General features: G+C 46.4%; 2 protein-coding genes across 2 annotated transcripts in view; one reads left to right on the forward strand and one right to left on the reverse strand.

Moving 5' to 3' along the window:
* Positions 1 to 15,487: 15,487 nt before the first annotated feature.
* On the forward strand, positions 15,488 to 38,347 carry TRIM26 (tripartite motif containing 26). The gene is made up of 8 exons (XM_019742108.3): positions 15,488 to 15,646; positions 27,251 to 27,745; positions 27,930 to 28,025; positions 29,219 to 29,449; positions 33,993 to 34,015; positions 34,445 to 34,560; positions 34,810 to 34,842; positions 35,308 to 38,347. Exons 2-8 carry the CDS (start codon positions 27,308 to 27,310, stop codon positions 36,009 to 36,011), a joined length of 1,641 nt encoding a protein of 546 aa, XP_019597667.3. The 5' UTR covers positions 15,488 to 15,646; positions 27,251 to 27,307; the 3' UTR covers positions 36,012 to 38,347.
* A 27,191-nt stretch (positions 38,348 to 65,538) lies between these two features.
* The window catches only part of TRIM15 (tripartite motif containing 15), a 9,158-nt gene continuing 3,633 nt past the window's right edge, over positions 65,539 to 71,063 (reverse strand). Inside the window, exons 3-7 of the mRNA XM_019742139.3 lie at positions 70,825 to 71,055; positions 69,843 to 69,865; positions 68,467 to 68,582; positions 68,093 to 68,125; positions 65,539 to 67,081 (exon numbers count right to left, since the gene is read on the reverse strand). Coding sequence (XP_019597698.3) covers positions 66,567 to 67,081; positions 68,093 to 68,125; positions 68,467 to 68,582; positions 69,843 to 69,865; positions 70,825 to 71,055 — 918 coding nt within the window. The 3' untranslated portion in view covers positions 65,539 to 66,566. The remainder of the gene's footprint in view (positions 67,082 to 68,092; positions 68,126 to 68,466; positions 68,583 to 69,842; positions 69,866 to 70,824; positions 71,056 to 71,063) is intronic.

Here is a 71,063-nt window from a genome sequence, read left to right on the forward strand (position 1 = left end):
TAGTGTATTCTTCAGTCCTTGGAGGTGGAAGCAGCAGAGAAGAGAGGAAAGGGGCAGGGGAGAGGAAAAGAAAGTAAGTCAGAGATGCAAGGGAAGTAGGTTGTTGGCAGTGAGTTTCTTGGAAGCCCTTTGTAATTCAGACAGTCTCCAAATTTTTTTTAACTTCTTGAGGGAAGAGATTTTATCTGTGCCCTGTCTTGAGGCTTCTAGTTTCCCATCAAAGTAAGCTTCCCATTGATTTTGTTTAATTTTAGAGTTGGCTTTTTCCAATTATGCACAGAAATATTAATTTGGATGTATAAAAAGTTCCCCATTTCAGCCACCTTAAGCTAAAATAATTTTCAGATAAATCTTCCCATTTCTGTAAATGCTTGTAAGTGAAAACCTCATATGAACATTCATGAATTCTGCAGGAGTACTACTAGTAGGTGGCTGTTTATGTTGGGGCTTGTCTGCTTTGGAGGAACAATTTTTCATTTTGTATTTAGTTTCCTTTTGAAATTTGTAGAGTCTGAACAAACTTCTAGGGAAACTTGTTGTGGGTTGACTGCCTTGGGCTTTTACCTCCTGAGTCTCTCAAACCTGCTTACATGCCTCGGTTTCTCTTTCTGACTGTCTAAAACAAATATGAGAACTTGAAGCACTGGATGGCCAGTCCTGCACAAATCCCTGGACCAGTCAATTATGTAACTAAAATGTATTATAATTAAAATGGCCGTATGGGGCCACTTCACACCTTGAGATTTCCCCAGGCACCTCCACAAAGATTTTCAGTTACTTAAGAATACCTGAAATTCAGGCTGGCTGGAATTTCAGGTATTCTTAAGCTCCTTTTTCTTTGGAGCTGACCGAGTTCAGTCTTTCATTTAACTAGCAAATATATTTTTTGTTCAGACTCTCATACAGCAATCCCAAGTGAAAGACCAAAACATAAAAAATGGCCACCCTTTCCTCTTTTCCCTTATGTTTTAGTGCCACCTTGAGGATTTTCTAAGAACAGCTCAAATAAAGTCAGGACCTACAACCAAAAGCAGGGGGAGGTCTGGGATTCCAAAAGAGAACTCATGCAGGTTCAGCCACTGTGAAACAGGGAACAGGTCGGGCACAGTGGGCCCCTGCTGTCATGTAGCACTGGGCCCATGTCTGCAGGGCACTCCTCGGGGGTCTTCTCTGGAATCTTGTTCACAGCGCCATAGTAGATTTCCACAAAAGAAATTCCAAACCCAAAGAAAGGTTTCAAGAGTTTATTTGAGCCAAGGCTGAGGGCCTGACATGGAAGCAAAATCTAAAAGGATTGAGAAAATGCTCCAAGGAATAGCAGTTTATTTTCTATGTTAGAATCAAAAGAGAAGACATAAGAAAGGTTACATGAAGTCTATTGGTGATAGATTAGGGAGGTGAGAGAAAGTAAAGCACGGAAATCTCTAGGACTGGATAAAAAGAAAATGGGGAGACACATACTTCTCTTACATGGGTGGGTACAGCAGAGTCAATATTTAACATGTACAATTTACAGAGGTATGTGGGCAAAAGATAACAGCGAAGAATGTTGAGGTTATCGTCTCACCCAGGTACCAGGGTGTTTCATTCTGACATTTTAAATATGTTATTCTGATGCACAAAAACAACGGACAGAGCTTGCTTCAGGTAAAGATTGATCTACCATATAGGCCTAGGTCATGCCTTCCCATTCTGACCTGCTCAGTTAGGAATTCTAATGATCAGAACATTCCGTGTGGTTACTTTCAGTTATTGAGCTGCTCAGGCCTGCCAGGTAGCCCCCTTTCGTTCACAGTATTTTCTCTACTTTTTGTAGGTTTGAAAAATTCCATCATAATCTTAAAAAATATGTCACGCTAGTATTCCATTTCACATTCTGGGGTAATGGCATCATCATCACACAGGGATTAAAATTATTAATTCAAAGTTAAAAGTTGAATTTCTCATTGCTTACTATAAAATACATTTTCATTAACTTTTGAACTAAAAGACATTTATATAAAAGTCCCTAAATTTGGAATACAATGTATATTAAAGGACAACTCAAGTCACATAATATATTGGCTCAGCTTTGCCTTCTTTCTATTCAAAGCCCAACAGTTAATGGCTGTTAGCATTCAAATGACTTTCATTTTAAAAGGCTATTATATATATTTTTTTAGCCCACAGACAAGTATTAGTACAAAAGATAGCACACAACTTCTTAGTAGCACACAACTATTTCTTTATTAGTTAATCTTTTGTTAGAAAACAGAAATACAGACTTAAAACTCAGTTTAGTTCATGTAACTTTTAGGTTTTCATCTAGAGACAGTTGTTTGTTCTGGCCCCAATACCAAAGTATCCTTCATGTGAAAGATGCAAACAAATTCTTTGCATCTTCACTAGTGGGAGCTTCTTGTTTTTAACTATTTTTGTTCAGAGGCCTCTAACATTGGAAGCACTGTAACATTCTTAAGACCTTAAGATTTCTGAGTGCCATATTTTAAGTCAATAAACTTACACTATGCAAGGTGAGTTTTGGAGGGCAGCCCCTATTTCTTCCTTAGGTTAAACCACAGCTGTTCTGGAAACATACTTATACGTAATGTTAACAATAAACAAAAAGCTGAGCATGTATTTGGTCGGCAGAAAATATTTATTCAGGAAAAAGAAAGGATTGCAATCTGGTAAGTGCAGCCATGATGGGCCACGTGGGAGTCCTGAGAGCAAATAGAAGGAAGTTCCTTTTTGGAGGGAAAAAAGTTTAGGGGAAAGGCTGTTGTAACCATAGAGCTCTCTTGTAAACAGAGTTCTTCCTGTAGCGCTTTCTGATGACATAGGGTATGAGAGCTCCTTCCATAGGCCCTCCTAACTCCTGTCTTGGGTAAGGTCTCTGCCAGACATTTTGACACGACTAACTCTTGCTTGACTTAAGATTCTCATTTCAAATACAAGTACAGTGGTACCTCGGTTTTCAAATGTAATCCATTCCGGAAGACCGTTCGAGTTCTGAAACGTTCAAAAACAGCCGACAAGCTAGGCCTCAGGATCTTGCACTCAGCGGAAGCCATGTGACATGTTCGACTTCTGAGGTGTGTTCAAAAACCAAAGCATTTACTTCCGAGTTTACGGCCGTTTGTAAACTGAAATATTCATCAACAGAGACATTCGAAAACCGAGGTACCACTGTAATTATATCATACCCTTTGACCTGGTCGACCCTTATTCACTGTTGCAAAGATTTTATCTGTATTGTCTCATGTAATCTTCACAATTCTGGGAAGTGGATATAATTATCATCTCCATTTTGCAGGGAAAGAACCCGTGGCACGTAGAGGCTGAGCAACTCTCCAGAATCACGGAGAAAGTGGTAGAGATGAAGATTCCTGCCCACATGGAGCCAAGCAGAGACTTGATTCCAAAGTCCAACTCTTAACTAACCCAAATACTGCTCTGCTCTCCATCTGGTATGAACACAGGGCTGAAGAGCTGTAGGAAGGAATTTTGGCTCTGCTGTCACAGCCTTGGGGCTCAATAAGTCTAAGCACCCAGCAGCTATGAGGGCAGGCACCACACTGTGTGCTGCAACAAAACTGCCTCTGACCACCGAGCAAGCCTTTGAGTCACCATTTCCTTTGCCCTTAATTGAACTTGAGAAGCTGTACCAATCAAGGTGGAATGTGGTGGAGAGATGAGTGCGTGACTGATACTGCAGCCAAGCAGGGCAGTATGGCTTTAGAAAGCTTCCAGGAAATTCCCAAGCAGAGCTCATTCATTCAACATATATTTATCAACAGCCATGTGCTCGGAAGACATGTGATGGCTCCACTCTCATGGGGCTTACACTGGTGGTGGTGAGGGGGGTGGGGCTAGAAAACAAACACATCGACAAAGAAATGAACAAGATGCTGTCAAATGATGATGAATGAATGCAGAAAGTGAAACAGAATGATGCATCATGGGGCACTGATTTAGATTAGAGGGTGGAGGAAGGCCTTTCTGCGATGCCAATTGAGCGGAGACATGACTGACAAGAAGGAGGCAGCCATGCAAGGGGCGAGGGCAAAGGGTTTCAAGACCAGAGGGGTCGAAGCACAGGGAATGAGGAAGAGGTGGCAAGAGGGAGGTCAGAGATAAGCAAGGCAGTCATGCTAGCCCCTGAGGCCCTGCATAGGCCTTCTAGTCTCTCGAAAGTGGGCTGGGAACAGAGAGAATTGTAAGCAGGGTAAAGGGACCTCTACTCCTGGAGGGCTCACAGAATAGCGGGGGGGGGGGGGGGGGGGGGCAAGTGCCTCCTAGGGACCAGGAGAAAACAGACTAGAAGCACAAAATAATGTAAGGAACATTTTTTTTTTATTTATGGTTAGTACCTTTTTAAAAATATATTTTCAATTACGTTAACATTCAATGTTATTTTATATTAGTTTCAGATGTACAGCGTAGTGGTTAGACATTTATATAATTTACGAAGTGATCCCCCAATAAGTCTAGTACACACCTGGCACTATACATAGTTATTACCATATCTTTGACTATTTTGTGACTACCAATTTGTACCTCTTAATCTCTTCACCTTTTTCACCCAGCTCCCCTACCTTCCTCTCATCCACCAACCATCAGTTTGTTCTCTGAATCTATGAGTCTATTTCTGTTTTGTTTGTTCATTTATTTTGTTCTTTAGATTACACATATAAGTGAGATCATGTGGTATTTGTCTTTCTCTGTTTGACTTATTTCACTTAGCATAATACCTTCCAGGTCCATCCATGTTGTCACAAATGATAAGATTTCATTCTTTTTTATGGCCAAATAAAAAAGAGGAACTTCCATAATATTTTCCATGATGGTTGCACCAAGCTGCAATCCCACCAACAGTGAAATTTAACATCAACAAACAAACAAAAACCAAACACTCCAACTTAAAAATGGGCAGAGGACCTGAATATACATTTCTGCAAAGAGGACATACAGATGGCCAAGAGACATGTGAAAAGATGTTCAACATCACTAATCATCAGAGAAATGCAAATTAAAACCACAATGAGATATCACCTCACATCTGTCAGAATGGCCATCACCAATAAATCAACAAACAAGTGTTAACAAAAATGTGGGGAATAGGGAACCCTCATGTACTGTTGGTGGGATTGCAAATTGGTGCAGCCACTGTTAAGGTGCATTTTAAACATGCTTTCTTACACAACACCAACTAAAGAATAGGGAGCTGGAGGGGTTAGGATGTGCCGAGGCCATATCCAGAGCCCAGGCCCACCAGAGTCGTGCACAATAGGTGAGGTACAAATACCTCTGGCCCAGAGAAGAGGGGCTATGAGAGTTACACCCTGGAGAAAGGGAGAAAAGACTGCAGGGCTGGAGGGAGAACAAGGGTGTAAAATATGGGCATGGATTTCTTCTGAATACCTCACCCCCTCTACCACTACACATTAAATACTTCAAATTCCTCCACGCTCTGTGGGGGAGGGGTAGAGGCAGGGCAGTATTTCAAGTTTAGGACCCTAAGCTCACCCTGTCATGAATACCTCCAACACCTACAATTTACCCCCCCTATTCCCCACCTAAGCAGGCAACCTGTGCCCCCACTTAGGGGCAGGGAGCTAGCTGACCTGGAGAACCTTTGCTGCCCAGTTCCAGCGATCTGCCTAGGCAAAGCCTAAATGTGGCAACAGCCCTGCTGGCCCTGGGAGACTGAGGGATTTTAATATGATGGTGGCTGGAACACAGCAACAGCTGCCGAGGGGATGGTCAGTGACCAGACCGTGTGGGGCAGCTGCAGGCATAGCAGGAAGCAAACGCAGATTGAGCAGCTAGAGACCCTTTGGCATTGTCAGCTTCCGGGGCCATGCAAGGGTGGTGGGGACATGCAGGAGTCTGTAGGAAACACCCCCACCTAGGACCCTGCCCTGGGAACCCACTTTGCCAACTCTGTGGTTCCAGCGCCTAGGAGAGAAACTGGCCCACTGAGCCAGGCCAGTCCCCTGTGGACGGAATAGGGGCCACATGTTAAATCTGACAAGCTCAGGAGCCTGAAAATAACCATATAGTGAGACAGGTTAGCTAGCATGTCGCTAGGTAGACAGGGGGGTCCCTGGTGGAATAAACAAAGACAGTCATATCCTAAAACTCCAGGTTTTGAAATCACTCCTTCTCTTCAGGACAGAATGTAACAATGTCTTGAGATTAATCATAAAATTCCTTTTGGCCTGACAAACGGAGCAGATCTGATAGATAAGAGTGGGTTACTTAGCTAATTCTTTCAGGATGGGCAAGCAGAACAAACCTGGTAGACGAATTTCATTAAAAAGTGCCAGCTCCCTTCTTCAAACAGTTCCCTTCTTCAAACAGGCAAGGGAAGGTGTAAAAGTAAGAACTTTTGCCCCAGTCACTGGGCACCCCCATTCGGGACCCCTTCCCGCTCGGGAGCTCTGACTCTTTGCTTTCAATAAACTATCCTCTTTTTAAAACTCTTTGCCTCTCCTGGGTCCGTGTTTCCATTCTTTGGTCTCACGAGACACGATCCCGGCGCTCACTCACTCACTCCGAAGTCCCCTACATCATTTGGGGGCTCACAGAGACACATTCCTCCTTCAATTGGGGGCTCATCGCAGGATTGAAGGAGAGGTACACATTATCTGTGCCTTTCTACTTGCCCACCTTATGAGCCTTCATAATTTTTTGTCTCTTTCTCCTGTCACACAAATAGTGTGCCTCTGTCGGACACTTAAATGCTAATAGTGGGACACTTAAATGCGAATAGTGCTGGCAGCCACTCTCAAGCCTGCGAGGTAAGGCTTTGCAGAAGGGCTGGGATCTATCCCCTCTGATGTTACGATGTTACAGGAAATGTTGTCTCCAGTCCGACCTTCTCTTCTGAGGAGAAGTCTCCCTCCTCCTCCCTATTACTTTCTCCTATTCCTCCATTCCACGAGGAACCTGAATACTGGTGTGTGGCCAGGACTGTGGGCCTTTGCTGACAACTGAGGGGACCCTGTCCATAGCTACTCTGCGTTGGACCCCTAAAGGTCCCTCTTGTCCCTTCCAGCCCATAAGGGTGCCAGCAAGATGACTCCTTTGTCTCTGCTGTCCTTTCATCCTGTCACTGTCCCTCAACTTTTGAGACGCTGGCCTGAGGTCTCTTCCCTGTGAGACCTCCATAACACTCCCTGCAGATCTCAAGACATCTTAAGGTAAGAATATGAACCTCTGCCTCTATAGGATATCTCTTGTCACTCAGGATAAGATCCACTGATATTTAATATTTAACATTCCCTCTCAAATCATCCCCCCTGTTCTTCTGTGATCTCACTGTACTCCTCTGGGGAGCTCATGCAGCTTCTCTGCTGCCGGGCTCCGCCCCCAGCTCAGCAAGGCTGCAGCAACAGCAGGGCGATGGAGGGGCCGTAAGAGCGCAGCTTCTCCGGGTGGAGCACCGCCCAGGAGGCCACCTCAGCCAGGCCACCTCGGCCACCGCCAGGCAAAGTTTTTAAGGAGGACCAACATATTCTAGATTCACTTTTCCTTAAGAAAACAGCCTTCTCCAAAGGCTTTTGGGGCTTCAGATGTCTCTTTTGTCCCCCTCACATATTGGGCTTCAGGGCTGTCTTCCACTCCCTCTTGCCTAGGCCGTATGCCTTCCCTACAAGCTTTAAGTATATACTCCCTCTTTAAACATCTTTATTTAGAAGGCATCATTATATTAGTCATGCCATCAATTTCTGTGATGCCCAGAGTCGGGGTATACACCCCGCTACCTTAAGGCCCCTCGTTATCAGCCACAGCCTTTATCAGCCTGTGGGGCAGCGCCAGACATTCAGGCAGGGACAGGGTAGGCGCCCACCGGAGGCACGGGCCGGGCTGCCCAGGTAAGCACAACTAATCCTGGCATGCCCTAGCTCTCCACTCACCCCGGAATCGGTCGTGAGATGTCCGTGGCCCTCGTGTCTGGGGGATGCCCCAGAGCAGGTTGTGGGAGATGAGTTGCAAAGGGACGCCTTACTCTTCTTCCTCCCTTTCAGATAAGCAATCAGCCCTCATGGGCCTACAACCCCCTGCATGGCTTCTTGAAACATTGGGACAAATTTGACCCTCAGACTTTGAAGAAGCGACGCCTGATTTTCTTTTGTTCAGAGGTTTGGCCTAAATACACGTTAGAAGATGGGGAGACTTGGGCTTCTGAGTATTAATTACAATACTATCATACAGCTAGACCTGTTTTACAGACAGGAGGACAAATGGTCAGAAGTTCATATGTTCAGGCTTTTTCTGCCCTGAGAGACAACCCAGACCTCTGTCAAACGTGTAAATTGGATCCAACTCTTTTGGCTGTGGTCTCTTGTCTCCCTCCTTCTAAGGAGACTCTCCCTAAGGAGCCCCCTCCTAAACGGACTCCTCCAAAGGAACCTCCAGTGGGATCCTCCTCTCCTGAGGAGGACCCTTCAACAAACACCCATCTCCTAATCCACCTATAAACAGTAATGCCTGAGGCTGGGTGACTGAAGGAAAAACGTGGCACTTTTAAATACCAAACAGCTAATTCTCAAGCCAGACTCCCCTCCCAACTCTGCTGCTCTAATTCTGAGTCCCACAGGGACCACCCACAGTTAAATTCATTATAAGGAAAATAGCCTTTAGATTGGAGTCCCAGAGTACTAAAGTCATGTTATTTCTGTTACAGAATTTGTCAAGAAAATAGCTTAGGTTAAATATCTAGGTATTTCAAAATAACAAAATGCAGAGGTGTTAATTATTAGGTAGGTCTAAGTTCATCTTTTTCTAGCTTCTTATCACAGGAATATTAAGAGAGAAATTAAGATGTTAATAAATATATCTTATATTTTATTACAAAAGCCTACGCTTTTAAATGTTGTCAAATATATTCCTGGATTTACCAGTGGAAGTGCTAATTGCTTGCTTTTGGTTGTCAGTAAAAATTAAGGTTCTGAACGTTATGGATTCTAATATGAAAAGAATGGTGTGTGTTTTCAAGGAAGGTATAAAGCATGGAAATACATTTTTGAAGGTACTGAAAAAAAGTTTGTCCTAAAGATGGTTATTTCTGAATGAGTGAAAAGAGACAAACTAAGAGGGACTGGGAAAGTTGTAGGTTTGTGAGAAGTTTTGAGAGTTTTATATATGGTGTGGGGACAGAGCCAGGAGTGCAGTTTCCAGGCTCTCAGCCTCCCGTGGAAAGGTGCTGGCTCAGGTAGTAAATGGCCATCACTGTGATTGGATGGCCATCAGCTGTGGCTAGTTGGCCGTCAGCTGTAACCAGTGAGCCATTGGCCACTAATATAACTGCTGTGACTACGCTAGCAGAAAAATGGGGGCTAGCAAGAAGATGGTGGCTGGCAAGCGCGGGTTGCAGATTGCAAAGAAGTGTACGGCAGGTTGCAGACAGTGTGGCTCCTGCTTTCTGTGTCTCCAACCCAGCCGCCAGCGAGACTATAGTGGTATGACTCCCCTATCTATGGCTCCGTGGGTGTTCCTTTTTGGCCTCACCATGTCCTGCGTTCTAATGTGGGGAGCAGGAGCTGAGAACCCACAGGCCACCCCGCATGACATATGGTTAAGATAAATACAATTAACTAAGTAAATTTAAATCTCAAAAATAAGCAGGTACAAAATAAAAGTTAAGTTTTAGCTGCTAGAGTTCATGTGCTTTCCTTGGTATCAGCTATAGGCCAATACAAGGAAGCTGAGCCTGATGTTTTCCCTAACTGGCAGGGAATTGTAACAGTTCTGACCCACTGTTACATCCCTGATTAAGAAGCTCAGATCCTAGAGAAGGCCAGGAATTTGTCTGTCTTTAACAACCAAGACTAAAAAATGAGGAATAAAGGTACAGTGAGACCAGAGCATAAGACCAGAGACAGGCCAGACTTCTGGCCACAGTTACAGACAACCCAGGGCTGAAGCCACCTCAGGACACCCCAAATGCCCCAGAGGGAAAGCGCCAGATAAAAGAGCCTACTCCGGATATACAAGCCCAGATCACAGGATTCCTAATCCTCCAAAACAGCTGCGCCCCTTGTACAGACTAAAGGGCACTACAGGAGAGAGTACCCCTTGTTCTGAAGGGAACAAGGACCGACACACTCCTCAAAAATGGCTGTCATCACTGTTGTGTCTGAAGTTCCCAGTGGCTCCCAAACTGTTCTCATCACATGGGGTAAAACTGCAGGTAACCCTGACGTGGCAGGTAAGCCTATTAATTTCCTAATTGATATAGAAGCCATTTATTCTGTCTCAACCACTCATTCTGGACCTTTTTCCTCTGACAACTGCTTGGTTGTAAAAATAAAGACAGCCCCCAGATTTGGGCTCATTTTACTCAGCCTGTTTCTTATCATTGGTCTATACCATAAAGAAAATGTAAAATAAACAAATTAAACTTAAAAAGGACTCTAAAACTATTTAAGTAAGGAACTAGACCTCGTAGCATGCGGCTGTCCAGCTTACCTCCAGGCCATAGCTGCAGCTGCCATCCTAGTTCCTAAAGCCACCAAGCTCACAATAGGTGAAGACTTAACCGTTTTCACCCCACACCACATTCAAGGGCTTTTAAAGGCTAATAAGAGACACTGGCTCACTGATAGCCGCCTCCTATTGTTGGGATAGTTTTTTCCTGCAGCCCCCCCTAAGAGCTCCGTCCCCTTATCGGAGCTGCCTACCTCGATCCCCTTATCAGAGATGTCTCCCGTGGGCACTATGGTTAGAGGCTTCCCTGTCAAAACAATGTTGAGCTATCACAGCTGCTAGGGACGGACCTCCCCAGCACCCCGACCAGATTTCCCTCTAACCCAGAGGTCTAACCCTATAAAACAAAGCGCCTGACCCCAGTTAGTGCTCAGTTCTTTGGGAACAATCCCACTGAGCCTACTGGCGTAATACAGCTGTGTTCTCCCTGATCTCTGCGTGCCGCTTGAGTCTCTCGGTCCTCGTTATTCTTCCGCAACACTGGCATCAGGCCCTCTTGTTAAAAGGTCCTGTAATCCAAATACAGACCTGCTTCACCCTTAATTCTGCCACCTTCCTCCCAGAGACAGGAAGAATTAACTGCCAACAAGTTTTAATGCAAACCTATTGTGGGGACAGAGCCCCAGAAAGTAGTTTACAGGCTCTCGGCCTCACGTGGAGGAGTGCTGGCTCGGGTAGTAGATGGCCGTCAGCTGTGGCTGATTGGCCGTCAGCTGTAGCCAGTTAGCCATTGGCCACTAATATAACTGCTGTGGCTACGCTAGCAGAGAGGGAGAGAAGAGAGAGACAAAGAATGGGGCTAGCAAGAAGATGGCGGCTGGGCTGGCAAGCGTGGATGGCGGTTTGCGGACAGTGTGGATCCAGCCTCCAGTGAGAGTATAGTGCCGCCAGAGAGAATATAGTGGTATGACTCCCCTACCTATGGCTCTGTGGGTGTTCCTTTTTGGCCTCACCATATCCTGCGTTCTTGTGTGGGGAGCGGGAGCAGAGACCCCGCACGCCGCCCTGCACGACAAATGGCGCAGCGAGCAGGGTACGGTGCCGGCGAAAGCTCTCCAAAGGACGGTGGAGCAGTTTGTGCATGTGAACACCCAGTCTGAGGAAGACCAGGAGGAGCAGCTGCCGGAGAGCTGGACCCCCGTGGAGGGGTGGGAGGACGTGGACGGTTCTCCCACCAGCACAGGAAAAGCCATGCAGCTGCTGGAGAGATGGAGCCCCGTGGAGGGGTGGAAAGATGTGGATGGTTCCCCAACCAGCACAGGCCGGAGAAAGCAAAGGTCGTTGTGGCCCTGTGGGCCGGGAAGTTCCTGCCCAGGCAGCCCAGATGCAGGACTTGTCCCAGGAGGAAAGGCTTGCTGACTCCTCCGTGGGAGATGAGGGTGAGGTCAAGGTCGTCCCTCACCCCCAGGACAGCCCTGGTGAATGACTATGGACTATGGGGAATTGCCTTCTATCCCTAATTTAATGGACCGCTTGACTGTTTGTTTGGGAACTGTTGTTAGTGGAACTGGGGGATATTTGCTTTTGTCTCTTGACTGGCCGCCATTGAGAATATGTAAGCACCTTGATTGTGAGCCGCTGTTGTTCCAGCAGGGTACCCTGAGAGGCACAGAGAGAGTGGCAGTGCCCTGAGAGCCCTGGCTGAGTCCAGGAAGTCTGGCTGAGCCCTGAAGATACCCTGGCTGTGCCCAGGAAGTCGGGCTGTTCCCAGAGAGAGTGGCAGTGCCCTGAGAAATCCTAGCTGTGTCCGAGGAAACTAGTGGTACCCTAAGAAGTCCAGGAAGTCTGGCCGTGCCCAGAAGTACTGGTGGTGCCCTGAGAAACCCTGGCTGTGTCCGGGAAGACAGGTGGTACCCTAAGAAGTCCAGGAAGTCTGGCCATGCCCAGAAGCACTGGTGGTGCCCTGAGAAACCCTGGCTGTGTCCGGGAAGACAGGTGGTACCCTAAGAAGTCCAGGAAGTCTGGCTGTGCCCAGAAGTACTGGTGGTGCCCTGAGAAACCCTGGCTGTGTCCGGGAAGACAGGTGGTACCCTAGGAAGTCCAGGAAGTCTGGCCGTGCCCAGAAGTACTGGTGGTGCCCTGAGAAACCCTAGCTGTGCCCAGAGAGCCTGGCTGTGTCCAGGATATTGCATTCACCCCCAGGCTCCTCGCACAGGGCCCCTCGCGGAAGACGCTTGTCACCTAGATTGTGAGGCGAGAACCTGTAGGGGTGGAGTGTGGGGACAGAGCCCCAGAAAGTAGTTTACAGGCTCTCGGCCTCACGTGGAGGAGTGCTGGCTCGGGTAGTAGATGGCCGTCAGCTGTGGCTGATTGGCCGTCAGCTGTAGCCAGTTAGCCATTGGCCACTAATATAACTGCTGTGGCTACGCTAGCAGAGAGGGAGAGAAGAGAGAGAGAAAGAATGGGGGCTAGCAAGAAGATGGCGGCTGGGCTGGCAAGCGTGGATGGCGGTTTGCGGACAGTGTGGATCCAGCCTCCAGTGAGAGTATAGTGCCGCCAGAGAGAATATAGTGGTATGACTCCCCTACCTATGGCTCTGTGGGTGTTCCTTTTTGGCCTCACCATATCCTGCGTTCTTGTGTGGGGAGCGGGAGCAGAGACACCGCACGCCGCCCTGCACGACAAATGGCGCAGCGAGCAGGGTCTCCCGCACGACACCTATGCTGCCAAAACATATTTACAAGAAACACCCCTAGACAACCCAGATTGGACTCTCCTCACTGATGAGAGCTCTTTTATAGAAAATAACATACGAAAGGTTAGATATGCTGTAGTTACTCTACATGATATCTTAGAAAATACAAACCTTCCCTTTGGAAGCAGCATACAATTAGCTGAGCTAATAGTGAAGGAAGAATGTGTCTCTGTGAGCCCCCAAATGATGTAGGGGACTTCGGAGTGAGTGAGTGAGTGCCGTGATCGTGTCTCGTGAGACCGAAGAATAGAAACACGGACCCAAGAGAGGTAAAGAGTTTTAAAAAGAGGATAGTTTATTGAAAGCAAAGGGTCAGAGCTCTCGAGCGGGAGGGGGTCCCAAACGGGATGCCCCATGACTGAGGCAAAAGCTCTTACTTTTATACCTTCCTTTGCCTGCTTGGGGAAGGGAACTGTTTGAACAAGGGAACTTTTTGAAGAAGGGAACTGGTGCCTTCTAATGAAATTCGTCTGCCAGGTTTGTTCTGCTTGCCTATCCTAAAGGAATTAGCAAAGTAACCCACTCTTATCTATCAGATCTGCTCCATTTGTCAGGCCAAAAGGAGTTTTATGATTAACCTGAAGGCCTTGTTACATTCTGTCCTGAAGAGAAGGAGTGATTTCAAAACCTGGAGTGATTTTAAAACCTGGAGTTTTAGAATATGACTGTCTTTGTTTATTCCACCAGGGACCTCCCTGTCTACCTAGGAACATGCTAGCTAACCTGTCTCAATCCACCCTCTGAAGATGAAACCCTAACTACTGTTAGGGCGATAGGGGCCACAACTGCTCTGGCTACTTCAGGCTGAGGAAGGGCGTAGAGAGACCAGCAGCTAGGGCTTGTCCAGAGGTCAATCTAGGGTCCCCAGTAGATGAACAAGTCCAGGTGAGGATGTTGTCTTGTAGGCCAGTGGGTAATCTGGTAGACAAATTTCATTAAAAAGCGCCAGCTCCCCTTCCCTAAACAGACAAGGGAAGGTATAAAAACTTTTGCCTCAGTCACTGGGCACCCCCATTCGGGATCCCCTCCCGCTCGGGAGCTCTGACCCTTTGCTTTCAATAAACTATCCTCTTTTTAAAACTCTTTGCCTCTTCTGGGTCCATGTTTCCATTCTTCGGTCTCACGAGACACGATCCCGGCACTCACTCACTCACTCCGAAGTCCCCTACATCATTTGGGGGCTCACAGAGACACATTCCTCCTTCAATAGGATGTGAACATAAAAATTCCTAACTAAGGTGGGCCATGGTGGGAAGTCACATCTTTAGTCTGTAGCTTCCTTGACAAAGGTCAATCTCTACCTTGAGTGAGCCTGTCTATTGTCGTTTTGCATCTAGGATAACATTTCCTTGGAAAGTCAGTAATCCCTTTTTCCAGACCAGAGCAGGGAAACTATGGAATCCCTCCTTGTTATTCTTGTCTCCTGATTACCATCTCTACGTGCTGTAAAAAGTGAACTATTAACCATCCTGTACCCACCTGTGTGAAAGAAGTACCTGTCTCTCCAATTTACTTCTATCCAGTCCCAGAGATTTCACCGCTTTGCTTTCTCCCATGCCCTTAATCTACCACCAATGGATTTCATATAACCCTCCTCCTTTGATTCTATGTATAAAATAAGCTACAAACTGCCATTTTGCAGAGCACTTTCTCCATACGTTGGTATTTCCCTTACAGGCAATTGTCATCAGTTTGGTTCAAATAAATTCTTATAAGCTTTCTCTTAGGCAGGATGTTTTTTCGTGGACGCCCCTCAACTCTTGGGACCTGTTGTCTCTTCCACCAATGAGGGACATTTATGCCTAAGGATATTTTATGTAAAGCCCTCATCCTGAGCGCTTCACAAATGGTAATTATTGCAAATAGTCCACTGAGAATATTTGCTTTGTAAGATCCTGCCTGGTCCAGGGAGCAAATTTAGGCCGAACTAGGGGCAGGGAGTCCTATTTCGTGGAGCACCTGGCGAGCGCCACTTAGCGGCAAAACGCTCTCCAGCCCCGATTCAGCCCACAATGGGAGCCAGGAAGTGGGAAATCGCGGCCGGAGGGGGGAGATTCTGGCATCCCAGAGTCCTACAAAGGGGCCTGATTAGGTCTCACTACTCGAGGCTTCCGCCAGGTAACTGGGGACACGCCCCACACACCAAACTCGGGGTGCTACTCCCGCGCAGCCTAGGCTCCGCCTGGTTTCAGTTTTCTTTTCTCGGCGCTGCTGCCCCACCCGCCTCAGCAGCCGGGGATTTGCCCGGTGATCAGTGACGTAGAGGAGACTAAGGTTCCCATTGGAGGGCGGAGTTTGGCAGTGACCAATCCGGGCGCTGGTCTGCGAGAAATCTCGGTGGAGGGCTCGCAGGAGCCTGATCACCCGGCGGGGAAGCGTTGTCGTGCAGGTTGTCCCCGGAGGATCGCGACCTGAACTGACCGCCGCAGAGACGAGGGATCCCAGTCCGGGATTCGCGGCCGGAGCTAGGGACTGGTGAGTAGGGCGCGTCGGGTGAGAAGTGCAGCAAAGCAGCAGACAGACGCGCGCCCCAGCGTCCGGGAGACCGAACGTGGCCGCCGGGCTGCAGGGCGGGCTCGGGAGACGGGTGAAGTTCGCTGCGTTCTCCCTCCCGGCCTGACCCTTCCTGCTTGCCCGGGGCTCCATTCGCGCTTTCCTCGTGGGTCTTCCTTGCTTTCCCGTGGCCAGCGCAGGCACCGATCCATCCTTGTCTCCAGAGCCAGGAGTAAGCGGGGCCCGGATGACGGTCTAATTGCTTGGAGCCGAGTAGACGGCCAATCCGGCCCCATGACCAAAAGTCATGTTTTCTTTCATTTCCTTTTGGTCAGAATAAACCGGTTTAGTCACGTATACTTGGAGCTATGCACTCCCTCACTCCTTCAGCCCATTATCACATGAGTATTTTCCCTGCTGATTTTCTCCCTGGTTTTGGCCTTACAAAACAGTGTGTAAATGTATCTGTGTGGCGCAAATGGGAGGCAAACACTTCTCAATTCCCAGTACATTCGTTTTTGACACCACAACAATTGTGCGTGCTTCAAACGGTGGGAGAACGACAGTCGTACATTCTTGCGCAAATATCAGTGTCAGGGACGATGCCTGAGCCTCCTGTTTAACTGTTAGCTAAAGTCGTAATCCCTGCAATGTTTATCCCCCACCTTCAAAATAATTAGCTTTTTAAAAACTAGACTTTAATTTTTAGAGCAGTTTTAGATTTACAGAAAAATTATGAAGAGTATGGAGTTTCCATATACCCCAAACCTTTTCCCTTTTTATTAACATCTTATATTGATATGGCGCATTTGCTAGAATTAATGAACCGAGGTTGGCACATTATTATTGACCAAAGTCTCTAATATTTAAATTTCCTTAGTTTCTACCTAAGTACTTTTTCTCTTTCATGATCCTATCCAGATTACCACATTACATTTAGTTCCCACGTCTCTTTATGCTGCCATTGGCTGTGGCAATTTCTCAGACTTCATTGTTTTTTGACGACCTTGACAATTCTGAGGAATACTGGCTCCGTACATTGTAGAATGCCCCTCTACTGGAATTTGTCTGTTGTTCTTCTCCTCTGATTAGACTTGTGGGTGATTGGGAGGAAGACCACAGAGGTAGATTGCCATTTTATCACATCATATCAAGGGTGTGTGTTATCCACATGACCTAGGTCTTGATGCTGATCCCCTGGCTGAGATGTTTCTGTGCAAAGTTGCTCCTTCTCTCCCCCCCACCCTGGTACTGTGCTTTTTGGAAAGCAGTCCAACTATGTGCAGCCCACACCTAGGGAGCGAGGAGAATATTTCCCCACCTCAAGGGCAAGTATGATCGTATATTATTTGGAATTCTTTTGCGTGGGAGATTTGTCTCTCCTGCCTTATTTATTAACTTACCAATCATTTATTTATATCAGCATGGACTCGTGGATATTTATTTTATACTTTGGGTTATAATTCAATAGCACTTTATTTTCTTGCTCAGATTGTTGCAGCTTTGGCCATTGGGAGCCCTTTCAGGTTGGTGCCTGTGCTCCTTAGCATGTATTTTTATAGCACTTTTTGCTTTTTAAAAGTAAAAAACACTTTGATTTATGTGACCACACTTGAACTTTCGAACAGCTGGGTGAACTTGGCTAGACATTATTATTTTCCCCTTATTAAGAGGTAAGGAAACTGAGGCCCAGAAGTAGTGGATGACTTTTTAGATATCACTTCCCCAAAAAGGAGTGACAGGCTAGACTCAGACTGCCACAGAAGATACTGAACCACAGAACAGAGCCCGTGGTCTGAATTGAGGCTTCTTGGGGATGACTTCAGACTTAGCACCCCCAGGATCAGAATAGGAGAATGGAAAGCGATTGGTTTTGGAAAACAGCCAAATTAAACTTTCCCAGCTTGGTAGAAATGGAATGTTGACCTTCCCCCCCAACCCCACCTCCCAAAAAATATCCTGTATGTGTGGAGGGAGGTGAGGGAGATCTGGCTAATGTTTGTAGTGGAGAATGTCTGATCTGCGGGGAGCCCTTAGAGCCTCTGCTGAAGCAAGATTGTAAAGTGGGAGGGGGGAGTGTGGTGAAGGGGGAGAATGAAGACGATAATGGGGCCCTGGAATCATGGAAAACATTTAGTTTCACAACCTACATTTAGAGACAGCCTACTTTGTGCCAGATACTAGAGACAAACAGAGGAATGAGCCATGGGCTCACGTTCATGTTGGGGGAGACGGTTGGGAAGCAGTGTGATGGTGCTATACTAGAAATGCCAGGGGGTCAAATATATGGTGATGGAAAGAGAACTGACTCTGGGGGGTGAATACACAATGTGAGATATAGATGACGTATTACAGAATTGTGCACCTGAAATCTATGTAACATTGCTAACAATTGTCACCCCAATAAACTTTAATTAATAAAGAAAGAAAGAAAGAAATGCCGCGTGTGCAGAGCTGCAGGGGCTAACCAAGGAAGGCAGTTGTTTCTCTTGGACGTGGGATGGGCACAGAAGGTCCTCACAGATAAGGGGGCATATCTTATTCAGGCCTTCAGGACTGAGCTGGGACTGAGAAAAGAGCATGTACGAGGGCAAGGGGTGGGGAGTGAGGGCAGGGAAGAAGGTGCTGTCTTCCTGTTCACTGTACCTAGCAGGATTGCAGACTGGACGGGGAAGTAGAAGGCCAGATTAGAGAGGGTCCTGTGTGCCCTGCTGTGCAGTTTTGACCTCAGGAGTTTTGAAGCAAGAGAGTAGGTAATAGGATGAGATCTGTGTGTTGGAAAGACGACCCTGGCAGCACTTTGTAGGATCTACGCCACATTTCTCCAAATCTAAGATGCCATCTATTTATGTTCTGCATAGAAAAAAATATTTTGCCAGTCAGATTATGGTATGCCATTGATTACATTGACTTCAGAGATACTAAATGTAATGACATGGATATCTCAAATTTGATGGAAAATGGTAACTCCCTGGCTGGTAGCTTAGACCCTTCCTTCCTCCAGGGAATGAATGGTTAGAATAGCTCCATAGATGTTGAGTTCACGGACTCCATTTATGATTTTGAAAAAACTAAATTTGATACACTGACATTTTCCTGCCTGATAGCCAGATTGTAAAATATTAGCACAATAAAACCACATACCTGGCCCAAAGATGCCACTATGGTTGCTCTTAATGACAGCGCTGACTTCCTGTTGCACATTAAAAATGCTGGTGCACTTCAGTTTGTCTTGTAATAGAAGAACTCAGTCCAACACTCACTCACGTTTACCAGTTTATTAAAGGAAGTGATAAAGGGCAGATGAACAGCCCGGTGAGGAGATACTTAGGGCGAGGTCTGGGAGTGTCCTGAGTGCAGGCGCTTCTGTCCGCCTGGAGTTGGGGTGTGTCACTGTCCCAGTGTGCATGTGTTCACCCACCTGGAAGCTCCCTGAATCCTGTACCATTGGGATTTTATGGAAGCTTCCTCACGTGATCAGTTATAACTCCATTTCCAGCCCCTCTCTCCTCTCTCGAATATGGGGGTGGGGCTGAAAGTTCTAAGCTTCTAATCATGGCTTGGTCTTTTGGGTGATCAACCCCCATCCAGGAGCCACCCAGAGTCACCTTAATAAAACAAAAGATGTTCCTGTGCTCTTATCACCCAGGAAATGACAAGGGTTTCAGGAGTTCTGTGTCAGGAACAGCATGGGGGTGCCAGAGACCAATATATATTTTTCTAGTATCTCACACCTCTGAATGGCCTAAATATTCCTGTTTCTTCATGGGAATATTGTGACCCAGAGAGGTCAAACAGTCTAGCCCCTGTCTCTAGCCACAGCAGAGTAGCTGAGGGTAGAAGAAGATTCTGCGTGTGCTTCCGTGCTCAGAATTTCTAGGAGCTGTGGGGAGGGGCCATGGTGGCAGAGAGCAGGTTGGTCTGTCATGTCCTAGCAGGTGGTAATCTTCTGGTGAGAGCCAGAGAGAGAAGTGCCAGTTGGTGTGTAGTCTACCTTTGTGACAAGACCTTTGTTTAGGTAAATAGGCTCATTTTTCTGCACAAACTGTATATTTCTGCCTAGTAACCTTCAGTAACTTTCTTTGCTGTATCAGTCAGATTTCTTTTTTCTTCTTCTTCTTTTTTTTTTTTTTTTTTTGCGGATGACAAGACAAGCCAAGCTGGCTGGGCAAAACAGGCATTTATGGGTTCATGTGTTGGAAAAGTTCAATGGTAGAGTAGTTTCAGGCATAACTCAACACAGGGATTCACAAGGCGGATCGGGTTTCTTTCGCTTCGCTTCGTCTCTGGGTTAGGGTCCTTCTCAAACAGGCTAAGCTAACCCTTTGGATAGCAGGATTGCCCAAGCAGCTCTAAACCTTCAGCTCTTGCAAGTTCTGGAGAAACCACAAGAATCTTTTTTCCCCTTTTCCCCATGTCAACTAGGTGTCCTTGTGACTAGCTATAATGACTCGTTCTCATCCCTGAAGCAAGCACCGTGACCAGGGGTGCTTGAGACCAATTCTCTTGCTCCACTTTTGATCAGAGGGAGGGCTCCACCCTAAGCACGTGATCCTGAGAAAGGAGTTGCATAAAATTAGCAAAGGAAGAATGGAAGCTGGGTAGATGCCTCCTCCCAGACGATAGACATTTACAGTATTTCCTTGTTGGATCGAGGAACATCTGCTCTAGGATTCGGTGGCCTGTGACTGGGCCTCTCTTCCTTGTTTTAAATTTATCTTTAAACACACACACACACACACATACACACACGCACACACACACACACACACACACACGGATTCTATTTCCCATCCACTAGATTGGCAAAAGCTTAGAAGCTGACAGTGCCTGGCGTTGGTGTGGCGGTGCAGCAGCATGAGTGCCCCAAGGCTGCTGCTGGCAGCGTACATTGGTACAGACACTTTGGAAACAGTTTGGCCTGAGCTGGTCAAGTTGACACTGTATCTGCTTGCACGTGTGCAGAAACGAGCAGCGTGTATAATTGTCCCAAACTGGAAACAACCAGACAGGCATCAGAAGTAGGTTATATGTCAGTAGAATTCTACAGTCCTAAAGCAATGAAAATGAACCAGATCAGTTCACAATCACATGAGTGTCCCTTACAAACATGATGTCGATAGCCCCCCTCCCAAAATGCAATGTGATTCCATTCCTCGGAAGCTGAAAACCAGGAAAGATGAGCTCTTTGCACAAGTAGGTGTAGAGCTAATGAAGAGGGCGGGGCGGTTGTCACCATCGTGCTGCATCCCCCAGCAGCCACTTCCTCAGACACAGCCTTTCCTCTGGCTGCTGTGTGTTCCTGGAGACACGCTTTGGGTTCCGTGGCAAGTTCTATGAACCGCTGAGCTGCTGCTGTAGGGAGTGTGAAGGAATCGGCTCTCTAGTAATTCACCAGCGTGCCCGAGAGAAAGGACGTGGCAAAGTTGCTAGCACTGTTTCGCAGACACTTGGGCAGTGTCTTGTAGGTATTGGATGCTGTGTGCCTGGGCATCATCCACTTCCTCAGCGGGTCGTTCCTGTTTCCTTGTGCCAGGCGCTGTGCTAGACTCTGGGGTGGGGCAGACACGGTCTCTGTTGTTTGGTGGGAAAAGCTGATGGTAAATGAATCAGGACTTAGGATTGCAGAGAAGTACACTGTGCAGTGTAGGGTGTTTCCAGGCTGTAAAAGGGAGAGTGCGTGTGGGCTCACTTTTCAGTTCCAGAAAGATTTGCCCAAGGAGGTAGCTTTCTGCTGAGCCTTCAAGCTGGAGAAGGATTTCCTAAGTGGGAAAGGAATGGTGCTCTGCAGAGGGAAGAGCACTTTTGAAGGGCCTGGGTAGGAAGAAGCATGGTGCATTTTGAGGCTTGGAGAGGGGTTTGGTTTGGCTGTGGGGTTGAGTTTGAGGTGGCAAGTGAGGAAATGAACCTGGACACAAGGGCTGGGCCTAGATTATCGGGCTCACAGAGCATGGGAAGGAGTTTGGATCGTGCCGCAGGAACACCGGGAAGCCTTGGGGGTTTTAACCAGTGTGGTTACTTGAGCGTACTTGCATTTTGATATGTGGCAGGGTCTTTCTAGGGACTGAACGAAGGCCACAGTGGATGGAAGCGGGAGACCCTTGAGGATGGTGTACTCCCACAGTCAGCTTCTCAAGAAAGGATCCCTCAGTTATGTCCCTTGATGTGAACTCTGGGAGGGCAAGGACTTGCCCTGTCTGTTCTCTGTTGTATCCTCAGTGCCTGGCCGTGGAGGCATCCAGTACATACCATACTAGATAACTTCTGGGTGAGTTATACCACCTTCTACCAAAACCCTCAGCGGCACTTGAAAGCATGGTCCCGTCCACCTCCCTGTTGGCTGCTGCGCCATGCCTGTCTTTGAGCCTGTGGGGATTGCCACTGGTCAGTATATCTCGGCCTGGTCCCCATGGTTTGCACGTCCCCCGCTGTGCTTCAGAGCACCATTGACGTGCAGCCCTGTGGGGAGAAGTGACCCACGTGTGACCTCAGCAATGCACTGTCTACAGAACCCACGTCTCCTAAGCCGGCCTGGTGCCAAGGCCATGGCCACACCCAGGTTGTAGAGTCTGCAGAGTCCAGGCCTTGGGTGTTGCCAGCAGGGGTGTGACCACCCCTCTAGTATCCAGATCCAGATCACTTTCTTTTTGCCCTGAATTCTGTCCTTTCCAGGCTGGTTGCTGTGTCTCACAGAAGTTCACTGCCAGGAGAGTTTACTTATTTCAGATTAAGAAATGGAGCTTAATCTGGGGCCCCACAAATCCCTTAAGTGGGGTTCCCGTGGGGCGTGGAGCCCTCGGCTAAGTGCGGTGGGATTCCAGGGAAGACGGGGCTCTTGTTCAGAGAAGCAGCCTGGATGCTGGGATGCAAATCCAGGCCCCCCTCACTTCTCTGGGCCTAGGAGTCCACAGCTGGAATTCAGTGTCTTCTCGAGTTCCCAAGGCAGCAGGAGGCAGGGAGGAAGGTGTGAGATGCCAGAAGCCACAGGAAGTTCAGGGAGAGTTTAGCACCTGCTGGGGCAGAAGCTGACAGCTGTTAAACAGAAGCAAGAGGCCAGACTTCTGATCCTTTCCCTCTAGAACTGGGCCAGGGCAGGGCTGGGATGGGGTGCAAGGGTGTGCCCATAAGGTGTGGGCGTTCATTGCAGCGCTTCCCTAAGCTAGTTTTTGCAGCTCATAGTGACTCGCAGCCAGGAATTGTGCGTGGCACCCACATCCTGAAATGTGTTGGCAGAAATGACAGTGTCACCTCAGCCATTCTGTTCATATATGCAGAGTACGTGTTTATGAGATCCAGTGAGCTGTAGGGGAGGGTGGGTTGCTGGCAGAGAGGAACTCAGAAAGGTAGGGAGTGTCTCCAGTTCTGCTTGTTTCTGTAGACTCACAACCAGCTTCTTGTTTATTGAAGGGACAGAGACCTGGCTGCCCTGGTACCAGTGGCGTGTGCCGTCTGGTGCAGGCAATTCATGAAATGACTTCCTCAGGTTTCAGAATTCTCATTTGGGTAAAGGGAGTGGGGTGGGACCTCTCTAAGGTTTTTTTCCAGCTCTAGTTTTCTGTGTGTGGCTTCTGTCTGCCCAAGAGCCAGGAATGGAGAGAATAGTAGTTTTACCCTTTATTGTGGAAACTCATTGAGATAATCAGAATATTCTGAAGGCATAGATGATAGAAAGGGCAGAGTCATTGGGGAGTGGCGTACATTGGGAAGAGTTTCTGGGGAGGGTCAGTTTCACACTGGATCTGCCCGTGTCTCTTACTCTCAAATCCTGTCAACTGTCATTTAAGACTAGGTGCTTGGTCAGTGTCAGCAGTAACATGTCCTCGTACTTTTGTCAGCACTCCAGCTTACGAAGCCCTTCCATGTACATGACCTCATCCGAGCTTCCTGACAGAGGAGCTGGTATTAGACCCCATTGTGCAGTTTGCTGGGTAAGGAAGGGAGTGTGATGGCTGGGCCATTGGTCTTGAGCACGGCATCCTAGCCACGTGCCCTTGGGCAGGCTGCTCTGCCCTGCTGATCCTGAGTGCCCTGAGCAGTAAATAACGTCAGAGGTATGAATGGCAGATAAGGTGGGTGCAAAATAAATGCAGTCTCCAAGAAGTTGTTAGTCACCTGGCTCTTGAGTCCCAGAGCCCAAACTTGAACCTGGATTGTTCACCCACAGATTTACACGTAGGTCTTGTATGTATTTATTCAGCAACGCCAGGTTAGCCATCTTTCAGTATATGTATCATGTTCAGGATGGAGTCTGTATAGCCAGGCGATGGGATGGAACATAGAAATGGTAACATGTCATTTGTTTCCTTTGTCTGGTTGTGACAGACTCTCAAACAAATGGTTCTATACAATTAGTATTATCCTCAGTTCCTCTGAATCCATCCATTTGTTCAACACATGTGTTGAGCTTCTGCAAGGCATTAAGCACCATGATCTCGCTATTCGCGATTCGTAACATCTTTGGAGGTCATAGACCCTTGTATAGAGTCTTGTACGAATGATGGAAAGCTATAGCCACTCTCCTCAGAAAGTTTTTCTAACTTGTGTTGTTGTTGTTGAACCATTTAAAAGCAAGTTATAATCGTGCATCCCTAAATACTCCTGCACGCATTGCCTAAACATATGGACATGCTCAATAAATGCCATTTTAAAAATTAACAATAATTTCATATGATCCAATACTTAGCTACTCCTTTGTCCAACTTCCTTAATTGTCCAAAAACTATTTTTATAGCTTTTTTAAAAAAAGCCAATCAAGGGGGTTTGCATTTGGTTATTTTTCTTTAGTCTTCCTAAATCAGGAAATCCCTTTTTATTTTTCATGACATTGACTTTTTAGAAGATCAGGCCAGTTTTCTTGTGGAATGTCCTATATTCTGGGTTGATGTGATTGTTTCCTCATGATGTGGTTTGCCTCATCTGTCTTTCCCTCATGTTTTCTACAAACTAGAAGTTAGCTCTCCAGGCTTCATTTGATTCATGGAGGCCACACATTTGTGGCAGCGCTGCTTCAAAGGTGGTGTGTCATTCATATGGTGCCACACAGGAGTACATGCCAATCTGCCCCTCCATCAGGGATGTGGGCTTTGGGCGCTGCTTACGGTGATCCCCGGATCTCTCCCTTATCGAGGTGCATTAGGAAGTAACCCACTGGGTGGTCCTTTGGCACAGGGGGCTACACTCTCCCCTAGCGCCTTCCACCTCATGGTTTTAGTGTCCACTGAAGATCCTTGTCTTATATTATGAGATTGCAAATGGTGTTTTCATGACCTATTATCCCTCCTACACTTACTTGCCAGTGTTCTTCTGTAATCTCCAGACAATTTTATTTATCTCGTACATATGTGGTTATTTTCATACAGTTTCAGGGGTTTAAAGATCCCTCAAAGCCCAAGATGGATCCTGAGTTAAGAACGTCTGTTCTGAGTGAAGAAGGTGCCTATGTCAGGTTCTGTGTGGATGGGGAGCGATAACTGAACTCTTCATAGTCCCTTGATTCTTCTAGGAAATTGCAACAGAATGAAATTCCCAGCCCCACAGATAGCATATGCCACCCCCAACAACAACAAAAGAAACAAAAATCATCAGCTTTTAAACTTCTAAGCTACTCAACAAAATGACTTGGTGAAGGATTCCAAGCCCCCAGGAGTCCCGGCACCTGCTCCTTTCCTCTTTCCATCCCTTTGAATCTGTGCAACTGAAATGCCGGCGGGCTTATTCCCTCAGCAGGCAAACCAGGGAGCAGAACTAGGCAATTCCTAAGATTTTTACTACCCTTAGTAGCATTCTAAAAAGGTTCTTAACTCATTTGCCAGTTAAATTACATAGCCCCTTCGTTTGAGCTTTGTATGTACATGTTTTTCACACTCATTGCATTTCTTAAAGTCATACATCTCTAAATTCCAATGGAATTTTTTGTTGGCAGTGTGACAATCCCTTACATTTGTACAGTACTTTCACTTTATAAAATACTTCTCATATATTACTTCATTAGATCCTCTAAAAGTAGGCATTATATTTCTGCTTGGTTTCTCCTTTGGGTCGTAGAGCCTGGGCGAGGGGTGGGGGGGTCATTCTAGCCCATCCCTGTCACTCCAGTGAAAGAACACGAAGGCCACTGAACTCTGTGGTAGACACTGAACTCTTGCACCGGCTGTAATCAGTGACTGTGTTGATTTCCTGTGGTTCTAAGTACTGTCTTCCAGCTCGCAGTGTCCTGTGTGCCCTGTACACTGGCTGGCACCCAGCCTTGCAGTTACCTGTGTGCCCAGTCCACTGGCTGGCACCCAGCCTTGCAGCTGCCTGTGTGCCCTGGCTTCCCAACAACTGCTACGGTTGCCTCCGGTTGCCTCCGTGATATACAGCAGAGCAAACTCTCCAGTCCCACACCTTGAGGATCTTGTTTCTCTGACTCTGGAGCGCGTGTTGCTATGGCTGGTTCTTCCTCACTTCCTCTGCCTGCCACTTTTCATTTCCACTCTTGCACTCTTTGCTTTGAACACTGACTGGATTTGGGAACCAAGAGTTCTAGGTTCTCTCCTAGGTTTCTTTCTGCGTACCGTACTTGTGCTCAGTACTTTAAACATAATTCTTTCACTCAACCCACTTAGAAAACCTTGAAGGTAAGTATCACTCTCTCCATTTTATGGATGGATAAACTGATGCTCAGAGTCAGCAAGCGGCAGGTGTTGGGTCGTGCGTGCTGAGGCTTCTAACTTCAGACAGGAAGTGGGCCGGGGAGGCAAAGGTAAATGGGACTAAAGTCCTCCCTGTGCTCAGCGTCTGTGCTCCCTCTGGGGGCCAGGCCCTTGTCGGCACATTGCAGTCACAGCCAGCTGAGGCGTCCTCCACAGCGGTTCCCTTAGTGAGCCCAGCTAGCACAGCCAGACCAGCTGCATACTCGTAGGAGAGTCACAGCTGAGAATGGGTCCAGTGTGGCCAGGTTGTGCTCTGCCAGCAGGCTGGGTGTAGGTAGAATCTAGCTGCCCAGAGGACGTGAACCAGACCAAAGACACAGCGCAGCCCAAGGACACATCCATGAAGGGAGGCACCAGGACTCCGATGCATGATGGTTCATGTGTCTTAGTAAAGAAGCTCAGTGCTCTTAGTCCTGGAAACCTGAAGCCGGGAGGAGCAAACAGGAGACATGGCGCCCTGTGAGGCCCATGCACGGTCGTGCAGCGTGTGCCCTGCACACGAGAGCACTGTACTAGTGACAGTGTAGATTTGTGTACTTATGACGTTTTCCAGCACAGCATTACCAGGTGTCTGTTCTATCATGGCTGGTACATCAGAGCCATTTCCCAGCTGACGGAAGGAAAGGGTCTTGAGGCAAGAGTGCTTTCCCATAGCACAGCATGGGCTGGTGGCAGCTCTGCTTGCCATTCCACCAAACCACTAGTCTGGGCCTCAGTTTCCTCATCTGTAAAATGAGGGGTTGGACTAAACGATCAGTAAGGTCCTCTGGCTCTGATACTATATGAGCCTTGTAAGCACTGATAAGTGTCTGTTGCTTGCTGGAGCTGGCAGCCCTTTGTGAGGCTGCCACCTCTGCCCTGTCTGCTCTTGACTCCATGTCTGGTCTCCAAGGAGGAGAAGCCCCCACCAGTGAACAGAGAACCCTCTGAGCTAAGGACAAAGGACAGCATGGCCACGTCAGCACCACTGCGGAGCCTGGAGGAGGAGGTGACCTGCGCCATCTGCCTCGATTACCTGCGGGACCCAGTGACCATTGACTGTGGCCACGTGTTCTGCCGCAGCTGTACCACTGATGTCCGCCCTGTCTCGGGGGGCCGCCCCGTCTGCCCCCTCTGCAAAAAGCCTTTTAAAAAGGAGAACATCCGGCCCGTGTGGCAGCTGGCCAGCCTAGTGGAGAACATCGAGCGGCTGAAGGGGGACAAGGGCAGGCAGCTGGGAGAAGTGGCCCGGGAGCAGCCGGATGCGAAACTGTGCGAGCGGCACCAGGAGAAGCTGCACTATTATTGTGAGGACGACGGGAAGCTGCTGTGTGTCATGTGCCGGGAGTCCCGGGAACACAGGCTCCATGAGGCGGTCCTGCTGGAGAAGGCGGCCCAGCCCCACAGGGTAAGCCCTCCTCGTCCCCAGAGGGCACGCTGCCACCCCTCGGGCTGCGCTCTGCACCCACCTGAAGGCGCGGCCTGGCCGTGACCCTGCTGAAGGCTTCTTGCTGGCACAGGACTCAGCCGGAGTCCATCCTCCTGCCCTAGCGCAGAGTGTCCACCTGTCCCCACTGCTTGTCTTTCTGCAGGAAAAAATTTTGAACCACCTGAGTACTCTAAGGAGAGACAGAGACAAAATTCAGGGCTGTCAGGCGAAGGGAGAAGCTGACGTCCTGGCTGTGCTGGTAAGTGCGGCTGTGAAGGGCAGCCTGAGGACTGGTGGTCCATAGCAGGAGCTCCTGAGCTCGCAGGCCTGTGGCGGGAGGCATGGTCACCGGGACTGGCAGTGGGAGACCGGGCTGCGGGCCACGCCCTGTCAGTCTGAGCTCGCTGGCTTTGTTTCCTCATCTGACACGTGAGTGGGCTGCCTGCTGTCAGCTAAGGCCCCTCCGTCTCTGCGGGGCCACCTCTGGAAGCTGTTGCTGTTGTGTTCGAGCCAGAGCGTGGGAACCAAGGAAAGCCTGGCTCGTTCTTCCCTTCACAGAAGGGGGGAGAGGTGATTCCTGAGAGTGCAGAGCCAGGGGTTTGGAAGGATGGCACTGGCTCCAGGATAAGGACGGAGAGGGGAGGGCTGAGGAAGGCCTGACCAGCTCTCAGGACTCTGTGTCTGGTGGGTCCCATACCCACGGTTGCCCGTGGCTAGGAAACAGAGGCAGCACATGTGTGCTTGATTAGAAACGGTATGGGGGGCAGTGATAGGCAGGTCCAGTTTTCTGGGGGATGTGGGCATTGGAGGGATGTTGGGGCCCAGCACTCAGTGTACACAAGCGCCCCCAGCCCATCAGTCAACAGGGGGACCAAAGACACTGACCAGATCCCAGCCTGGACTCAGCAGTGAAATTCTGGGGGCAGGAGAGGTCGTGGTTCCCCAGCATAGACATTCCACAGTTTGAATGAGAGAACAGGATATGTGGCAAGGATGGGGTACACGTAGATATTTTATCCATAATAGGGAGTGCTGAAGAGAGGATTGGTCAGACTTGGATGAGATTAATCAAGGAAAGCTTCCTAGAGAGGTGACATACCGACATTGGTGTCCAGGAGAGAAAAATGCATTGGCTCACAGAGTTCCTCAGCGGGCCCTGGAGCACACTGGTTTACCTAGAAAAGGTCATGGGCTGACCAGTCAGGCAGTCAGGGTTCCAGTCTCGTGGTGGCTGAGTGAACGCAACTGTCACTTACTGTGTCTTCTTTGAGGAAAGGAGGTTGGCCCAGGAATACCCCAAGGCCCCTCCCCAGCCTGAGCACTGTGATTCATGAGTGGGGGGAGCTAGGGGTGAAGAGCCAGCCTCATGCGCCTCTAACACCTGATCCTGGAGGGATTTCCACGCCCAGGTGGAGGTGTCACCCCCTTCTCCCCCCCCACCCCACCCCGCAGAGGAAGCTCCAGGACCAGAGGCAGTGCATCCTGGCAGAGTTTGAACAGGGCCACCAGTTCCTGAGGGAGCGGGAGCAGCACCTGCTGGACCAGCTGGCGAGGCTGGAGCAGGAGCTCACGGAAGGCAGGGAGAAGTACAAGACCAGGGGCGTCGGGGAGCTTGCCCGGCTGGCGCTGGTCATCTCTGAGCTGGAGGGCAAGGCCCAGCAGCCGGCTGCAGAGCTCATGCAGGTGAGACCTTCCCCGGGGCAGGGAGCCGGGACGCTGGGACAGTGGGTCTGGGCCCCGCCACTCACTTGCATGACCTTGGGAGCGTCACTTCCTCCAGGGGCCTCAGTTTTCTCATCTGAAACATGGGGTGATGCTCCTGGTCTGCCCCGCTTCCAGTGGTTGCATGAGCATAAGATGAAATGACTGGCATGGTATCGCTTCAAAAAGTACATTTTCTACAAAACAGTTAAAAGTATTAAAAAGTATAGTAGAAATGGAAGGGAAGGTTATTAGTATCTTCATTCTTCTCTTCCATCCTCGTTACTGTCCTCATGAGCCTGTCTGCTAACAAATCACTGGCAGACACTTGTCCAGTGGAAGCTGTTTACGATTCTGAAGGTGCAGAAGCTGTAATGGTTCTTAGCTGTAATGGCTAAGAAGGCTGAACGGCAACTTCTCCTAGGGACCCAGAGGGTCTGGAGCAGAAAGGCACAGTGGGTGAGGTTTTCTCTGGGACTCTGGAATTGCCCTCAGGATAAAAAATGGAAAACAGGCCAGTTGCCTCTGGAATGCTTTGTGGTAGAGGTGACTTTGATGTCAGGAAAGGGAAACGCTGGACTGAAGAACAGCTTGCCAAGTTGAAATGCCTCCCCCCCCCCCCCCCCCAGAGCCTCCCAGAGGAGTCACCCCATGCCGAAGAGGCTTAGCAGCCTCTGGGGGGACCTGCTCGATCCTTCCGCCCTGTGGGCCAGGAGAGAAGGCCTATGTGATGACCTCCACTTGCATGGTTTGGGATAGCTGGGCCTGTCAGCAGCTGCAAATGCCATCCCAGGCCAGTGGTGGGGAGAGAGAGGGCAAGGCAAGGGCTCCAGGTACTTGTGCCAGCACAGGCCTCGCAAACAGGTGCCCTCAGCCTGCTTTCCCTCGTTGTGGGTTCTGACTCAGGCCTGGCAGGGAGGTCCTGCCCCGCACTGATGAAGCCACTGAGGGCCAGAGAGTGGAGGGGTCTGTCCCAGGCCAGGGGGCAGGTCAGGAATCGAGTGAAAGCTCCAGCCCCGGCGTCCTCACTCCCAAGGCCTCTGTACTAGTTCTTCTTTTCTCCCATTTTATCCACTCTGTGTCTCTGGCTCTGTCCTTTCCTCCAGATGTCATTCTCTCTCAGCCTCTGACTGGGTCACTTGCTGCCTCTCACCTCTCCCTTCTTCCTCTTCTCCGTCCCCTTTGGGGACGAGCATCCTTTTCCCAGTGGCTGCCACCAGGTGCACATGCCCATGTGAGTGGAGCAGACGTGACGAGTGCTGGGGGACTGCAGTGCACTCCCATCTGCCCTGAGCCTCTCATGGGTGCACGCAAAGGAGCTGCGCGGCCAGCAGAGGCCCAGCCTTCCGTGCCTCCAAGACCGCTCCAATTGAAGACATCCCTGTGGGGGTTCAGTTAAAGCCAGTATGTGAAATGTTGGTACTGGGGTCTTTTTTGTTTTGTTTTTAAAGGGATTTTTTTTTTAATTGAGGAATATTAGGGAACAATGTGTTTCTCCAGAGCCCATCAGCTCCAAGTCATTGTCCTTCAATCTAGTTGTGGATGGCGCAGCTCAGCTCCAAGTCCAGTTGCCGTTCTCAATCTTTAGTTGCAGGGGGTGCAGCCCATCATCCCATGTGGGAATTGAACCTGCAACTTTGCTGTTGAGAGTTCGCGCTCTAACCAACTGAGCCATTCGGACCCCCGATACTGGGGCTTTTGTCTATATTTGTTTGGGTTTGATTTTGCTACAAGGAAACTGGACCGCCAACTCCTTCATTGCCATTAATATTTTCGCAGAGGTTATTTGTCAATGGACAGTAAGAATGAGATCCTATTATGATAGAGACTCTAATCCAAAAGTCTGGTGGTAGAGAAATATACTCACTCGTAGGTGAAAGGAAGAAGCAGTAGCACAAAAGATGTAAAACAGACTTTTTGACAAAAGGGACAGAAAAGGAGAGAAAGGTCTCTGGACTGGGAACATCATGAAGATGTTAACGGGTCCGAGAAGATAGGAGCGGTCAAAGAGACACTGACACCGTCCCTAGTTCAGCCCTGGGTGGCCCTTGCAGGGTGGGGTGGCAGGTCACACCTCTGCCTCTCCCTCTGGGGGTCGCCATCCTTGCCCATGAGAGTCCTTCGTGAGTGCTGTTTGTTAGTACCCAGGCGTGCCGCATGCCGAAAGGGCCGTGTTCATTGCCCTAGCCTCTCCTCTGATTGCCTTTTCACAGCAGCCTCAGGAGCCTGGGGGTTGGGGGACGGGACTGTGTGTGGCTGCACGTTGCCGTGGGACTCCCTGGGCTCCCCCTTCTGTGTCCTTTGGGAGAAACCCTTCTCTTCGGGTTCCAGCCTCTCTGGGCCGCTCATGACCTTTATCCCCTAGACGGCTCTCATCCTGTCTCTTTCTACCGTTCTAGCAACTCCCATGTCTCAAAACAGGCCCTCGTGGCCCCCTGATCCCCACCCCACCCGTTTATTTGCCATTTTACAGCACACATCTCAGCAGACGTGTTGGCACGTCGGGCTCTGCTCCAGGGAAGGACAGGTAGGAGGTCAGAGCTACACCCTGCCCTACTACATGAAGCAACTGCCCAGACACAGTTGAGTTTCTGGCAAATCCTTCTCATCTGTCCCTCAAAACGAGTGACTCCTTTGCTGAGCCTGTCCCATCTTGCCTCCTTCCCAGTCTTCACCTAGCCAACATGTCCTTCCAATCCCAGCGCAAGTGTCGTCACCTCAGAGAAGCTGGCCCTGTCATCTCCAGCCCCCCACCCCCACCCCATTGCTGTCATTATTTTGTTTCTTTGTTGTTTTATCCAATGCTGCCACATGTCAGCTCCATGAGGAAGGGACCGCGTTTGTCACTGCTTCAGGTTTGTCACCCAGTCCTCAGGCTGGCTTGGACTTACTCGTTTTGAGGGACAGATGAGAAGGATTTGCCAGAAACTCAACTGTGTCTGGGCAGTTGCTTCATGTAGTAGGGCAGGGTGTAGCTCTGACCTCCTACCTGTCCTTCCCTGGAGCAGAGCCCGACGTTCTCCTGAGACTGACACAGTGATCAGCAGCCACGATTCGGTGATTCCATTGGTTTCCCTAACCTGCCCCCCCACCCAGTCCCCGTTAACACTGATCACTAATAACGTAATATAATGTGTTCATCATGTTGATTGATCGCTGTCTGCTTCCCCCTGCTAGGTCAGCTCTAACAAGGGTGGGAATTTGTATCTTTGCTACTCTATCCCAGGCTTGTAGAGCAGTGCCTGGCACTTAGCTAATACTTGTGAATGAGTGAAAGGAAAGCAGAAATTAATATAGATTATGACGAAGGCTTTAGACTCACGAAAGGGAAATAGCCAGCATCTCAGAAGAACCCCCTTCCCATTCCACCCTGTCCCCATCATGCAGATGGCACCACCCTTCTCCCTCCACTCAAGCTATGGCCTGTCCTCGATTATCCTTCACCACTGTGCAGGATAAGACCTTCACCAGGTCTTTCTCAAACAAGCCTGGGTCTGTGTCCACTGCCACTGCTGCTTCAGGCCATTTTACCTCACCTGTCCACAGCAACAGCCTCCAGACGCCCCCATGTTCATGTTGCCTCCTTAATCCATGCTCTAGAGGACAGCCAGGTGGCTGATCACTTCGGATTTTGGCCAGCTACTTTTATCTGAGTACAGTGACTCAGATAAAACAGAAGGTTGTTTCTCTCCGTAACAGTTCCGAGTTGGTAGGTCTAGAGCTGCCAGGGCGGCTGTCAGTGAGGTCCTCCAGGGAGCTGGGTAACTTCCCTCTGGCTGTTCCTCTGACTTCATGGGGTGCTGTCCTCAGCTGTGTGGTCAGAGTTGAGCTCACCACCACTAGATCCAAAATTCAGCCAAGGACAAGGAAATAGAAAGCAATTTCCTTTTTTTTTTTAAAGAACATGACCGCAAATTTGTAGTTATTTCTTCCTTTTACAAATCCCATTGTCTGGAGCTTGGTCTCATGACCAGACCTGGTTACAGGGAATCTGGGAAATGTAGTTTTTGGCTGAGTGGCCATCTGCCCAGCTTACTCCAGGGGTTTCATTATTAAAAGAAGGAAGGGGAGACTGGATCCTGGAAGCTACTCAGCAGTCACAGCCACATGGAAGCAGATCACATATGTCACTCCCCTACTTGAAACCTTTAGGTGGTTTACTACTGTATATGAACGAAAGGTAAACTCCTTGCTACGCCTGTTCAGCAGGACCTGGACCCAGCCTCCTTTGCTGAGCCTGTCCCATCTGGCCTCCTTCCCAGTCTTCACCTAGCCCGCGTGTCCTTCCAGTCCCAGCACAAGTGTTGTCACCTCAGAGAAGCTGGCCCTGTCATCTCCTGCCCCCTCCGCCCCATTGCTGTCATTGATTATTTTGTTTCTTTGTTGTTTTATCCCATGCTGCCACATGTCAGCCCCATGAGGAAGGGACCGCGTTTGTTTGTGATACGTCCCTCTCTAATACAGTGCTGGTACGTATGCGTGACATGTTTGCTTCACACTGACGCTGTCCTTTCTCCCCTTCCAGGACTGCAGAGACTTCTTAAACAGGTACGCGCTTCCGTGTCACCATGTGCCTCATCCCCTGTGCCTGTGTCGCCTCTCTTCTCCTTGACCATGGTCTATTTGAATTAATGGGGAGTGATGTGGTGCCAGCGCTGCCCGTGTCCCGTGGTCCCCCTGTGTCCTGGGAAGCAGGACACACCCGTGAGCTGGAGGCCTGTGTCCACCAGAGCAAGTTCCCTGGAGTCCCAGCTGCTTGGCCACCTGCGCTCGTGTGGGAGGGACAGGTGGCTTGACCTGCAGTGCTCTGCGTGGTCCAAGTCCTACCTCAGGCCACGTCATTCACTTGGTGACTTTGGCCCCTGTTTTTCTATCTGTTGACCGGGGGTAATTGCACCTTTCCCTCCCACTTCATAATTGTCCTGAGGATTGAGAGAAATGTAAGGAGAGCTAAGGTCATGGCTGTCATCTTCTCAGGTATCCGCGGAAGAAGTTCTGGATTGGGAAACCCATTGCTCAAGTGGTTAAAAAAAGGACAGGAGAATTCTCAGATAAACTGCTGTCTCTGCAGCGAGGCCTGCGAGAATTCCAAGGTCAGGTTGGGGACAGCCTTGGAGTGGGAGGCAGGAGCTGGGGTCTCACTATGAGGGAGGGTACCTGGCCCCTTACTGTCAGATTCTCCTACCTCAGTCCGCTGGGTCTCCTGGTTTCTCTTCTTGGGATCTCGGGGGATGGGGGCGGTCCTGTCACGAAATTAACGAAATTGATACTGTCTTGAGTAAGAAATGAGCCCGTAAGTTTGCTGGGCTTAAGGGTCATTGCTGTCTGTTTTTCCTCCACAGGGAAGCTGCTGAGAGACTTGGAATATAAGACGGGTGAGTGTCAAGGTTTGTCCCAGATTTACCTCAAATAAACAGTACTATCCCCATAGAGACTATGATTGCCCCCTGCCCCCCCCACACACGGATCCCTTCCCTTAGGCCATAGGGCGAGTTCCCCAGCGGCAGATCTTAAGCACCCCCCTTGCATTTTCTGACAGTCACCTACTGTTCAGTCTGCCATAGAGGCAACCTCATGGTGGTCTGGCCCTTCTCTGCCCCTGTTTGGTCATCCCGTCCTCGCAGGGCCTGCCCCCAGTCCCTTCCCTGTAACGGTTTCTTGTCATCTGCCTGATCACATGCCTCCGCTGTTCCAAGTCCTGCACCCACTGGTGGGCCCTGTGCACATGGACCAAGATGTGAATGGCACCCCTGGGACTGTGTGGGGTGGCAGCCCTGCCATGGACACCATGGAGGCTGGTGGCCCCAGGGTCGCTGGTGACACTTCTTTTGTTCCCACAGTGAGTGTCACCCTGGACCCGCAGTCGGCCAGCAGGTATCTGCAGCTGTCAGAGGACCGGAAGTGCGTGACCTACAGCAGCCTGTACCAGAGCGCGTACCTGTACCCCCAGCAGTTTGACTGTGAGCCGGGGGTGCTGGGCAGTAAGGGCTTCACCTGGGGCAAGGTGTACTGGGAGGTGGAGGTGCAGAGGGAGGGCTGGGCCGAAGATGAAGAGGAGGGGGACGAGGAGGAAGAGGGGGAAGAGGAGGAGGAGGAGGAGGAGGCCGGCTATGGGGATGGATACGGCTATGGGGACGGCTACGACGACTGGGAAACGGATGAGGACGAGGGGTCGTTGGGGGATGAAGAGGAAGAAGAGGGGGAGGAGGAAGAGGAGGAAGTTCTGGAAAGCTGCATGGTGGGGGTGGCCAGAGACTCTGTGAAGCGGAAGGGAGAGCTCCCGCTGCGGCCGGAGGACGGCGTGTGGGCGCTGCGCCTGTCCTCCACCGGCGTCTGGGCCCACACAGAGCCCGAGGCCGAGCTCTTCCCGGCGGTGCGGCCCCGGAGGGTGGGCATCGCCCTGGACTACGAAGGGGGCACCGTGACTTTCACCAACGCGGAGTCGCAAGAAGTCATCTACACCTTCACTGACACCTTCACCCGACGCCTGGTCCCCTTCTTGTGGCTCAAGTGGCCGGGAACACGGCTTCTGCTAAGACCCTGAACCCCGCCCCACACACGCTGTGCCACGTCTCTGGAATTCCAGGACTGAAGGGGGAAGGAGGTGCTTGGGCCAGAGCACCTGGAGCAAGGCACAGGAGGGACCCTGCGTCAACGGCCCCCTCCCAGCTTGCTCCATCCACGCTGCAGTGCGTCTGTTCTCCCGCCTCCTTGGGGTTGCTGTGCAAACTTCTGACCCTGAAGTCCATGGGCTGCTCCCTCGCTCTACCCACTGCCTTAGACCCAGCCCCGTGCTCACTTTGTGGACTAAGAACCAAGGCATCATTTTCTTGCTGGGTGTGGCATCCCATGCTAGATGGTCCTGGGAAAGAGCAATTCATTGTGTTACACCCCAGCCATTCCGCAAATGCCACAGCTTTCCCGTCGCCTAACCCATTCCGCTGCCTGCCTGCCTGGCACTTTAAACACACCTACTGCCACCCTACTCGGAGTTAAACCTACCTGAAAATGAGCTGAGTGGAAATCCAGAGGCTTCCCTGGCCTTTTAAGTCAGGCCCCTGGGTTCCAGCGGAAATCCTCTTGAGCGTCCAGAGCAGACGCCTGCCCCCCTGAGACCAGGACACTGCATGAGGTTTCCATACCAGGAGGCGGGGCTCCGGAGCCATCTGTGGTCTTGGGGAACTGATCTCCATACCTGTGGCTTTGATCATTTGTGATCAGTGATCAATAAGATCTCTGTGGGTTGGTCCTTGTGAGGAGACTGTTTCAAAGAATCCAGAACACCCTGCTCTTATCAGTCCGTCTAAAATCACTAGGGCGAATATCCAGTCGAGCCAAAGCTCCTCACCTTGGAAACGGAACAGTTTCTCCAGCAGGGTGGTAACCTTCTGACACGCCCTGTCGGCATACGAGTTCCGTTTTCCTAGGAGGGGCTGGGGTGATGAGACGGCTGTGGGAAGAGGAAGGAAGGCAGCAGATGTCCACACCAGGCCTGGTCTTCATGTCAAGGGAGGAATTAGAGCACATTCTCTGCCAGCAGACCCAGCCCGAGCCCCAGCCTGTGCCCAGGCCCCCTGGGGCCCACAGGTTAACATGAGCCCCTGCTCCAGCCAGATTACCTGGCAGCCCTTGTCCTTACCCATCCCAGGCACTCTGCAAGTCCCCTCCTTACCTAATTGTACCTCCTCCCCGCCCTTGTGTCTGCAGCCACATGCGTCTCGCTGGTCTTCTCACCACCACACATCTGGAAGTTGCACTCTATCACATGCTGCCTGAGTCACACATGTGATTTCTGCCTCTAGTTTTCTAAGCTCCTTAAGGGTGATACCATGTCTTACATTTCCCTTGTAGTCTTCATCACACCTAGTGCAGTGCTGGGCGCAGAGTAGGTGCTCAATAAAACCTTGTTGAATGGACAGCCTGGATTTCGATATATTTTACTATAACTCAGATATCACCAGACCTCTCTAACTACAAAGAGATTCCATTGATAGCCGGGTCCTTTAGAACTCTGTGACTTTGCTTTCTGTCCTCTGCACATCATATGCTGTTGTTTCTGGAAGTCCCCAAGACCCCCCAGGGACACACTCCGCCACTGCTGAGGCCTACCTGTTCCTCCCCTGCGTGGGCCTGAGCTGATACCCAGCATGTGTGGTGTGTGATCGTGTTCCTGGGAGAAGGGTGGCACTCAGCACAGCACCCCCAGAGTCCTTCCTTGGAAAACAAGCAGTGCCCCAAGGAAATACAACCCACAGAGATTCAGTTCTGCCTCCCATCACCACTTACCTGGCCATTTCTTGTCTGTCCTCTCTGAATTTTTCCTTTCATTGCCGTCTTAAAGATAGAAAAGGGAGGATTACACAAAGCACCTCTAGGATCATACTGTGGGAAGGAGCATTTCCTTCCTGTGCTCATTTATGTTTTACCTTTTTGCTAAATACATATATGCAAAATGTGTCAGTTATTAGGAGTCAGACATGCATTATCAGTTATAATGAGGTCATTAATCCACATTTGAATCCTGATAGACAATAATTACTAGCATATTCTTAAACGTTCAAATTTATTTTGTTGATTACTACGAATTGTTCCCTAAAATTATGCTCTACCAGTCTTATTTATGGGATAATTTCATAATTCTCAAAATGCCTTTTATCCTTTTTTTGGAAAGAATTTTTGTATAACAAGAAATATCTGAAACTTTTAAAGGTGATCATTGTGTAATTAATGATCATTTCCATTTGAATAAAATATTAATGCTTTCAGGTAACTGTTGCTTTAATAAGTTTTGAGCATCATACTTCCAAAATAAACTGTAGAAGATAAAAAATTCAGCATAAAAAAACCCTTGCAAAATAAAAATGTTTTCTGTTACCACCATAGTGCTGAAAGTTGCCAGTAAGATTTATTCAACAAATTCTTTGACCCTTTTTTTTTAATATTTTATTGGGGAAGGACTTTATTGGGGAACAGTGTGTACTTCCAGGCCTTTTTTTTTCCAAGTCAAGTTGTTGTCCTTTCAATCTTAGTTGTAGAGGGCGCAGCTCAGCTCCAGGTCCAGTTGCCCTTGCTAGTTGCAGGGGGCTCTGCCCACCATCCCTTGTGGGAGTTGAACCGGCAACCTTGTGGTTGAGAGGATGCTCTCCAACCAACTGAGCCATCCAGCAGCTCAGCTCAAGGTGCCGTGTTCAATTTTAGTTGCAGGGGCACTGCCCACCATCCCTTGCAGGACTCGAGGAATCAAATTGGCAACCTTGTGGTTGAGAGCCCACTGGCCCATGTGGGAATCGAACCGGCAGCCTTCAGAGCTAGGAGCATGGAGCTCTAACCACCGGCCCCTGAACCTTTTAATTTTTTATGTTAATATTTTCAAAGGTTTTTTTGTTTGATTTTTTTTTTTTTTTTTTTTATGAATTACAGCTGCACATAAGGTGAAATACATCGACAGTGCTATTACAAAAGAAACGAACAGCCCCTGTCCCATTTCTCTCCCCAGAGGCCCAGTTCATCCTTTTAGCGGACTACTGAGGTGTTTATCTTCATTTGCTAAATAACATGAGTTTGGGGTGTCACCCTCCATTTCCCCCTGTGGACAAAGAAGATTTAGCTGTGTCCCTGTTCCTCGCCACACACGCACACTTTTCCCACAATCCCATGCCTGCTGTGCTGGTCCTGGCATCAGGTAAGTGCTCGTTATGTTTATTACCATGTCTAAAAACCACACCTGGGGCATGTGGTAAAACCATGACTACTTTTCCCTCCTGTACAACTTTTTGTCTTCCCTGGAGTCAGTAATTGCCTTTCCCATCTTTTGCCTTGTCTCCTACACCCTTATTACTCATTGAACCCCAAACTCCTCACCAGTTGTCACACCTCCCAAGGTGTGCAGTTATCAGGCACTGTTAACACTTTGTTTCTTACCGCATCTCCCCTGAAGTCTGCAGAGCAGGCTGAGCTGTGGCTCCCTCGCCAGTGCACAGCCTACGGCTCACCCTGTACCGTCATCTCTGCACTCCTGGCTTGGTTCTGCTTTACCCTGTTTTCCCTCTTATTTCATTTTGGTGAAGCGTCATCCAGTAGTTTCCTGAGAAATGGTGTGTAGAAGTTGAATTTTTGAAATCTTACATAGCTGGAAATGTCTCCTACCTTCATACTTGATAGATTCACTGAGTATGGAATTCTTGGTTGGAAATAATTTTCCTTCAGAATTTCAAAGGCATTGTTCCACTGTCTTCTAGCTTCCACTGATGCTGTTGAGAATTCTTGTGACACGTGATGCCAATCCTTTGTATGTGGCCTGCGTTTTCTTTCTGGAAGCTTATAGGGTCTTATCTGTGTCCTTACTCTTAAATTTCTTGATATGCCTTTCTATGAGTTTTTTTGAGTGGGCCCTGTCATTTACAATTCATAACCTCTCAATTCTGGGAAACTTGAATTATTTCTTGGTGATTTTTCCTTTATTTCCTCTGTTCTCTAAAACCTTATCTCCAGCCTTTGTATATCTCCTGAATTCATTTATTGAGTACCTGTGATGTGCCAAAATGTTTAGGTCACAGCAGTGGTAAGGTAAAATTTCTGTGCTCATTGAGTTTATATTCCATGGAGGGGGGCAGGCAATGAATTAAATTTTAAAAACAATAATTGCATATACAAAGAACTGCAATAGGACTGTGTTGGTCAAAGAGGGTTTCTCTGAGAAGGTGGCATTAAAGCTGAAATCGGAATGATAAGAAGGAAGGTCTAAGATCACCCCCATCAGAGGGAACGGCAAAGCCATAGGACAGGGACAAGCCGTGTACAGAGCGGGAGATAGGTAAGCAGAAAAGAATCACATCTGCCTCTGGACCATGCTAGAGTTGGGTTTTTCCTAAGTGCATCGGAACTAGTGACGCACCGTAAGCAGAGGAGTAATGAATCGGTTCAGTAGGCAGATGTTGGGCACCTGTTTGCCAGGCACTGTTCTTGGCATTTGAGATGCATCAGTGTGTGTCTGTGTTAGTCCCTTTCCTTAAAGAGTTTATGTTCTAAAAGGGGAAGGGAGCATAGCAAAACCAGAATATGTGGTCTGTTAGAAAATGAGTACAATGGACCAAAAATATGATTACTTTTTTTAAATGAGCTCTGGAGAAATGTCTGCAGGGGTGAAAGGAAGCAGGGAGTCTATAGAGGTTTTAGTGGTAAATCAAGTGAGACGACTGGTTTGGTCTAAGGTGATAGCAAAAGAGATGGAGAGATGACCGCATTTGGAATGAGTTTTGAGGGTACAGTCAATAGGACTTGCTGATTAAACTGAATGGATTAGAGGTGGTCAGAAAAGGCAAGTCACTGATACTCCTGGGTTTTGGGTTGAACCAAGGAGATGAAGATGGAAATTCAGGACAATTGGGGAGTATGTTTGGAAGCAGAGGAGGCAGAAGCCAAGAATTCTCTTTCACTCGTGTTAAGCATGAGCTGTTTATTGGACATCTAAATGGGGACCAGTGAAGAGAACGCAATGGAGGGGTAGCTCGAAGTGGGTGCTTGTCTTGTGCGGATGAGGGGCTGTGGCCCACCTGAGCTCATGCATTTGGACCAAGGGGAGAGATGGGAGGTTCCAGGAGGATCTTCCTGGAGGGGTCAGGAGCAGCTTTGAAGAAAAGCGGGTTGAATGATGGAATTGTGATAGATTATTTCTTCCATGTTAGTATTTATACTCTTTAGTTTTCTTTAATGACCTAGGGCGTCAGTGCTGGGTTGAATAGAAGAAATCTGTCTTGTACCTGATATTAAAGTGATGCTTCTGGGGTTTTTTGTTTGTTTTTTGATGCTTCTGTTTTTTAGTTAGAATTATAAAGTATGTTAAATTCCATGGTTGATGTATTATTTTGTAGTATATGCTTTGTAAAGTAAGAAAATTCGATTTCTAGTTTATTAAGCATTTTCATTAGGAATCGGTTTTGAATTATATCAAATGCTTTTCCACTTCTGTTGAAGTGATCGTATTGTTTCCCTTCTTTAATCCATTAATGAATGACATTGATGAATTTTTTATGTTAAAATTTTACATTCCAGGGGTAAACTCTATCACTTGATTTTTTTTGCTTAATTCTGTTTACTTTAACTGTTCATAAAGATTTCTTTACATGTATTTTTACTATTAAGTTTACATTAGGCTTATAAAGTGATTTCGGAGCATTCCCTGTTTTCTGTAATAACTTATTGTGAGGTTTACCTTTTTTTTTTTCCCCAAATGGGTTGGTTTAATTCCAGACAGTACAGAATTCAGGATAGAATAAAGACTGAAGAACACACTTTGGCAGGATTTTGGTTTGGTTTCACTCTGCCCTCCTGGCTAAGGCTGAAATAAGCCACTGCATTATTATCATTATTATTATTATTATTGATTTATATATTTTTTTACAAAAAGTTTGCTCTTAAATGTACAACAGGCTCCAAGACAGCACTTCATTCTAGCTATAGGTGGCAAAAGGTGTGATGGCAGGGAATTCAGATGTTAAGGATCACAACTGCCCCAGGCACAAGGAACAGCTCACTTTTTGCCAGATTTCTTAACTCTGGCCAGGGAGCCCTTCCCCACAGACTCTGCGGCTTCTGCCTGAAGGCCTCATCTTCCTCGTCCATATCCTTGGCTGCGTCTTGCCACCTTCGAAACCGGATGTAGCACCTGCCACCCTTAACTTTTTTTTTTTTTGAAGGTTTGATAAAACTTGCCTATAAAAACCAAGTGGACCTAGTATTTATTATTGGGAGAGGGGAGGGAGGAAGGCTTAAAATTCTAATTTCTAGTTTGATTTAATAAGTGGTTATAGATCTAGTCAGGTTTTCCCTGTCACCACAGTCAGTTATATATAAAATTGCCCATATGTTTCAGTTTTCAATGTCGTTGACATAAGTTCTTCACAATTCTTCACACTCATCCTGTATCCTATTTCTAATCTTATTTGTAATTTTTCTTTTTTCTTGATCAGTCTTGCAGAAGATTTGCTATTTTGTAGTCTTTTCATGGAGCAAATTTGCAGTGTTATTGAACATTTTTTATTCCTTTCTATTTCATTTTTGCTCTTATCTCACTTTTTACTTTCCTTAGGCTTACCCTTTTTTTTTAACTTATTGAGTTAAACAGTTTAATTTCACTATTTTTCTCCAATATATTTATCTAAGACTCTAAATTTCATATAATACTGTGGTAGACTTAAGGTTATAGCCACAAAATTCTTTGATACTCTTCCCTTCAAGAGGCAGAGCTAAATTCCTACCCCCTTGAGTGTGGACTGGACTTAGGGAGTCACTCTGAACAAACGGAGCACTGCGGAAGTTATGGTGTGTGGACTTGGAATTGGATGGCCCAGCTTCAGATAACTGCAGCTCCAGCTGTATCTTGAATGCAACCTCTGGAAAGACCCTGAGCCAGAACCACCCAAGTTGCTCCCAAATGCCTGACCCACAGGACTTGTGAGATAATGAATGTTTGTTATTGTTACTGTTACTTTGGGGGGGAGGGGGAAGTAATTTGCTATTATGTAAATAACTAGTAGAACTGCTCTAGCTGCATCAAACACTTGTGATGTATTCCCTGTCTTTCAGTTTTAATATTTAAAAATTTTCATTATGATTTCAGCTTTGGTCCATGAATAATTTAGAATTGCGTTTTTAGTTTTGTGAATGCTTTTAAGGTTTTTAAAAAGGCTTTTTAAATGATCTTTCTTATTTTTAATTTTATTACATTGTGGTCAGAGATCTTCGTCTGCATGATTAACAAATGAAAACCACTCTGACACATTGTTTTAAGAAAAAAGCTCTGTCACTCATGACTTTATTATGCCCTTGTGCATGGAGGGAGATAGGTTGCTTTCAATGCTCTTCTGATTAATAAATAGATTTCACAAGCCTTTATACCTTTAGAAACATGTTTATGCAGATATTACCAGAGTGATTATTATCAAGCAAGAAAATCATTTAACAAAGCAGACACTTTAGAGACTTTAGTGTTTGGGATTCTACAAAGCAGTCATAATACCTGTGGTTCAGGAATCTTGAAAGACTCTTGTTACAAGCAGCATTTGCAAGAACAGTTTTATGATGACAGAACACTGAACAGGGTGGTTATAGGTATGAGTTGGCACCAAACGATGCCCAGAACTGTGCCGTTCTTGTTGGTGCCCTTGGCGGGACACCTGTCAGAATGAGCGGGAGGGCATAGGTCCCTGTGTGGGTCTGATGTTCCTTTAGGAGAGCCCGCCTTCCCAGGACAAAGCGCAGGACACCTGCTGGTTAACAGCAGGGGAAAGAGCAGGCTGAGAAGCTCAATATATTACGCATGGAAGAAAATGCAAAGCAAATAGAATAGGGGGCATGTAATGTTTGCTTTGACAGTGAGAGGGATCTGCTTTTGCGCCTAAGTCTTGGTCATGTTTTTTCTAAATATTCCATGAGTGCTCAAAAAGACTTCACTGAGTTCAGAGTTCTGTGTATGCCCATTAGATGAATTTTATTTTGTTATTCAAATGTGCTATGTATTTATTAGAAGAATCTTATTTTGTGCTTTGAATATACTATATCTTTCCAAATATTTTGTCTATAAGTATGAATAACTGAGAGAAATCTGCTATGATTCTTGGTTTATCAAGTGTTTTTTTTGTAACTCTGACAATGAATTGTTAGATGTACCACAGCTTAGAATTGTTACAGTTTCCAGAGAAATTGTTCCTTTCACCAGAAGGTAATGTCCCTCCTTCTCTAACCTTAACACTTTGTGCCTTGAGGTTTATTTTCTCTGATATTGATATAGTTACATAAATTTTCCCTTTGTTGTTCACTACCTGGTATATCATTTTTAATCTTTCAGTATCATTGTTTCATTAATTCTTTTGTAAACAGCATAGCTAGATTTTTTTTCCAGTCTAGAAACCTGTGTTTGGGCAAATATGAGTTATTATGTTTACATATATTTTGATTATCGATAGATCAATAAATATCTATCATTTCCACTTATCATTCTTTTTCTATGCTTCTTGTTTATTTTCTTATCTTTGATGGCTTGATTAAGCTTTCTTTATTCTGTTTTTTCTCCTCTCTTATTTTGGAAGTTACATCGTCTTTCTCTACCCATAAAATTTTACTGTGTTTTTTTCCCGAAAATAAGACCTAGCCAGACCATCAGCTCTAATGCGTCTTTTGGGGCAAAAATTAATATAAGACCCCGTCTTATATCAGACCAGGTCTTGTATTAAAATAAGACTGGGGGGCCGGCCCGGTGGATCACGCGGTTAGAGCTCCATGCCCCTAACTCTGAAGGCTGCCGGTTCGATTCCCACATGGGCCAGTGGGCTCTCAACCACAAGGTTGCCGGTTTGACTCCCACAAGGGATGGTGGTCTGTGCCCCCTGCAACTAGCAATGGCAACTGGACCTGGAGCTGAGCTGCGCCCTGCACAACTAAGACTGAAAGGACAACAACTTGAAGCTGAATGGCACCCTCCACAACTAAGATTGAAAGAACAACAACTTGACTTGGAAAAAAAAAGTCCTGGAAGTACACACTGTTCCCCAATAAAGTCCTGTTCCCCTTCCCCAAAAAAATCTTTAAAAATAAAAATAAGACCAGGTATTATATAATATAACCCAGTCTTATATTAAAATATTTGAATTGAAAAATGATACATGCTTTTATTTTAATAAATTTTATTGGGGAATATTGGGGAACAATGTGTTTCCCCAGGGCCTATCAGCTCTAAGTTGTCCTTTAATCTAGTTGTGGACGGCGCAGCTCAGCTCCAAGTCCAGTCGCCGTTTTCAGTCTTTAGTTGCAGGGGGCACAGCCTACGATCACATGTGGGAATTGAACCAGCAACCTTGTTGTTGAGAGCTCGCGCTCTAACCAACTGAACTATCCAGATGCCCATCTGGCTGCCCATCTGCCTGCCCCTCCGGCTGCCCCTCCGGAGGTTCAGCAGCAGCTTGTTGTCTTCAATCTAGTGGCAGGGGCCACAGCTCACTGATACATGTGGGAATTGAACTGGCAACCCTGTTGTTCAGAGCTCCCGCTCCAACCAACTGAGCCATCCGGCCGCCCCAAAATAATACATACATGAATTAACAAAAAATAACGTTTTTGTCCCTCCATCCTCCCAAACAATACAAGACCTTGGAATGCTTTACCTTGCAACACCTCTTCACCTATGTGATACTATTACTCATAGCTTTGTTTCACATTTGTGTTTCCAGTTTTTTGCTGTTACAACAATGTTGCTGGGAGTGTCTGTGCATTCATCCTACTGTGCCTGTGCCGAGTTTCTCCAGGATGTACACAGGAGTGAAGCTGGGGGTTACAGGGTGGTGGATTTTCAGCATACTAAGTAATGCCAAACTGATTTTGAAAGTGGTTGTCGCAGTTCACACTCCCATTGGTGGTGTATGAGCTTTCTCATCTTGTAAACTTCAGCCAGTCTGGTGGATGAGTAACAGAATCTCACTGAGGTTATAAATTTGTGTTTTGCTGGTTGCTCAGCAGGGTTTGGCCATCTTTTTTTTTTTTTTTTTTTTAATTAAATTTATTGAGGTGACAATTGTTAGCAAAATTACATAGATTTCAGGTGCACAATTCTGTATTACATCATCTATAAATCCCGTTGTGTGTTCATCACCCAGAGTCAGTTCTTCCATCACCATATATTCGATCCCCCTTACCCTCATCTCCCACCCCCCACCCCCCACCCCCCTTACCCTCTGGCAACCACCAAACCATTGTCTGTGTCTATGAGTTTCTGTTTCTCATTTGTTTGTCTTGTTCTTTTGTTGTTTTTGGTTTATATACCACATATCAGTGAAATCACATGGTTCACTGCTTTTTCTGTCTGACTTATTTCGCTCAGCATTACACTCTCAAGATCCATCCATGTTGTCACAAATGTTCCTATATCATCTTTTCTTACTGCCGAATAGTATTCCATTGTGTATATATACCACAACTTCTTCATCCATTCATCTATCGAAGGACATTTTGGTTGTTTCCATGTCTTGGCCACCGTAAACAAAGCTGCAATGAACATTGGAGCACACGTGTCTTTATCTCTAAATGTTTTCAGATTTTTTGGGTAGATACCCAGGAGAGGGATTGCTGGGTCATATGGCAATTCTATTCGTAATTTTTTGAGGAACCTCCACACCGCCTTCCATAACGGCTGCACCAGTCTGCATTCCCACCAACAGTGTATGAGGGTTCCTTTTTCTCCACAGCCTCTCCAACATTTGTTACTATTTGTCTTGTTGATGATGGCCATTCTGACTGGGGTGAGGTGATATCTCATTGTGGTTTTGATTTGCATTTCTCTGATGATTAGTGATGTTGAGCATTTTTTCATATGTCTATTTGCCATTTGTATGTCCTCTTTGGAGAAATGTCTCTTCAAGTCCTCTGCCCATTTTTCAATTGGGTTGTTTGTTTTTTTGTTGTTGAGTTGCATGAGTTCCTTGTATATTCTGGATACTAGCCCCTTATCGGAGGCACTGTTTGCAAAAATCTTCTCCCATTCAGTTGGTGGCCTCTTTATTTTGTCAATGGTTTCTTTTGCTGTGCAGAAGCTTTTAAGTTTCATATAGTCCCATTCGTTTATTTTAGCTTTTACTTCCATTGCCTTTGGAGTCAAATTCATAAAATGCTCTTTGAACCCAAGGTCCATAAGTTTAGTACCTATGTTTTCTTCTATGCAGTTTATTGTGTCAGGTCTTATGCTTAAGTCTTTGATCCATTTTGAGTTAATTTTGGTACATGGTGACAAATAGCAGTCCAGTTTCATTCTTTTGCACGTGGCTATCCAATTCTCCCAGCACCATTTATTGAAGAGGCTGTCTTTGCTCCATTGTATGTTTTTAGCTTCTTTGTCAAAAATTATCTGTCCATATTTATGTGGTTTTATTTCTGGGTTCTCAATTCTATTCCATTGGTCTATATGTCTGTTTTTCTGCCAATACCATGCTGTTTTGATTATTGTGGCCCTGTAGTACGAGCCAAAGTCAGGAAGTGTGATACCTCCATTATAGTTCTTTTTTCTTAAGATTGCTTTGGCTATTCGGGGTCTTTTGTGGTTCCAAACAAATCTGATGATTTTTTGTTCTATTTCTTTAAAATATGCCATTGGGATTTTGATGGGGATTGCATTGAATCTGTATATTGCTTTGGGTAATATGGCCATTTTAACTATGTTGATTCTTCCAATCCATGAGCACGGAATGTCTTTCCATTTCTTTGTGTCTTCTTCAATTTCTTTCAGAAAAGTCTTATAGTTTTCAGCATATAGGTCTTTCACATCCTTGGTTAAGTTTATTCCTAGGTATTTTATTCTTTTTGATGCAATTGTAAAAGGAACTGTTTTTTGTATTTCTTTTTCTGCGATTTCATTGTTGGTATATAGGAAGGCAATGGACTTTTGTGCGTTGATTTTGTAGCCAGCAACTTTACTGTATTCGTTGATTGTTTCTAATAGCTTTTTGGTGGAGTCTTTAGGGTTTTCTATATATAGCATCATGTCATCTGCAAAGAGTGATAATTTAACTTCTTCATTCCCAATTTGGATGCCTTTTATTTCTTTCTCTTGCCTGATTGCTCTGGCAAGGACTTCCAACACGATGTTGAAAAGCAGAGGTGATAGGGGACACCCCTGTCGTGTTCCTGAACGTAGAGCAAAGGGCTTCAGTCTTTCTCCATTAATTATGAGATTAGCAGAGGGCTTGTCATATATGGCTTTTATTATGTTAAGGTATTTTCCTTCTATACCTATTTTATTAGGTGTTTTAATCATAAATGGATGTTGTATCTTGTCAAATGCTTTTTCTGCATCAATTGATATAATCATATGATTTTTGTCCTTTATTTTGTTTATATGATGTATCACATTGATGGATTTGCGTATGTTGAACCATCCTTGTGCCCCAGGGATGAACCCCACTTGGTCGTGATGAATAATCTTTTTAATGCATTGTTGTATTCGATTTGCTAGAATTTTATTTAGGATTTTTGCATCGGTATTCATCAGAGATATTGGTCTGTAGTTTTCTTTTTTTGTGCTGTCCTTACCAGGTTTTGGTATCAGGGTAATGTTGGCCTCATAAAATGAGTTGGGGAGTACTGTTTCTTCTTCAATTTTTTGGAAGAGTTTGTGCAGAATTGGTATTAGATCCTCTTTTAAGGTTTGTTAGAATTCACTAGTGAAGCCATCTGGTCCCGGACTTTTGCTTTTGGGAAGGTTTTGGATGACTGATTCAATTTCGTTACTGGTGATCGGTCTGTTTAGATTTTCCAGTTCTTCATGGTTCAGCCTTGGAAGGCTATATGTTTCTAAGAACTTATCCATTTCTTCTAGGTTGTTGAATTTGGTGGCATATAGTCCTTCATAGTATTCTTGGATGATCCTTTGTATTTCTGTGGTGTCCGTGATAACTTCCCCTTTTACGTTTCTGATTTTGTTAATCAGTGTCTTCTCTCTTTTTATCTTAGTAAGTCTAGCCAAGGGTTTGTCAATTTTGTTAATCTTCTCAAAGAACCAGCTCTTTGTCACATTAATTTTTTCTATTGTCTTTCTGTTCTCTATTTCATTTATTTCTGCTCTAATTTTTGTTATTTCCTTTCTTCTGCTGACCTTGGGTTTTACCTGTTCTTCTTTTTCTAGTTCTTTAAGGTGTAACATGAGGTTATTTATTTGGGAATTTTCTTGTTTCTTGAGATAGGGGTTTGGCCATCTTTATAGAGGGTGATCGGGTTCCTTCTCAAGTCTTCTGTTCACCTTTCTCTCGGGTTGTCTTTTACATATTAATTTGTAGTTCTGCACATACTCTGGATTCTGCTCTCTCCTCAGACATGTGTATCGCCAATATCTTTCCCTAATTTGTGGCTTCTCTTTTCATTCTCTTTGGTGTCTCGATAACCAGAAGCTCTTTAATGAGCTGGAGAATTTTTTGATCCATACCTTTGTGGTGAGTGCCGTTTTTGGTCTTACTGCAGAAATCCTTTCTTACCCTATTCTATATTATCTTCTGAAAGTTTTACAGTTTTTTGGTGTTTAACTTCTCTGAAAATCATCTTGTGCACACCTTATTTTAATATGCCTCCAGTTAGTCACTATTATTGTTTTCTGTAGAGTTAATGCTTCTTTATCTTTGCTCACACTTTAACAGTTTCTGTGCTTATCACTGCTTGTTGCCTCCCCTTCTCCTTTCTGGCTGGGTTTAACTTCCTTCTTCCCAAGAGGGAAATGGCAGTCAATCTCTCAGCAAAGATTTGTGGGAAACTAATTTTTTTTTCCTCTGTGAATTTCATTTCATCTTCAGTCTGGAGCTATAGTTTAGCTGAGAATGGAAATTTACTTTAATGGTTATTTTTTCAAAAGCTTGAAGGGACATTCCTATTCTTGCTGTTGAGACATCTGCTCCTTGGGAGTTAATTCATCTTCTCCTCTCCCTGCTTTTCAGGTTTTTCTCTTTGTCTTTGTTTTGTTTAGTTTCTATGTCTAGGGATAGACTTGTCATTATTTGTCCTGTTCAGGATTGTGTTTCTTGAATCTATGAATGGTACCTCTTCTCCATTCTGGAAAATTAACAGTATGTCTCTTAAAATATTGCTTCTCCCAGTTTTCTCTCTTTTTCCCTTCCAGAACTTATATAAGTCATATCTTGGGGCTTCACATTCCATTTTTTAAATCTCTTAACTTTTCTCTGATTTTCCATCTCCTTCTCTCTCTGTGCTACATTTTGGTTCATTTCCTGAGAGTTCATGAACTCCGCGTCTGCATATGATCTATTGTTTAACCAAGTCCATGGACTTTATTTTCATTCATTATACTTTTATGTCTAGAACTTCTACTTTTTTCTTTGAATCAGATTTTCATGTTTCTTTTGTTTCATTTTAGTTCTTTAATCATTTTTAAGTACCCATTTTTAGTTGCTTTTGTTCTAATTGTTCTGTAGTCAAAGTTCTTGGGTTGTGCTCCTCTAGTGTGTGCCTTGCAATGGGTAAGGGAGTCCTTTCTTCCTGTGTTGTTAACTGATTTTGAGCAGGGCTTTTTGACTTCCTTCTATGCAGAGCTGTTGCCTGGGAACCCACGTATAATACCAGTCTGTCGATCGGAAAAAAAATAACTCTCCATAGAATCCACCAAAAGAAGGGTTTTTTTCGGGAAAAGAAAAAGAAACAAAGCCACCAAGGAGTGTGTATACGCACACTCACAGGCTGGTGTCCCAACTGGCCGCCCACGTGGAAAAAAGGGCCGAGACCAACATGGCTTCTCCCTTTATTCGCACCCCCCCCCCCCGGAAGTTACCACAGAGCCAACAGGAAGTCAAGATTAGAATTAACAGGGACCCAGCTCCACTCGTGGTCCTTCCAGCTCTGTGCTTAAACATCTTAAGATCACTGCCAGTTCACTTTCATCAAGTCCAATACCAATTTCCTGTTTATTTTTTGTCTTGGGGGTTCCTACCCCACAAACCAAAGCACTGTCCATGCACTAGGCCAGGGATTCTATTTCTCAGAGGAGTTCCCAGGAAAACTCTCCTCCTGGGGGGGGGGAGGGGTTCCCCCAATGTGTCCTTTCTCAGAATATGCTGTCCTCATCTTGCGGAAAAATGACGAGGACTGAGAGACTCAAGCGGCACGCAGAGATCAGGGAGAACACAGCTTTATTATGCTGGCGGGCTCAGCGGGATTGTTCCCAAAGAACTGAGCACTTCCCTGGGTCGGATGCTTTGTTTTATAGGGTTAGGCCTCCAGGTTGGTGGGAGAAATCTGGCCAGGGTGCCGGGGAGGTCTGTCCCTAGCAGCTGTGATCCCTCAACATTGTTTTGACAGGGAGGCCTCTAACCATAGTGCCTGCGGGAGACAGCTCTGATAAGGGGATGGAGGGAGACAGCTCTGATAAGGGGATGGAGCTCTTAGGGTGGGCTTGCGGGGGCGGAGGGGGCGGGAACGTCCCGACACTCACAGGCACCTGACTTTACGCCAGTCTCAGCTATGGCTGTGTCACCCTCCCTGTTATTGGTCCAAGGCTTCATCAACTGACATTTCTAGGATATTAAACCTGACCCCAAGGCCTGGAGTCTGGGGCAAAGGAGGTGTCATACATGAGGCATCGCACTTTAGGAGATGTCACACTCTAGCCACTGCTGCCTCGACTCTCACAGCCACACAGGATTTAGACAAAAAAAAAGTCCTTGAGCATGTCAGTATACTCCTGTTTTCTTATGAAACTGCAAAAAATCCTGAGCAACCACTTAACTCATAGTGCCACTGTCAGAAACATGTTACTGTTATTTTTAACGTGATGGTTACCTTACAAAACGGTGATGCTCAGGACGAGTTATATTCATCAGTTATAAATTTGATTCAAGGTCAAAATTTCAGAAGCTCCGCTACCAAATGTGCAGAGCCTCTTGAATTTGCCCCAGGAGATAATGGGATTCTGGTTCCTACTCTAATATGAGGGCTTGAGAGCTTTGAAGAACAGGGAGTACCTGGTAACTCTTAGCCTTCTTACCAAAAAAAGAGAGAGTGCCTTTCTCCCCAGGTCTCATTTATTGGAGCACAAAGGCCTGAGGTCACTGCTTTCCCAGGAGGCCTGGGAGAACATATGTGGAATTGGTCCCCAGTCCTACGAGAAGTAGAAGCAGTACTCACCCTTCACTCCCTTAGATGGCCAGCACTGTGAAGACAGCAGTTAAGTCACAAGGTCTCAGAGTTAGAAGGGATCCTATATGCTCTTTATGCCTAGGGCAGATGGGGTGGTTTTCCAAGGTCAAAGTCATTGGCTGGGCCAACATCAGAAGGGGAGGCTTTTACATCCCCAGGGCCAGGCCCCTTGACTCATTTGCATTCACTGTTACTTCTGCATGTCTTTAGGCCACTCACCTGGTCTCAGAATTCCTCTACAAAGAGACTTCTCTGAGGGAATGATGCTGGTGGCAATGACTTCAAACCTGTCATCATGAGGACAAGTAGCTCTGTCTTCTTTGTAATGAAGTGAGACCGGAAGAATTCACAAAGATAATATTCACTGGTGAGAGCCCGTAGACCCAAGTTAAAGGTAATCTACACAGCAGTTTCATTTTTTTGGTCTGTGAATTTGAATACCTTTGTTTGTTTCTTTTTTTTTAATTCCCTATTCTGACTCCTGAGCTATGAAGCTGCTCTTCTCTTTGAATTCAGAGGACTGTCAACCCTAGCACTGCAGGAAGGCTGGCCATGACCAGAGGCCACCCTTGGCTCTGCTCCTTCCTCCATCAGTGGTTCTGGTATGCGCTCTGTGGCCTCAGTTCCCTTTGTCCTAGAGTGTTGGGCTGGGTTTATCCCAAGTTTTCAACTTTGACCATAGACTTCTTGACAAATGAGAAACACAAGGGGCGGCCGGTTAGCTCAGTTGGTTAGCACGCGGTGCTCTTAACAAGGTTGCCGGTTCGATCCCCACACGGGCCACTGTGAGCTGCGCCCTCCACAACTAGATTGAAACAACTGCTTGACTTGGAGCTGATGCGTCCTGGAAAAACACACTTAAAATAAATTTTAAAAGTTAAAAAATATTTAAATTAAAAACAAATATAAGAGGAAGAGAATGGATAAGTGAGGATTTCCCTGCTTCTAAATAGGTTCTGTTTGGTGCACATATAAGAGATTCACCCAAGTTTAACTCTGACTCTGCAGATCTGTGACATCAATCACAGCCTCCTGCCAGGGCCTCTTTCTAAGGGAATTTGTCCCAACTCCATTACCATTGTTACTGATCCAAAGTCTGTGAGCCCAATGCTTCAAAAGGACAAAACTCAAAACATCAGAGTTTGGAGTAAGGAAAGGTTTATTGGTTGAGAAAGTGCCAACTGAGAAGATAAAAGCCCTAGCAGTACCTCAAATCCATCTCACCAAAGTACAGAGTTCAGGCTTTTTGTATGTCAAGGGAAGGGGAAATTGGGAAGGATTGTTTTTGTAAAACTCAAGCCAAGCAGGATTCCTCTAGTGATTAGCATGTCTATATGCAAGACTAAGCAGAGGCTATTAGCCTGAGGGCCCTGGGAACAAAGCAGGCTTAACCAAGATGGAGTCAGAGAGACCTGAGCATTTTATTATTAAACCATGGCCCAACATCAACACTACCTGCTCACTAAATGCCAAGCACTGCGCCAAGGCAGTTAATTGTTGCAATGCTGTCATTTACAAGAAATATGTATTTGGTCATTTAGATGCCCAAAATATATTTCTCATATGGATTTGGTCTTCCTCCACAGTTCCTGGCTCACAGTGAGACAGGATATCTGGTATGTTGCTAGGTAGACAGGGGTGTCCCTGGTGGAATAAACAAAAAAGCAGCCATATCCTGCAACTCCAGGCCCTGGAATGTCTCCTTCACTCCAGGACGAGACATGACAATACTCCTTGAGGTTAATAGATAATCTCAAATCCCTTCTGGCCGGACACAGGAGCAGATCTGATAGATAGGAATGCGTTGGTTTGTTAATCCCTTCAAGATGGGATTAACAGGACAAAACTGATGGATGAATCCCATTAGAAGGCTCCAGCCCCCTTCCCCAAACAGGCAAGGGAAGGTATGAAAGTAACAGCTTTTGCCTCAGTCACTGGGCGCCCCCATTCGGGACCCCTTCCCACTCAGGAGCTGCAACCTCTTCTCCTGCCTCTAATAAACTATCTTCCTTTACAACTTTTTGCCTCTCCCTGGTCCGTGTGTCCATTCTTTGGCTTCACGAGACATGATCCCGGCCCACACCCTGAAACTGCGGCAGATCCAACATTTACTTCATTTGGGGACTCACAGGAAAATATTCCTCCATCAACAGCTCCAAAAATCTGTGGAATTTCCTGAGTGATAAGAGCAGTGGGAGCATCTTTTGTTATATTTGGTGTTAGGCATGGCCGGAGGAATGAGTTGCGGGAGCACAAAATTGGTCTAGAATTTATTTGGCGTGTTTGCGCTGCGGGAGGTCAGGCTAGAAAAGACCATAACCTCCGCGAGTAAGAAGGGTATGGAGTTCTACAGGGGGAGGTAAACGAGGCTGCTCCTCTTCAATGCATCACAAGCAAGCAGACAGCAGGACGACATGGCTTCTAAGATAAGATGGTTTCTATTCAGCACCTTCCGGGCGTTTTTGTTACTGGAGGGTGGGCCCTCGCCACAGTGTCCAGGTTCTTGGCGTCTTGAGCAAAGAATTGAATGAGACATGAAAGTAAAGTGGTGAAAGAGCAGTTTATTAGAAGAAAGTACAGCTCAAGGAGGTTGAAGCGGGCCTGAGTAGTAGAGGGTGGCTCAAAGGCTCATTAAAAGGAAAAGTACACTCCAGAAGGTTTGGAGTGGGCCCCGAGCAAAAGCAAAGCTCAGGAGAGGCCCTGACTGTGAGGACTTGGAGTTTGTATCCCTTTTTTTCTCTAGAATGGGCTGTTCTTTTTCAGGCTAGGGACAACTTGACACCTGTCATTGACAAGGGGGTTTTACCTCATCTTTTTAAACTGCGCATTTTGCTTCCCAGAATTCAGTTTGTTATAATGATATTAATGAACTTCTCGGCATATGTGTGATATTATACATATTCCTGGTGGTTGTGGGCTTTACTGCGCAGGTGTGAGTGACTGGTTTAATATAGTTGGGTATTTTGTACTCATTGTTTCCTCATAGGGGTAGATAATTACAGTGAGAACTGGAAGTTTTGGGTGGAGAGGGGAGGTCTTTTGGGTGGTCACATTCTGTGTGTTGGGTTGAACGTGCAAGAACACAGAGATCTGATGCCTGTCTCTAATTGCTTGACTTGTTTTGTGATCCCCATAAAATCTCTATGGGAAGTTGAGGGACAGGGGGTCTTTTCTTCTGTATCTGCTTCCTGCTGGGCAGGGGCGTAGAGCTGTCTCTACCTATTGAGGATTCACAGAACTCTTGCCCTACCCGAATCTTAGATGAGAGGAAGGGGTCTCAAGATCTGCCTGGAAGATTGTGTTGACTTCTTTGGTTGGGACTGGTAATCTTACTGGGGTATCCTCTGTATCCCCAAGGCCCCTAGATGAGGAGAGACAGATTTTGGTTAAACAGAGTTAAAAGTGTTGGCCCAAGAAGCAGGACCCAAAGCCTTCGATGCAAGGAGGCTGTGTGATAGAAATTCTGTTTAGCTTCAGGGAGCCTGTGGCCTTCTCCTCTGGTTAATCTGGTTATTCAGGTGGCGGTGTTCACCCAGGTGCTGGGCCTGGGATGGCCTGGAGCAAAGGGCAGGGGACTTCCTATGATTCAGGCTAGGAACAATCTTCTGTTTAAGATTAAAAAGCGGGGGTGGCCAGATGGCTCAGCTCTGAACAACAGAGTTGCCGGCTGTGTTTCCACATGGGCCAGTGAGCTGCACCCTAAACAACTAGATTGAAGACGAGCTGCTGCTGAGCTGCTGGAGGGGCAGCCAGATGGCTCAGTTGGTTAGAGCTCGAGGTCTGAACAACAAGGTTACCGGTTCAATTCCCGCATAGGATAGTGGGCTGCACCCCCTGCAACTAAGATTGAAAACAGCAACTGGACTTGGAGCTGAGCTGTGCCCTCCACAACTAGATTGAAGGACAACGGCTTGACTTGGAGCTGATGGGCCCTGGAGAAAGACACTGCTCCCCAATAAAATTTTTTTTAAAAAAGAAAAGATTAAAAAGCTGATTTGAAAGATGATTAAGATCAGGAACTAGGAAGCTAAGGAACTGGGGAAAAGGAGACTTAAGGAAAGGGAAACTTAAAATTCCTATAAGAAAAAAAAACAAAAGTTTTTCTTTGGGGTGGGGGGAGCTACTCGCTTGGCCCGTATTCGTTTCTCTGGCCAAAGGCGGTTTCTGCTCCTGGCCTAACAGTCTCAAGTTTCATATTTTCTAACCAGGCTGTAAATCTCTTTGGCCTGTAGTCAAGTTTACAATTGAGTTCACCTTTGTCCGTTGGGGTGGGGAGAAGGTGCAGTTAAGCCTGTAATCACACTCTTTGCATATGTTATGTAGATTTAAGCTGGAGCCAGGAGTGAATCCCATACAGATGCAAAACCTCTCCCAAGTCACAGGGCCAGCACTGGGCCAAAGTAAATAGAAACATTGAAACTGATATGCATAGTAAATATATAGGAAGCAGAATCATTAAAGGCAAAGAAATAAAAGAAAGCTTTCAAAAAGTCCCAAGCTAAATTACACTTCTTAAATCAAATTATAACAGAGGTCCAAATCTTAAAATAGGAGATTTAGTGCTACCATTACAATCCCGTCTTCACATTTGGCCTCTTACCCTCAATTCCTGAAAATGCTCCAGAGTTTCAGGAAGACACCCCAAGTGTGTCTTGCTACCGTGTTTCCCCAAAAATAAGACCTAGCTGGACCATCAGCTCTAATGCAGTTTTTGGAGCAAAAATTAATATAAGACCCGGTATTTATTATATTATACTATATTATATTATATTATATTATATTATATTATATTATATTATATTAATTATATAAGACCCACTCTTATTTTATTATAATAGTAAATAGACCAGGTCTTATATTAATTTTTGTTCCAAAAGACGCATTAGAGCTGATGGTCCAGCTAGGTCTTATTTTCGGGGAAACATGGTATTCATACAAGCCCCTTTCCACCACTGGGCTTATGTTAATGATGTGACTTTTGGAAAGCACCTCAGGATGGGGACTGGTTGCCAGGGGAACCAACCCTGAATATTGAGGTGAAACTTTTCACCCCACCCCCTGATTTCCAGGGAACGGAAAGGGGCTAGAGATTGAATCAATCGCCAATGGCCAATGAGTTAATCAGCATGCCTATGTAATGAAGTCTCCATAAAAACCCAAAAGAAGGAAGATCTTAGAGCTTCCAGGTTGAACTAGAACATTTCCACATATCACCGTACTGGGCCCCAAACTTCATGAGGACAGAAGCATGTGGAAGAAAAAGGGGCCACATACTAAACCTGACAAGCTCCAGGGAGGCCTGCATGGCAGGCCCTACAAACTCAGAGACCAAAATTAACCTCATAGGATGGTCTGAGCATAAAAATTCTTAACTAAAGCAAGTCATGGCCAGTAGTCACACCCTTGGCCTGTAGCTTCTTTGATAAAGGTCAATCTTTACCTTAAGTGAGTGTCGTGCGCGGAGGCCTGCTCGCCTCGCCATTTTTCAGGCGGGGCAGCCTGCAGGGTCTCTGCTCCCGCTCCCCACACAAGAACGCAGGATATGGTGAGGCCAAAAAGGAACACCCACGGAGCCATAGGTAGGGGAGTCATACCACCACGGTCTCACTGGAGGCTGGGCCCACCGGATGCGCGACCTGCCGTTCGCCTTTCTGCCAACCGACCGACCAACGACTCTCCTCCACTCTCTCGACTCTGTTCCTCTCCTCGGCTCTGCTTGGCTCCTCGTCAGTCCTCGGCTCTCCTCCGTAGCCGCAGCAGTTATACCGGCGGCCAATCGGCTAACCGGCCACAGCCGACAGCCAATCAGCCACAGCCGAGCCAGCACCTTACCATGTGAGGCCGAGAGCCTGTAAACTACTCTCTGGAGCTCTGTCCCCACAGTGAGCTTGTCCACCATTGTCTATTTTGCATCTAAGACAACATACCCTTGGAATGTCAAAGTAAACCCTTTTTTTCCAGAACGGTTAGGGCACAACCCACTGCATTAGAGCAGGAGACCACAGAACCCCTCATTGTTGTTTTTATCCCTTGATTACCATCTCTATGTGCTGTCAAATGCTAAGTATTAACTATCCTGTGCCCGCCTATGTAAAAGAGGTTTGTGTCTCTCCATTTTACTTTTTATCCAATGCCAGCGATTTCCCCACTCTCCTTTCTCCCACCCCTTTATTCTACCACCAAAGGATGTCACATCTCCTCCTTTGATTGTAATTTATAAAATAAGCTGCAAAACTGCCATTCTCCAGAGCATTTTCTTAATCCATTGAGATTTTGCTTCTTGGCAATTGTCCTCAGTTTGGCTCAAATAAAGTTCTCTACAGGTTTGGATGTTTCTTATATTAAAAGGTCCCCAATCAAGACCCCATCCAATGTATCTTCATCTGGCTATTGATTTGTATTTTTTATAATAAATTAGTAATCTAGTGAGTAAGTGGGTTTCCTGAGTTCTGTAAGGCATCCTAGAGAATTAATCTAACCCAAGGAGAGGGTTGTAGGAACCTCCAGTCAGTCAGGTGTACAGGTAACAATCTGGACTTGCCACTGTTGTCTGAAGTGAAGTCCATGGAGGATGTCATGGGAGTCTCCAGTTGAAGCAGGGCCCAGCTGGGCCCCTGTACTCAGAATGCCTCTGGGACGCCCTGCCCATGAACAGGTGGCTGAGCTCAGAATGCCTCTGGATGCCCTGTCCCGGTTCTGGCTCCTTATCTTAGAAGATCACCTTGTAGATGCTTGCTAATTACAAACAATAGTTTAGCATTTTCCCAGGTTACTCCCTCACCATTCCCGGACTGCAAGAGATGCGATGACAGAAGGAGGGCATCATGAAAGGAGAACAGACCTCTGGTTCATCAGGCAGCCTTGGGAGAATGCCCTGATTTTCCCTTAAATACCCCCAGCCAGTCTGAGAATATAGGGCAGTTTTTGGAGGTGGCCTCAGGCCACCGGTTCTCCAACAATAAATGCTTATTCCATGAACCAACTCCATCTATTGACTGAGCAGTGCAGGAGATCTAATGGCTGAGCGGTGCAGGAAGCACAACCATGGACTCATTTGGCCTCCAGTTACACAATCTATAGCTAGTCAGTCAAAACCTGTAGCAACCTAGACTTGCTAGTGGCTCTGAAGCAGAGGGCAATCTGATCGGACTGAGCCCTTAACTTATAGAATCTGATTCTGTCTCCAGGTAGATAGTGCCAGAATTGAGTTGAATTGTAGGACACCCAGCTGGTATCCAAAGAATTATTGGTGGTATAGGAAAACCATACACTCCTGCTCCAATTGTGTCAATAGAAGAAACATCCAAACCTGTAGAGAAGTTCAAGGAGTTTATTTGAGCAAAACTGATGACAAGGGGTTAATATCCAAAATTTATTTAAAAAGTCATACAACTTAACACCAAAAAAACACAAACAACCCAATTAAAAAATGGGCAGAGGACATGAAGAGACATTTTTCTAAAGAGGACATACAGATGGCCAAGAGACATGAAAAAAATGTTCAACATCACTAATCATTAGAAAAATGCAAATAAAAACCACAATGAGATACCACCTCAGTCTGATTAGAATGGCTATCAATAAATCAACAAACAACAAGTGTTGGCAAGGATGTGAAGAAAAGGAACCCTCGTGCATGGTTGGTGGGATTGCAGATTGATGCAGCCACTATGGAAATCAGCATGGAGGTATGTCAAAAAACTAGAAATGGAACTACCTTATGACCCAGCAATTCCACTCTTGGGTATCTATCCAAAGAAATCCAAAACACTAATTCGAAAAAATATATGCACCTTATGTTTATTGCAGCACTATTCACAATACCAAGATATGGAAACAACCGAAATGACCATCAATAGATGATTGGATAAAGAAACTGTGGTACATTTTTTTTTTAAAGATTTTATTGGGGAAGGGGAACAGGACTTTACTGGGGAACAGTATGTACTTCCAGGACTTTTTTCCAAGTCAAGTTGTTGTCCTTTCAGTCTTAGTTGTGGAGGGCGCAGCTCAGCTCCAGGTCCGGTTGCCGTTGCTAGTTGCAGGGGGAGCAGCCCACCATCCCTTGCAGGAGTCGAACCGGCAACCTTGTGGTTGAGAGGACGCCCTCCAACCAACTGAGCCATCCGGGAGCTCAGCGGCAGCTCAGCTCAAGGTGCCGTGTTCAATCTTAGTTGCAGGGGGCAGAGCCCACCATCCCTTGCGGGACTTGAGGAATTGAACTGGCAACCTTGTGGTTGAGAGCCCACTGGCCCATGTAGGAATCAAACTGGCAGCCTTCAGAGTTAGGAGCATGGAGCTCTAACCGCCTGAGCCACCAGGCCAGCTCGAAACTGTGGTACATTTATACAATGGAGTATTACTCAGCCATAAAGAAGAATGAAATCTTACCATTTGCAACAATGTGGGTGGACCTAGAGAACATTATGCCAAGTGAAATAAGTCAGATGGAGAAAGACAAATACCATATGATCTCACTTATATGTGGAATCTAAAGAACAGAATAAATGAACAAACAAAACAGAAATAGGCTCAGAGATATAGAAAAAAATGAGGGTTGCTAGATGGCGGGGGGTGGAGATGGAGGAGAAGGTGAAGGGATTAGAAAGTACAAATTAGTGGTCACAATATAGTTATGGGATATGTGATACAGTATGGGGAATATAATCAACAATGTTGTAAAGATCATGTAAGGTGCCAGATGGGCACTGGACTTATCAGGGGGATCACTACATAGACTGTGTAGATGCCTGACCACTGCACTAAACACCTGAAGCTGAAGTAGATTAATATTGAATGTCAACTATAATTAAATGTAAATACATACATACATACATTTATATATATATATATATATATATATATATATATATATATATATATATATATATATTTGATGTATGGTCATGGATGTGGAGCACAGCATAGGGAATAGTCATTGGTATTGTAACAGCTGTATATAATGTCACTGGGGTAATAGACTCGGGAGGGAGTTATCACTTTGTGAGGGGTATAAATGTCTATTATATTACATTGCTTTGTACACCTGAAACTAATTTAAAAAGTGTTATTTTCAGGTGATAAAATAATAACGATTTTCTACACAGGTAACCCCACGAATCAACAAACTCTTAGAATTAATAAGAGTGCAGAAAAATTGTTGAATACAAGATTAACTTATTAAAATCAACATTGATTTCCTCTACCAACTACAAATTATAATTAAAAAAGAAATTTTCATAATAGCAATGCAAACCGTATAAATACCATAGCCTCCTCAAAATATATAAACTTTATAAAGAGCAACTTTTGTTGTTTCTTATAAAATATTTCAGACCTACAGACAAGTGTTCTAAGTTATATAATGAATAATTGTATACCCACCACTAAACTCCATCAAACTCTTATCCTTGAATGAATGTGATTTAGTTTTTCCTCTAGAAAATGAAAAATTACAAGTGCGGTTGAAACCCTCTGTGTACTCCTTTTCCATCGTATTTCCCTCCTACCTTCTTAACCAGAAGTAATCACTATGGCTAAATTTGTGGAATTCCACATATATAAGTTCCCCAAAACAACATAGAGGATTGTTTGGCATGTTTTCAAACTTTTAAAACTAGAGCTGTACATATTTTTAACTTGCTTTTTTTGTTGTTCAACAGTGTGTTTTTTGAAATTTACCCATACAGATACGTGTAGCTATGATTCATTCATTTAAAATTGTACAGTAATAGATGGTATGAATATACTACAATTTATTCTCCATTCTGTAATTTAAACTACTGAACTATTTTAAATGTGTTTCAGTGTTTGCATGTGTGAACACTTCTTTCTTTCTTTCTTTTTTTTTTTTTTTTTTAAAGATTTTATTGGGGAAGGGGAACAACACTTTATTGGGGAACAGTGTGTACTTCCAGGACTTTTTTCCAAGTCAAGTTGTTGTCCTTTCAGTCTTAGTTGTGGAGGGCGCAGCTCAGCTCCAGGTCCAGTTGCCGTTGCTAGTTGGTGGGGGAGCAGCCTACCATCCCTTGCGGGAGTCGAACCAGCAACCTTGTGGTTGAGAGGATGTGCTCCAACCAACTGAGCCATCCAGGAGCTCAGCGGCAGCTTAACTCAAGGTGCCGTGTTCAATCTTAGTTGCAGGGGGCGCAGCCCACCATCCCTTGCAGGAGTCGAGGAATTGAACCGGCAACCTTGTGGTTGAGAGCCCACTGGCCCATGTGGGAATCGAACCGGCAGCCTTCAGAGTTAGGAACATGGAGCTCCAACCGCCTGAGCCACCGGGCTGGCCCGCTGTGTGAACATTTCTGTACAAGGAGAATTACTGGGTCAAACAATAGGCATGTTAGTAGATGTTGCCAAATTGTTCTGTGGAAAAAATTTCACAATCTCATTAAAGAACATAAATTAAATCTAAACAGTTCTCGTGAGCGCCTATAAGGGCAGTCACCACACTTCAGTCTCTTCCTGAAAGTTAAGGGGACATTAATCCCTCGGCAGGGCCCTACATCCCTGCGTGGTACTCGTGACGCGAGTGGGGAACAAAGTCCCAGGACACAGGTTCAGGTAGAGTGAGTAACACAGCTTTATTTGGGAGCCAATGTCCCTCCAGAGGCCAATGCTCTGGTAAGTGCAGAAGGTTATACAGAATAGAATAGAATTTAATAACGACCCAAGTCCCAGAGTCAATCAGGATGGAGAGGTCCCTGGTCCAGAAGAGACAACTGAGCCCCCTGACGAATCTGAGGCGAGCTGGCCTTGCAAGGAAGAACTTTGGAGAGTTCCGGAGTATGGGGGCTTGCACCTCACAGAAGTTCTGAGCAGGAGCGCCCAGTCAGACTACTCACAGCCTTGCTCTGGAGTTTTGCTCTTACTCTCTTTTCCTGGGACTTGTTTACCTCTTAGGTGATAACAAGTTGTTTACCAGAAGTTGTTTTGGTGAACGTGTTTGTCACTCAATTTTGTTATGCTCAGTTTCACACATAAATATATGTATATGCTCTACACATAAACATGTTTACTTTCACTTCACTCTTGTCAGACCCTACTAGTAAATGACTTGTTTTGCAAGGCTTCAATCCAATAAAAACCTTGTTTATAGTATATTTTATATACTCTGCTCAACAGCCAGCGAGAGATACTATGTTTATGGATAGGATGACAATGTCAATGCTCTCTAAACTAAATCCCCCCAACCCTCCCCAAATTCAATTTCAACCAATGCCAGTGTAATTTCAGCTAAAAGAGCATCAGTTTGTTTGTTTTTTCGATTTCATATTCAAGCAGAAGCTGCCTGTAACACTAGCTCAGTGCACGGGAAGAGAAACAGCCTGAGTGCGGTTGAAAGGTCACCGGACTGAGGGCTGAGGACCAGGACCGGTGGATTCTAGCCCTGCAGATTCCAAAGACCATCTCTGAAACTTGTTAGACAGGTTTATTTCACTGTGTGTGTGTGTGTGTGTGTGTGGGGGGGGGGTTCCTCTACCACAAAACGAGAGAAACAAAGTAAGTCATTCATTTCACAGATTTGTTACAATGTTCAAAGAAAGATGTGTATTTTTGAAAAAAAGCCTTCTGACTTCTGTGATGTTTGACAAGTGCTGCAATGAACACATGTTGTATATAGTTTGTCTTTTGGGGGGTTTCAAAGAATGTATTGTATAATCTCATTTGTGTAAAAAAAATAAAGCTAAATACACTGTTATGATAGGGTAAATAGGTAGATAGAACTGGGCAGGAGAAGCAGAGACCTAGCCCTGGTTGGGAGGCCCCCTTGCAGCTGCCCTCACTCAGGGCACCAATGCCTCACTAGCCCAGCAGGATTCTAGGCTCACACATACCCTTAAATCAAAGGGATGTGTTGTTAAAAAGCAGAGAAGGGAGGAAAGCATTCCATTTCTCAGAGTATACATCCTGCTTATCAGGATTATTTTAGTGAGCTTGTCAAACAAATTGTAAATTACAGAAACCAAAAGGGAGGACTGGGCACCTCGGCAAGAGAAAGAGAGATTAGAAGAAGGGCGAGGGGGAGGCGATTCTACCCACTGAGATCAAAGCCTTCATGCACTGTAAGGAGACACCTTTCCCCGTCTTGGGTTTCGTCCGATCCACATCTTAGAGTGTATCTGCCTCGAGTAATAAACTTCTTACTACCTGTCTATAGCTGCACAAAACACTGTCTGTCTCTCGACTGAATTCTTTCCCTCGAGAAGATAAGACCCAGTAATAGTTATACAAAACTGGCAGGATATGCAAAAGTTGATAGCAGTCATTATGTACGGGATGTGATAAGAGCAAGGGCTGAGTGGACAGAGGGACTTCTCACCTATACTCTTTGACATATTTGAATCTTTTGTAAAACTATGAGCATATACTATTTTTTATAACAAACATTAGGCAATATTACTACTGATGTAGGTGATGTTGGATCTGCCGGCAGTTTCTGAGTGTGGGCCGGGATCGTGTCTCGTGAAGCCGAAGAATGGAAACACGGACCCAGGAGAGGCAAAGAGTTTTAAAAAGAGGATAGTTTATTAGAGGCAGGAGAAGAGGTTGTAGCTCCCGAGCGGTTCGCGCGGGAGGGGGTCCGGAATGGGGGTGGCCCTGTGGCTGATGCAAAAGCTCTTACTTTTATACCTTCCCTTGCCAGCTTGGGGAAGGGAGCTGTTTGAAGAAGGGAACTGGCGCCTTCTAATGAAATTCGTCTGCCAGGTTTGTTCTGCTTGCCCATCCTAAAGGAATTAGCAAAGTAACCCACTCTTTATCTATCAGATCTGCTCTGTTTGTCAGGCCAAAAGGAATTTTATGATTCACCTCAAGGCCTTGTTACATTATGTCCTGGAGCAAAAGAGTGGTTTCAAACCTGAAGTTTTAGGATATGGCTGTCTTCTTTATTCCACCAGAGACCTCCCTGTCTACCTAGGGACATACTAGCTAACCTGTATCACTACCAGGTTGGCCTGTCAAACGACTTGATTTTTTTCTGGATTAGACACAGGGGGTTCTTCCTGTCACAGGGAGGACAGAAGAAACCCCAAATCCACTGGCTTCCTTTATATCAAGGATCTCTATTTGTCCAGTTATATTAGGGTAATTGTTCACATCATAATGACTCCTATTACAATTTTGTAATGAAATTCTCATATGGTACAAGCAGTTAGAGTGTCTTTAAAAAAAACATCTGATCCCACACTTTAGGAGCAGGGCTCATATGATAAAGTTATCTTGTACATCGACTTATGCTAGAGGGAACCTGGATTAGGGATGAAGAAGGGGTTGGGGTGGAAGGGTGGGGATATGAGTGTTAAGCTTGAGAGAGAGTTGGAATCAGAAAGGGGTGGTGGTGGTGGTGGTGGTGGTGGTGGTGGTGTGGAAATCACTGTGACAGAGATTCATACTTTGCTTTGTAAAGTTATTTTAATGTGTGGCCTGTTTCTGTGTCCAGTAATAATAATAGGAATAATAATAAATATTTGAAAGGGTAGTTAGATCTGAACACAGTCTCATTTTATTGAACAATGGAATCTGGTTCCACTATCACCGGGCAAGACCTGAGTAAAAGAAGGGACAAGATGGTGTCTTGGTCACAGAGTTTCCACTGGATTTAAGCCTTTCCTTCAGCCCCATCAGCAGTGAAATGCAGGAAGTCTGGTAGGGTCGTTCATTTTATCAGGGCATTCTCTACAAAAAAAAAAAAAAAGGGCCTGAAGCCTGCCAGAAGGGAGGGGGTCCTAGGTCCACCCAGGGCTGGCTGAAGAGGCCCCTAAGCCCTGTAAAGGCAGAAGCAGCTCCACGCGTGTGTCAAAACAAAAAGTCAACTGTACCAATCAGTGGAAGCCTGATGAAGTTCTGGTTTTTCCCTTGATAATTATTTTGAAGCTTTAACATTTTTTTTTAATTGGAGCCCATCAGCTCCAAGTCATTGTCCTTCAACCAAGTTGTGGAAGGCACAGCTCAGCTCCGAGTCCAGTGGCTTTTTTCAATCTTAGTTGCAGGGAGCACAGCCCACCATCCCAGGTGGGGAATTGGGGTATTGAACGGGCAACCTTGTTGTTGAGAGCTGGCGCTCTAACCAATTGAGCCATCCTGCCCCCTGGAAGCTTTAACATTTCTTATTTTAGATTTTTATTTTTTTCCAACCGCCCGCTGGCTCCCCTGCTTTGCTGGTGTCCTAGGCACAGCCTAGCCTTGCGTTTTCCACTGGGAGGCAGAGAAGGTCAAGCGTCAGCGGGAGGACCAGGACCTCGGGGAGTTGAAGGACACGAGGTAAACGAAGTAAACACAATCCCACAGCCGCGCAGACTCTGAGGTACCGTGTCCCCCTTCGCCACAGTGAGGCGGCCCGTCTCAGGGCTGGCGGGGCGGAGCGGCGTCCCAGGGCGCTGCTTTCTCCGCTGCGTCCTGCCTGCCCTTCTTACGCTCCAGCTCAGCCCTTTAAAGTAAGGCAGGAGCCTTTTTTCCAGACAGCGAAGAAAGGAAAGACTCTACCAGAGAAGGAGGCGGTGAAGGTGAAGATGGGCTCCCGCGTCTCGGCGTTGAGCAGGGTCACGCGGCCGGCCTCGTAGTCCAGCGCGACGGCCAGGCTGCGCGGGACGCCGTCCAGCGGCAGGTCGGTGACCGGGGAGGTGCTGGCCCAGCACTGCTGGTGCGACAGGCCCACGGCCCAGACGCCCCGGTCGGCGCTCAGGCCCTGCTCCGCCCGCCCCACGCCCTCCCGCGCCACCCCCACGCTGCAGCCGCCGCCGTCTCCCAGCTGCACCTCCACCTGCCAGCCGTGGCGTCCGGAGCAGAAGCCGGGGGAGCCCAGCACCGCCGGGAGGCGCTGGAAGCGCAGGGGGCTGTCGGGCAGGTTCTGCTTCCGCGGCGCGCACCTCACCGACCTCCGGTCCTCCGACAGCACCAGACTCCGGCTGGCGGTCTGAGGGTCCAGAGTGACGACCCCTGGAGGGAGGACAGCGCGACATCAACACAGCTGGCGGCACCAAAAATGCCCCTGGAGCACGTAACAAGGTGCGAGGGGGACAGAAAGAGCACCTGCCTTGTGCAGTCTGCCAGTGGCTCGGCTTCTCTGGACCTCAGTTTCCCCTTCTGGTCCATGAGGGGAGAGGATGACAGCTCCTCTACCTGACCCGCAAGTGGCGCTGTGCTGTAAGGTTTTGCCACCAGAGGTGTGATCCATGGATCACAGGCATCCACTTTACCTGGGAGCTTGTTAGAAATGCAGACTCTTGGGCCCCATCCCAGACCTACTGAATCAGAATTTGTATTTTTAAAAGACACCCCAGGTGATTTTTCTGCACTTTAAATTTCAGAAGCAGAATGAGGTGATGCTTGTGGAAATAGTTTCTAAATTAAGCCCCAATTTCAAAGTAAATGAAAGGGCTGAGCTGGAGCGTAAGAAGGGCCGGTAGGACGCAGCTCCGCCCCCGCCAGCCATGCGACATTTCAAAGTAAAATATATTACACACACAAACCATATTTGTTCAAATCAATAAGAGTCTAAACAATGCTGGGCAAGAAACAAGGGCTTGATAAATATTTTTGAATAAGTAATATCTACTCATATACAAGTAACATTAATTGAGCACTTACTATGTGCCAGGTACTATACTAAGCTTTTTGCATGCATTAATCCATTTACCTCACAGGTAATTACAGGGTAGGTACTATTATAGTTTTTTTTTCCCTTCTTCCACCTCCTCCCCACTCCCCCCAGTATAATAGGGCCGGCCCCTATTATACTTTTTATTGTATAGATGAAGAAACTGTCAGACAAAGAGACTTAATGACTTGCCCAGAGTCTCCTAACTAGCAAGAGCTAGAACAGAGAACTCAAGTGATCAGGCTCCAGAGTTCATATATTTCATTGCTCTGTTTGCTGCCTTGGGTTGAATGGATGAATTCACAAATGGATGAAGGAAGGAACGGCACCCAAAACCCCCAGCTGTTTACCTGAATCTGTTTCCAGATGATGCACCAAGTTTTCTGAGGGAAGCAGAAACAGAAAGATCTGTGACATTATTTCCTATAGGTACCCCCAAGGGCAGTGTGTCCTGGGAACAATGTGAGGACAAGGGTAGGAGAGGCTCAGCTTCTGCTGTACTCTAACGAAAGACGTCTCCCTGGACTTTCAGTCTGGTGCCTGTCCTTGGGGAGGGGAGGAGATGCTCTAGGAAATGGTTCCCCTGGCAGAGTGGGACCGCTAAGGGAAGACTTAAAGGAACGCAGATGTCTTGAGCCAGGTTTTGAAGGTGCGGAAAGGTAGAGATGGATGGAAAACTGGACAACTAATGGGACGAGGAAAGCTGTTGCCCCATTCCCTTTACCTGAGAAGGTATTCATCATCTCTGGGAGGGTGAGTATTTTCCTGTGGAGATCGCGGATCTTCCTGACAAGGTCAGAAGAAATGGCCTCTGGACTCACAAAAGTCTTCATCTCACACCTGCAGACAAGTTGGTAATCAGGTCCAATTTCCAAAACTAATGTTTGGGTGATATAGACCACATGAGACTAAAATCAGACTAAAGAATCTTGGTGTCTGTGGTGAATAATTACATAGAGTAGCATCTCTTTATCTCTGTTAGAAATGTATAGTTACTAAAGCAAGAAGCATTTCGGCTGGACGCAAAAAGAACTAGTGGTAACCACTCCTCAAGAATTATAGGTAGATCCTTTAAGAGAATGTTTGGACGTGTCCCGGCCAAAAGAGAAGAGATCATTACCCCTGTTAGCTTCTAGAAGGCAGTATGGTAACGGTTGAAAACCAGCCTTAAACTATTCTAATTTGTGTGTATTCATTACGGAGGAAAAAGGATGGGTGGGGTGGGTGAAGGAGTTGAAAAAAACAAACAATAGAAAAACATATTCTACAGTGAAAAAGCCCTTGATTTTGGTTTTAGCTCAGTCCTTGCTTCCACTTGATGTGTGACCTTGAGCAAGTACTTCCCCCTCTGCATCTCAGCTTCTTTATCAGACTAGAGGACCTCTGGGGCCATCCTAGATCTAAATCTCTAACACTCTTTGGAAAGTACGTGTAGAGACACTTCCTGATCCATGGACACCCGGGCTCAGCCTCCTGGCACATGCCTGGGTACACAGCATATGACAAGTGTTCCCCAGTTGTTGAGTCTCTGCTCACCCCAGGGCAGACTGCTCTGCTTATGTCAGAGAAGACAGGAAAGGAGCAGTGGATATATGTTTACAATGCCTCCTAGCCCCTAGGGCCTGTCCTTTTATGGTAGCACTTGAAATTCTGAATATACGGGGAAGTTGAGTGGGGGAAATGATTCAAAGAACAGGTTCTGTGTTTATTGTATTCTGTATAAAATATTTCCCCTTAGCATTACATTTTAAATAGTGTTAAATATTGACTCAAGGACTAATAATTTCAGGGATTCAATAGAAGGTCCCAGATCAGCCTAAAAACATGATTATTATTTGTAACTTCATATCTAGGGGAAAAACTGTCCCTGATACCAAACACTCAGTTTGAAAATGAACCACTAATAAAAATTAAAAAAAAGAAAGAAAGAAAGAAAAGAAAATGAACCGCTAGAACACAAACCTTTCTCTCTGGGCTGTTTCTGTGTGAGGGACCAGTCATTATAGTTGATTACTTTGGTCTTTGTGTCCCCGTTCCCCCCCCCCCCCCCCCAGTCCCCTTGTTGAATAGAGAGGAGGTGAGACGGGGAGTGAGCCCTACCTGCTCTGGGTGACTCTGACATCCTGCAAAAGAAAAAGAGCAGGTGCTTAATTCCCACACATCCTTCCCATCGGAGATGCTGTACCTCCTTTCTGCCTCAACATGTGAGATCAAAACTTTCCTCCTCCAGAGAGTTGTGTCTGTAATTACCTACTTCTGAGGCTGCTCTCTTATATTACATCATGCTTCCTTACTAATTTAGAACTGTGGAGTCAGTTCACTTGAATGGGTTTCTCTGTCTCAGCCTCAGCCTGGGCCTGTGTCCTGCTCCAACAATTAAGAGATGGTGGAGAGCAGGGACTTGGCCCTGAGTTATCAGCCAGACCTGATGTGACATGGGATAATACAATGAAAACAACAGGCACTATTTATTCAGTTATTTCTGTGAGCCAGGGACCAACCTAAGCGTTTTGCATGGATTGTTTCTTATCTTTGGAGCAATGCTGCGAGGGAGGTGCTGTTATTATCTCCATGTTTAGAGAGGTTACAAGGCTTGCCAAGGGCACAGGGCACACAGCTGGAAGAGCCGACACTCAAACTCAAGACCGTCTGACTCCAAGGGGCGGCCAGTTAGCTCAGTTGGTTAGAGTGCGGTGCTCTTAACAACAGGGTTGCCGATTCGATCCCCACATGGGCCACTGTGAGCTGCACCTGCCACAACTAGGTTGTAACAACTACTTGGAAAAACACACTTAAAATAAATAAAAGTTAAAAAAATAAATAAATAAGAACACCATCGTCTGAGTCCAAAGCCCTTAATGTGACCACAGTGTATGGGCAAGTCATCCAGCGTTGTGGGGTCTGTACCTCCGTAACCTCTCTGGGACAAGAGAACTTGGTAACCATTGGTTCTTCCATTGGAAATAATCTCCACTTTCCTTTCATGCCGTTCACCATCCCCAGCATCTTCCAGCCCATGCCACAGCATCCCCTTGCTGTGGAATCCCTCTCCTATCCCATGAGGTGGTGGGGAGTCTCTCACTTGTAGAAGCTCACTTGCTGGCTGCTGACACTTCTCCTCCAGCTCCTTCACCTGGGCTCCAAGCCGGACGACCTCCTCAGTGACCTTTAAGATGTACTCATCTCTCTCCTTCCAGATTTGCTTCTCCAGCTCAGTCAGCCTGGCCAGCAGGAGACACTGCTGTTCCCCCAGCTCCTGCTGCAACCGCTCAAAAGCAGCTTTCACCTGCTGCTTCTTGCTTTCAATCTGAGTCTGCCAGG

The sequence above is a fragment of the Rhinolophus sinicus genome, chromosome 2, assembly GCF_057876585.1.
Source record: "Rhinolophus sinicus isolate RSI-liver-muscle chromosome 2, RSI-T2T, whole genome shotgun sequence".
Lineage (NCBI taxonomy): Eukaryota > Metazoa > Chordata > Mammalia > Chiroptera > Rhinolophidae > Rhinolophus > Rhinolophus sinicus.

Coding starts and splice junctions, on each gene's coding strand:
- TRIM26 (XM_019742108.3), top strand. CDS start 27,308: ATGGCCACGTCAGCACCACTGCGGAGCCTGGAGGAGGAGGTGACCTGC. Junction 27,746..27,929: donor AGGCGGCCCAGCCCCACAGG/GTAAGCCCTCCT, acceptor GTCTTTCTGCAG/GAAAAAATTTTGAACCACCT. Junction 34,843..35,307: donor AGACTTGGAATATAAGACGG/GTGAGTGTCAAG, acceptor TTGTTCCCACAG/TGAGTGTCACCCTGGACCCG.